The sequence below is a fragment of the Sceloporus occidentalis genome, unplaced genomic scaffold (genome assembly GCF_023333645.1).
Source record: "Sceloporus occidentalis isolate IW3139 unplaced genomic scaffold, rSceOcc1.0.p SCAF_37, whole genome shotgun sequence".
Lineage (NCBI taxonomy): Eukaryota > Metazoa > Chordata > Lepidosauria > Squamata > Phrynosomatidae > Sceloporus > Sceloporus occidentalis.
In genome coordinates this window covers 5,828,337-5,900,425 of record NW_028317017.1, presented here as the reverse complement: position 1 = coordinate 5,900,425, position 72,089 = coordinate 5,828,337, and positions in this window count along the sequence as shown.

The following is a 72,089-nucleotide window of genomic DNA, read 5'->3' as shown; positions in this document are numbered from 1 at the left end:
GATAGCTATCTGGACTGATGCTTTACCAGTTTTAGGATCTTTAATTGTCTTTTTCATTTCATGCATTGAGGTTGGCATGTTTCTTTTCTGATTCAATAAGTAAGGAAAATTAAATTCAGCAAGAAATAGTTTAATTTAATTGAGTAAATTACTTTGAGAAAGATTATACAAAGATTTGTAGTATTGCATATAGACCTTACTTATCTGTAATAGAGAAATACATGTTTCTCCATTTACCTTGATTTACCTTGAACCTTCTTAACAGCAGATCTCATCTTATTCAGATGCCCTCTCATGGTGCATTTTAATGAGGACTATGTGGTTGCATCTGAAACTCCTCTGTTAAGATTTGTACTTAATTTGGTTCTTTTTTCTTCCTGTGATAAAATGTATTCATTTTATTTCCAATGTTTTAAAGTAAATCATTCAGATCATCTTTCAGATTCCTAAATATTGGAGTGTGATCAGACCAAGTGAAGTTTCCAAAACTAGTTCTGATACATCTGTTCAAATGTATTAAGAAAACATCTATCCAGGAGTATCATAAGTGGGCATTGGAGAAACAGGTAAAGTCTCTTGCATGAGGATGCTGAAGCCTGAAAGGATCATTTAGATCAGGGGTGTCCAAGTTTTTTCTGCAGTGGGCCACCTCATCAAAATTGTATACGTGCGAGGGCCGCACTTATTTTTCACTGTGAGAAAATATAGCCTTTAATAAAATATGCAGATTAAAATAAAGTAAACGACACAAAACCTGGTTGGCTGGGCATGATAGGAGTGTGATTGCTGTCAACAATCATATATAAATTAATGGTTATTGTATTTTTTGTCCAATTTTAGTGTGTTAACCACACTTGTTAAAAGTAACACCACAATTGGACAAAAAAAAAAATCAACAATATGACTTGGCATGATAGGAGTGTGATTGCTAAGAGCAAACACACTATTTTTATACCAGGCAACCAGTAAATGCTAGAACCTAGGCATGATGGGATTGTGACTGCTGTTAGCAAATTGCTGTTAGCAATCACACTGCTACCATCCCAAGTCAGCCAGTACATGGTGGCTGTAAGTGCAGACCCCATACTGCTGGCAGCATCAATACACAAGGGGGGCAGCTAGCCAGGTTTCAGCATGTACTGGCTGACCTGGCATGATAGGAGTGTGATTGCTAACAGCAAACACACTCTTTTTATACCCAGGCAACCAGTAAATGCTAGAACCTAGGCATGATGGGACTGTGACTGCTGTTAGCAGATTGCTGTTAGCAATCACACTCCTATCATCCCAAGTCAGCCAGTACATGCTGGTACAAGGTGGCTGTAAGTGATGTGCAGACCCCATACTGCTGGCAGCATCAATACACAAGGGGGCAGCTAGCCAGGTTTCAGCATGTACTGGCTGACTTGGCATGATAGGAGTGTGATTGCTAACAGCAATCACAGTCCCATCATGCCTAGATTCCAGCACTTACACATCCATGCTATCACACACACACACATAAATTCATTCATTCACAGATTCATTCCCTCAATCAGGCATACTCATTCAAACACCCACCCCCACCCCCTTACCTGCACTACAGCTCTCGATGCCGCTCACAGACTTCAGCAGGGGGCGTGGCCTCCCGCTTCCTCTGTGCAGGACAATAAGACCTCCCACAAGTAAGCAGCAGGGCTCTTGTGATCCTGGCTGCCAATCTCACGCGGGCCGCACCTCAAGGTCCCGCGGGCCACATTTGGCCCACGGGCCGCATGTTGGACGCCCTTGCTTTAGATTATTTTTAAATAAAAATATGGTTAAAACATTTGCACAGGATTATAATCTGGGATCTATATTAGTACCCTACATCAGTTTTTAATGTAATGTAGCATCAGTAATACAGTTAAAGTCTCCACTTTGCTTTTTTTTTTCATATTAAGAAACTTCACCGGGCAAAGCAAAGGAGTATATACATTAACGATAATGTGTATAGAATGTTTTTAAACTTACAAACTAAAGCATTATAGTGAATAATATCATCGGATCTTTCGATAAATTAGAGTTCCTGATTCCAAATTAGTTTCTTGCATGAAACAAACATCAATTTGATTTTGAATCAAAAGACCATACAGATTTTTTTTGTGGCAAGTTTAAGCCCTGTGAGTTAATTGGTAATTTTGAAGTGGCATCTAATATAGATCTTTTTATTCTGGTACACCAACCAATAATAAAATAAACCAAATTAAAACAATAAAAATAAAATTTGAGGCTCTCTACACATAAATAATTATAGTACATTAATACACACATATACTGTACATCCTACATTTTCTATCCAAGGCATGGACATTTACCTTAGATAATGCCTTGTAACTAATTACAAGGTACATCCTTGTACCTGAACATAGAGTTAGAGAAAAGAAAAACAAACAAAAAAAAAGCTTACAAAAATCTTAAATAACTATATATAAAAGCAAAGATTGAATTGAATATTGAGTTATTAAATCCTAATCCTGTATTTGTTCTCATACTTATTTCGCCATGATTTGGTTGTATTATCTTATACAATTTAAGAAAATATATTTTATGGATGAATAAATCTTATTAATCTATTATTAGAGAATAATACTCAATTAATATACTTTTTATCAAAATATATAAAACTAGGTTACGTGTAAGCTTGTAGACTGAATACAAAGATAGGTATTAATATCTACAATAAATCAATTAGAATTCAAATACCCACGTACTACAGTTACTTACATTAAAGTGCTAAATATTATTGAATTGGTTCTCTTAAACAAAAGGTACAAATAGTTAACATGTGCTTAATTATTACAACGTAAAAATGTTAAGTACAGCATTAAAGTAATGTTTCTTCCCATGCTACCTTTATTGTGAGTAAATAATGCTGTTTTATTAGTTAGAATGATTTATTAAAGTGTCATGCACAATTATTTTTTTAATTGGACATGACTATCATAACTTGAAATATCCCTAATTTAATAAATACAAATAATGTAATTAGAATCTCTTAATCACACAATAATTCATATAATACTTACATAGATACAATTCTTTACGTTATCATACTAGGCTAGATTAAGTCTGAAATATATAGTAAATCCTTATAATTCCACAGTCCATAGTAGAACATTACGTTTTTAAATAATATCAATACAGCTACTTAAAGCGTTCTGAGTTTGCAATGTATCAACTTTTCATATCATATAGATTATCCAAAGCATTATTAAAGGTGATCTGAGCAGTAGAGGTATAAATGTCCTGAATACTATCTTTGGAGATTGAATATGGAACCAGTTTATTAGGCGAGCCTGGTTGATTTATTGAAGCTTTTGGGGAATAAAATGTATTGATTGGAATTTTCTGGATTTGAAATTTGATCCCTTTTAGGGGCAATCAGGATTGGTATTACCATGATATTATATTGCATTAAATTGTATTTTACATTGAGTTAGATAACTAGTCAGATGAGACATGACTAGATTAGAAAGTCCAGAGGAGCTGCTTACCCTGCACATTATTCAAATGATCATGCTGTCCAGAAATCCAGATAATTCTAATTAGTCTGTTTTTCTAGCAATAAACAATATTCTGACATTATTCCTACAATTATTCCAGGAATATTCAAGATTTATGGAGTGAAGCCAGTTAGCCATTTGTACCACTGCAAGGTGTAATGAGATCCTTTTGGATTTATGATTCTTTTAAATGGCCTGGTTCAAATCCAGATCAGTGAAGTATAAAATCTGGCTAATCGAGTAGTCACAGAGATCAATACGAAATGAAACTGAGCCCAGCCCAAACAGATATCAATCACTTTCAAATCAATCTATAGTGTCTTTGATGATTAAAAACTCTTTAATAATTATTGACGGATCGAGCAATGCTGACTAGGGGAGGGGAAGTTCTTCAGCAGCAGGGCCGGCCCGTCAATGGAGCTCCAGGCGAAAGCGAAAGAGAGCGGCGAGTCTCCCTGTTCGGTCTCGGTGCCGGCTTATAATCCTGAGTGCCGGAAGATTTCCGGCGCTCGGCATTACAAGCCGGCACTGAGAACGAACAGGGAGACTCGCCGCAGGACTGCTGAAAGGTAAGTACAAGGGGGGGTAAGGGTAGATAATAGGGAGGGAGGGAGAGGAAGGGTAGATAAGGGGGGGGGGCGGCAGGGACGGAGGGAGAGGAAGGGTAGATAAGGGGTGGGGGCGGCATTTTAAAATTCGCCCCAGGCGGCATTTTGCCTTGGGCCGGCGATGTTCAGCAGTCCAGCAGAAACAAGAAATAAATAGTTAATTAGGTCAATAAATAATTCAATAAACATTTTATAATTCAAAAACTATTGCAATAAGGCATAACAAGAGATGAAGTGCTGTATTATGGAACCAAGGTAATTATATCATCAAAATCTCACTTGCAATTCATCTGTTACCAGTTTAGTTTTTAGAAACAGCATGATTTACCAGTTTGAAAGTCATTGATTATAAATACAGTACTGAAAGTCAATTAATAAATAAGTACAGCAGAGACTTAGCTTTTCACAAAGTGCTTGAGCATCCAGGATGTAAGTCTAATTTGCTTCAATATATAGAAGGAGAGAACGAAAAACAATGGCATTTGTCCATATCAAGAAATCAGGCCTGTGTCCGTATTCCACAAGGCAATAGTGATGGGAAGTTCGGATCATTAAAGTGAATCGGATCATTTCGATTCGTTCACTGAAATGATCCGATTCATGATCCGGATCTTCGGATCACTCAGTGTGTCTGCACGGAGTTACTGTTTTCCAGTAACTCCGTGCAGGCACACTAACGATTGGCCCCGCCCCTTTCATTACGAATCCTCCCCCCTGCCTCCAGTGATGTCAATGAAGGCAGAGAGTCGTTCAAAGATTCGGATCTTACAGGGATCCGAATCTTACAGTGATCCGGATCATTGTAAGATCCGGATCATTGTAAGATCCGGATCATTGTAAGATCCGGATCATTGTAAGATCCGGATCTTTGAACGACTCTCTGCCTTCATTGGCATTGTAATCATTCAGAGAATGTCACCATACTGTTATAAATAATACATTCATAATCACTGCCCCCAGGATTTACATTCCCCTTTACCTGCAACTGCACCTTAAGCTAACTTTATTAAATTAATTAAATTAACCCTCACCATTAAATTAACCCTAAACACCCCATCAACCATGACTGCCCTAAAATTAACCCTTAACACCCCATCAACCATGACTGCCCCTAAAATTAACCCTTAACACCCTATTAACCATAACTGCCCCCAAATTAACCCTAAACACCCCATTAAGCATAACTGCCCCCAAATTAACACTAAAGACCCCTTTAAGCATAACTGCCCCCAAATTAACACTAAAGACCCCATTAAGCATAACTGCCCCCAAATTAACCCTAAACACCCCATTAAGCATAACTGCCCCCAAATTAACCCTAAACACCTCATTAAGCATAAATGCCCCTAAATTAACACTAAAAACCCCATTAAGCATAACTGCCCCCAAATTAACCCTAAACACCTCATTAAGCATAACTGCCCCTAAATTAACACTAAAGACCCCATTAAGCATAACTGCCCCTAAATTATCCTTAAACACCCCATTAAGCATAACTGCCCCTAAATTAACACTAAAGACCCCATTAAGCATAACTGCCCCTAAATTATCCTTAAACACCCCATTAAGCATAACTGCCCCCAAATTAACACTAAAGACCCCATCAACCATACCAATTTATTAGGTAATTTATCTGGAGTACATGCAATTAATTTAGGGGCAGTTATGGTTAATGGAGTATTTAGGGTTAATTTCAGGGGCCGTTGTGGTTAATGGGGTCTTTAGGGTTAATTTCAGGGGCCGTTATGGTTAATGGGATCTTTACGGTTAATTTCAGGGGCAGTTATGGTTGATGGGGTATAAGGGTTAATTTTATGCTGATGATTGAGGGTTAATTTAATTAATTTAATAAAGTTAACTGTAGGTGCAGTTATAGGTAAAGGGGGGCAAACTCAGGGGAATCTAAATCCTGGGGGCAGTGTGAACATTATTAATGTATTTATTTATAAAAGTATGGTATCAGTGATTTTCTCTGAATGATTCGAATCTCTGTAAGATTCGGATCCTTGTAAGATCCGGATCCCTGTAAGATTCGAATCATTCGACTCTTCGGTTCATTCGACTCTTCGGTTCATTCGACTCTTCGGTTCATTCGACTCTTCGGTTCATTCGACTCTTCGGTTCATTCGACTCTTCGGATCATTCGACTCTTTGAACGAATCTCTGACTCTATGAGTCATCGTTCCTGTGAGAATTAATGAGCTGTAACCTGACCCCAGAGTGCTCTGCAGATGACTCACAGCTCTAGGATCAGGTTACAGCTGCATGATGATTCACAGACTGAACCGCTACAAACGAATCGTTCAGTCTAGTGAACCGACTCATCCGGATCACTAAAAAGAACCGGATCAAATGAACGATTCGTTCATGATCCGGACATCACTACAAGGCAATGAACCAAGGACTTACTTGGTGTCTCCTGTAATTCCCAGCTCTGTATCCCCTGCTCTTGACCTCTGTGTGGTTATCAACTGTGGATATTTCAAGTTTAGTCTGGTTTCCTCGTAAGCTATTTCCAGGAAACAACTTTTAACGTTCACCAGGTTCAAAAGAAACAGACAGCTATCATGTTTTCATCCCCTGGCTTTTATTCACCTCTGCTTCACACATAGCACGTACACACATAGGTGTCCTTACTACTTCATGAGGCACCATGTAGGCGAGAGCTGACATTTTGCAGAGGGTAACCCCAAACAAGAAAACAGTGGGCAAAATTCCTATCATCTATTAACACCCAAACATTTATTGTAATAAACCCCAATGCAGGGAAAAGTGGCATGCTAGAGGCAGATAGGGGAAAGAAAAAAACAAGGGGGCCTAAATTTCAGAAAATAAAGAGCTATACGATACAGAACCACCAACAGAAATCCACAAATCCCCTAAGACTCTTGGAGACTTGGAGATGTCAAAATAACCTGCGAATACACAGTCTTCCAAAAATGTTGAAAGGCCTTAGGGACTTTCTACCCCAAATGTTTCCTTTGCCTATATTCCCAAACAAACCCACTTGCCAGTACGCCATGGAGTGTGCCCATAGGATCGTCCAGTTTTCCCACTTGGATTTATTTGGTTCTAGCTATAATTTTTGGATTTGGATTGTGTTATGCCTTAGCATTATTCTGAAACTTGTTAACCCATTGCTGTCATTGGCTTATTCTACAACCACACATCCGGTACCTGATAACCTCTTACTGACCCAGGCTCTTCGCACAATTTTACCAGGGGATCTGTCTGTAGCCCTTGATGCATCATGACGGGTAGGTAGGTAGAGACAGGTACACTACAGACAGAAAAGCAGGTATGGAATCCAAGAATAACTGTAGCAAGGACAGGGGGAACCAGAGTTGCAGGGCACACGGCTTGGAAGCCCTCAGGCAGGGTACACGGCTTGGAAGCCCTCAGGCAGGGCACACGGCTTGGAAGCCCTCAGGCATGGCACACGGCTTGGAAGCCCTCAGGCACTAGGGCACACGGCTCTGAAGCCCTCAGACAGAGCAGACGTACTCAGGTAGGCCTTGTCAGAACCAGAAGGATGGTATCATTGACAAATCGGAATCCAAGAAGCGAAGTCAAAAGCAAGCCAGGTCACAACAGGTTAATCATAATCAGATTACTGTAGCAGGAGAACTGGGCAAGGCAGTAGACAGATGAACTGTAATGCAAAGGCCCAGACTGAAGGGCAGAGCAGGTATAAAAGGGCAGGGCTAAGCTAAGGTAACGTGGCTCCTAATTAGAAAGGGGTGCTCCTGATAGGGAAGGGTGGCCACTAGTGGCTGCAGGTAGACATGACAATGAATAATTAGCAAATGGACCAGGCTGGCAGGGTGGAACCCTGACACAAGAAAGCACAGGAACTAGGGTGCAGAAAATTGGGAGCAGGTGCTCTGGTCTAATGACTCAAAATTTGAAATAATTGGCTGCAGCAGAAGTAAATTGCTTGTCTAGAGAGTGGGCTAGAGAGTGGTACAATAATGAGTGTTTACAGGCAACAGTGAAGCATGGTGTAAGTTCCTTGCAAGTTTTGGGCTGGGTTTCTGCAAATAGAGTTAGAGCTGTAGTCATAATTCTGAATACATTGTTCCACAGTGTTCCACTTGATTGCCTGCCAGTTCACCCTGTGATCCAGTCAAACCCTTTCCTGTTAGTGATGTCCGGATCATGAACGAATTGTTCTTTTGATCCGATTCTTGTCAGTGATCCGGACGAATCGGTTCAGTAGACTGAACGATTCATTTGTAACAGTTCAGTCTGTGAATCATGCAGTTGTAACCTGATCCTAGAATGAGTCATCTGCAGAGCACTCAGACACAGACTCTGGGATCAGGTTACAGCTCATTAATTCACAGAGGAACTGTGACTCATAGATTCAGAGAGTCGTTCAAAGATTCAAATCCTTCAGACATACCTTTCCATCAAGACCATTTGCAATATCACTAATAAAAATATTAAAGAGAATGGGTCCAAGTACAGATCCCTGAGGTATCCCACTAGTAACAAGACCTTGCTCTGAATATATGCCATTGACTACAACCCTCTGTTGTCTGTCACTCAGCCACTTCCTAATCCATTCAACAACATTGGGATCTATAAGTCTTCTATGTGGCACAGTGTCAAAGGCCTTACTGAAATCCAGATATGCAATGTCTACTGCACCACCTTGATCAATTACTTTAGTCACCCAATCAAAAAAATCAATAAGATTTGTTTGGCAAGATCTTCCTGAGGTAAACCCATGTTGTTTTTGATCTTGAAACCCATAAAGACTTCAGACGTTCAACAATCCTATCCTTTACCAATGATTTGTTTTTAATAACTTGGGGTGTATCCCATCAGGCCCCATCGACTTATATGTCTTTACCTTAGACACCTGAAGTAGAACCTCCGCCTCAATAAACTCACATATTTCAAATGACTCAGTCTTTTTTCCTAACCGAGGTCCCAACCTCTTATTTTCTAGTTAGTTACTATGGATGTAGAAAGCTTTTATCGCCCCATCACAAAATCCCTGTGCAACTACACCAAGAATAAATGATGTTGTTTTGAACGCAGATGGTAGTCACACTAAATATTGATTTTATTTAGATTTTTCTACTGTTCAATCACTTAGAATTTTGTTATATGACAAAAATAATCTACTAACATGTCCTTTTTTTAAAACATTCTTACATTACAGGATATCGATTACACCAATAGTGAACTTCTGAGCATTTGTGAGGTCAAGCACTGATGTTGGACGAGAAAACCTAGCTTGGAATCTCCATTCCAGTTCATCCCAAATGTGTTTGATGGGGTTGAGGTCAGGCTCTGTCCGGGCCATTCAACTTCTTCCACACCAACCAGCCATGTTTTTATTGGCATTGCTTTGTGTACTGGGGCACAGATATGTTGGAATAGAAAAGAGTTTTCCCTAAATTGTCCAGCGGCGGCATGCTTTATTCCACTTGATCCGATACTTGGCATTGTACTTGGTGAAGGGAGACTTTCATGCAGCTGCTCCGCGATGGAAATCCATTCCATGAAGCTCCCTCCACACGGTTTTTGTGCTGATGTGGCAGTGCCAGTGGAAGTTTGGAACTCTTCAGCTGTGGAATCAGCAGAGTGCTGCTGACTTTTATGCACAGTGTGCCTCAGCACTCAGTAACTCTGCTCTGTGACTTTACGTGGGGTTTTGCCTCTTGGCTGAGTTGGTGCTGTTCCTAAAAGCTTCCACTTTTCCAATAACACAAACTGATTTATTGCACGCTCTTCAGAATGACCCTTTTTTAACAAATGTTTGTAAATGCAGACTGCATGACTACATGCCCCCTTTTTTTACACCTGTAGCAATGGGTCTGATTCAATAATTAAGAAGGGTGTCCCCCATTACTTTTGTCCATATAGTGTGTGTATATATATATATATATATATATATACTGTATATATATATTTATATATACACACAGCATGATAGAACATCTAGTTTAATTTAAGATAGATTAATTCCTTTGTACCCAGCGACAGACTTTCTCCCTAACAATCATTTTCCTTTTAATTCATTTACAGACTAATGTCCGTTAAATCAAAGATTAATATCCGCAGCATGTAAATTGTAAGTATGTGTGGTGCAAGAAAGATTAATCCTGATATGTTATGCCATTAACATGAGCTTTTCATTACAAATGGTTCGCAATTACTAAAGATTAAAATCAAACGTACAATGCAATGAAAGTGACAAATGTATTACTTTCTAGCCTTACAGAGAGTTATGTTAGGAAGAAAAATGACAAAAATGTCTCATTGATCATTATTCACTTTAAATTGATTTTAAAAGTAATTTTGATATTAGCGTATACATGTCACTAAGCACTAAAACACAGATGTATTACACTGGAACATAAATTCTGAGAATAAAAATCCATAAAGCACTGGTATTTCATGGATTTTTGACCCCTGCTATATTAACTTTGTCAAGATACAAAAAATGACTTCTTCATTACCCGATGTTGCTTAACGATAATATACTACTCTTGCCACATTTAACTAGTGGAATGCATTGTGCAGTTCCTGAAATGCAGCTTTATCCCTCTGTTGGTAACTGAGCGTGTGTTCTCATAAATAAGATTCAATATAGATATAAATACATATAGTATAAATGTTGTATTTTCAGGTCTATCCTCTAATCTGCTAGTTGGCAAAAAATGTGAGCTTGTTGCAGGGAACTTGCAACAAAAGTCTAACTATCTAATTCACTAAAGCCAACACTTTTTATTCAGGAGAGTATTAGGGATTTGTTTTATAGGTTGTTTTTTTTTGCATTTTTTTTTTTGTTTTGCTCTTTTTTGAGTGAATGGGGGTTTATTTTATTAATCCCTACCCAACTACAACAAATTGGTTGATAGAGGGTCCTGATTACTCCCATTTTTAAGGTATTTGTATAGTTGCAGCAGCAAAATATTATGCAAATTTCAGGTGAGGACATGCACACTCATTGAACAGCCTTAAATTGTGAGAAAGATACAAGAAGAGATAGACGTGGGCAGGATGAGACAAGGCAGGACAAGAAATATAGCAATAACTGGGGGGGGTGTATAACCAAAACAATTACTGTACCCAGGACTCAATGAACCATTGCTCACTTGTGTACTTGTGGGAATTTGGCCCTCTCTAGCAGACAATTATTGTCAGTTCATAAGTCTTAACTGGGCCTGTATATGAATTAATATTGAAACATATAGTGCCATCATTTTAATTAAGTAAGTGAAGTGTTACAGTACATACTATGACATTTTTATATTGTTAGGACATTTGGAACATTCCATTTTTACAATTTTCATATTTCACGTATTAAACTGCCATGATGTGTCAACTTATTATCTTAAAATTTGTAATATAAACGAGAGTGCTTACTATATAACCTTGAACTGAGTAGGACAGACATCATGTCAATATAAAACCAAACATGTTTAATGTGTTTTAGGCAATTCACATCTCAGCTAGCTACATAAATTGTATGTCTAATTACAAAGTCTAATTAACATGAAAATCTTGTAATTTATTTTATACAATATTTGGACCTTCTTTAAAATATGTCTTTTCTTTAACAGACATATTCTTTTCAAATCAAAACTAAAAAAAAGCAAGAACTTATTCTAAAAAATGTAGCCCTGTACAGGCAAAACAATAGAAACCATAATAGCTATCTCTATATGTATAGGTTTATACAATATTATTAATTATAACTGTCATGAGAAACCAACCTGCTGCACTTTTCTTTGCCAATGATCCACAGGCAGGCATATGCGACAAGTCACCTACGTTTTAAACTGCTAACACTGGGTTTGTGCAGTAGCGTACCTAGCGGGGGGGCGGTCCGCACCGGGTGCCGCTCATCAGGGGGGTGCCAACTTGCCGGCACCCCTCCAGAGACGGACAGTAATGTCCGCCGCTGGAGGAGCAGGTTCGTAAGGGAGCCGGAGGTCTGTTAAAGACCTCCGATACTGCTCCCTTGCGATCCGCGAGGCAACTGCTGCTGTGCGCCGGGGTTTGTTGTTAGATCCCGGCGCGCAACACTGAAGCCGCGCCCACCGCTGTCCGTGCCCTCTGAACCCGGAAGAAGACAGAAGAAGCGGAGCGAAGAGGAAGAAAAGTAGCTGACTGCTGTAAGAAGAAAAGAGGAAAGGTAGGAAATAATTCATTGCGAGTGACAGTGAGAATGGATTGGTATGTGTGGAATCTGTGGATTGGTATGTGTGGATTGGTAAATTTGGATTGGTATGTGTGGAATCTGTGGATTGGTATGTGTGGATTGGTAAATGTGGATTGGTATGTGTGGAATCTGTGGATTGGTATGTGTGGATTGGTATGTGTGGAATCTGGATTGGTATGTGTGGAATCTGTGGATTGGTATGTGTGGATTGGTATGTGTGGAATCTGTGGATTGGTATGTGTGGATTGGTAGATGTGTGAGAGTGATGGGTGTTATGCTGTACCATTTCCAATGTCTTTTTCATTATATAATTATTCTCTAAAGTACATCATAACTCCCATCACTCTATACTGTTCCATACAGTGGCAGAGCTGGGAGACAGAGGCCTTGCACCCCCACCGCAGGACTCCTGAAAGGTAAGTGAACTTCAAAGGGGGGAGAGGGTAGATAGGGAAAATATATATTTTATTTCCTTTTATTTGCCAACCTGCCCCCCCAGTTATGCACATCTGCCCCCAGGCTTGCCGCTCTGCCCCCAGAAATGCCTTATACCCCCCTATTTACCACTCTGCCCCATGATGTGCCTTTTAACCCTCTATATGCCACTCTGCCTCAAGAAATGTCTTATACCCTCCTATATGCCACTGTGCCCCATGATATGCCTTTTAACCCCCTATATGCCCCTCTGCCCCATGATATGGCATTTCATGGGGCTGAGTGGCATATAGGGGGTTAAAATGCATTTCTGGATGTATATATATATATGCTAACAGCAATCACACTCCTATCAAGCCAAGGCAGCCAGTACATGCTGGAACCTGGGGATGATAGTAGTGTGATTACAGCCTCCCTATGCCATGCTACCACCACCCCCCTTACACATCCATGCTATCACACACACACTCATTCACAAACATTTAAATACTCATTCATTCCATTAATCACACATACTCAAAAACCCTCCCAGACCCCGCCCCCAGAGGAAGGAGGGGGGGGTAGAGTTATGTGAGGACTGTGGTAGCTTCCTGTTCCCCTGCTGCTAGTAGCATAGACGCTGCTTGCGACCAAAGCCCGGTAAGCAGCACGGCCCCAGCAGAATGAGGTCTGATTAGAAGACAACCTCGATTATAAGACGAGGGGTATTTTTCAGAGCATTTGCTCTGGAAAAAACCTCGTCTTATAATCGAGCAAATACGGTAATTAAGTTATTTCAATCTCAGAACAAGTCTGTAGTGAAGGAAAGAATATATTATATTTGGTTTTCATTTTTCAACAACTTTTCAAGCCAACTGACGGAACAATAATATCATTATCTAATTACATTACGTACAGTTTGTTTTCGCACCTACATTTAAATGAAGGACTGTACATCACAGTAAAAATACATATAAAATGTGTTCAGTGACTATATTTAGGGAAGTGTTGTTCGATGCAATGAATTCCACCATAACACTTATTTTCTTTATAACCTAACATTTGTGTTTCTGTTGTGTGCTTCACTTGTAAACTCTCAATTGTGTAGCTTTTATTTTAGGGTGTTTTTTAGGCTCTTAGAATACAACTATTTTAAAAACTATTTTTATACAATAATATAGCACCATCATATTCCATAGCACTGTACAATGGGATCAAGTCTTCCATATTCCAAAAGCTCCAAATTTCTGTTACACTCTTCTTCATGATCGATACCTGGTTTTTGCCCTCGTGTCAATATTTAATCTGTGAAAAATGTAACCAAAAAAGGACAGTATTTTTCCTTATTAAGTATGGGTTGGTATCTAGGGTCATTGTTGAATACAGTGCGGACATAAGCCAAATCTTGATCTTAAATGTCAACTACTTGAAGGGGAAAGAGAGGGTCACTCAAATAAGTAATGAGTGAGAAGTTGAGGGTCAGAGGGGTGATGGTGAAAAGGGGCATTATGCAAGAATATGAAAATAAGCTGGGGGGGAGGGTGTAGTCCTTAAAGTTTCAGGCACTTAAATGGCATTTAATGACACACTGGTTAGTTGTCCACTCTTTATTATAAACTGCGATTACAATATCATTTTATCTGTCTGCCTGTTGGCAATCAAGAGTTTATGGGTACAAATATTTTAACTTAAAGCCAGTAGCGTACCTAGTGGGGGGCGGTCCGCACCGGGTGGCGCTCATCAGGGGGGTGCCAACTTGCCGGCACCCGGCACCCCTCCAGAGACGGACAGCAATGTCCTCCGCTGGAGGAGAAGGCTCGCAAGGGAGCGGTATCGGAGGTCTTTAACAGACCTCCGGCTCCCTTGAGTGATTTTAAGCCGGTTCCCTTGAACCGGCTTAAAATCACTCAAGGGAGCCGGAGGTCTGTTAAAGACCTCCGATACCGCTCCCTCGCGATCCATGTGGCAACTGCTGTTGTGCGCCGGGGTTTGTTGTCAGATCCCGGCGCACAACACTGAAGCCGCGCCCACCGCCGTCCGTGCCCTCTGACCCGGAAGAAGACAGAAGAAGAGGAGCGAAGAAGACAGAAGAAGAGGAGCGAAGAAGACAGAAGAAGAGGAAGAAAATGAGCTTACTGCTGTAAGAAGAAAAGAGGAAAGGTAGGAAATCATTCAGTGAGAGTGGATTGGTATGTGTGGAATCTGTGGATTGGTATGTGTGGAATCTGTGGATTGGTATGTGTGGAATCTGTGGATTGGTATGTGTGGATTGGTATGCGTGGAATCTGTGGATTGGTATGCGTGGAATCTGTGGATTGGTATGCGTGGAATGTGTGGAATCTGTGGATTGGTATGTGTGGAATCTGTGGATTGGTATGTGTGGATTGGTATGTGTGGAATCTGTGGATTGGTATGTGTGGAATCTGTGGATTGGTATGCGTGGAATCTGTGGATTGGTATGCGTGGAATCTGTGGATTGGTATGTGTGGAATGTGTGGAATCTGTGGATTGGTATGTGTGGAATGTGTGGAATCTGTGGATTGGTATGTGTGGAATATGTGGATTGGTATGTGTGGATTGGTATGCGTGGAATCTGTGGATTGTTATGTGTGGATTGGTATGCGTGGAATCTGTGGATTGGTATGTGTGGATTGGTATGTGTGGAATCTGTCGATTGGTAAGTGTGGATTGGTAAATGTGGATTGGTAAATGTGTGAGAGTGATGGGTGTTATGCTGTACCATTTCCAATGTCTTTTTCATTATAATTATGCTCTAAAGTACATCATAACTCCCATCACTCTATACTGTTCCATACAGTGGCAGAGATGGGAGACAGAGGCCTTGCACCCCCACCGCAAGACTCCTGAAAGGTAAGTGAACTTCAAAGGGGGGAGAGGGTAGATAGGGAGAAGGGAGTGAGACGGGGGGATAGGGGGAGATAGGGAGAAGGGAGTGAGAATGGGTAGATAGGGAGAAAGGAGGTTAGCAAGAATATTGAAATAAAGAGTCAGAATGAAAGAGTGAAAATGAATGGATTAATGTGTGGATGATTTGTTTGAATGAGTGAGAGAATTAATGAATTTGTGAGAATGCATCAATGAATATGTGTAAATAATTTGTGTGAAAGAATAAATGATTGTGTGAATGAATTGTGTGAATGAAAGTGAATTAGTGAGTGACTGTAAAAGTGTTTGTGTTAATCATAGGTATATAGTTGATTTGTCAAAAAGGCAAAGATGGTATAAGCAGGGTGTTTATGGGACCAAAATGGCACAGGCAGGGTGTTTATGGGACAAAGATGGCACAGGTAGCGTGTTTATGGGACAAAGATGGCGTACACTCGGCTGTTTGGGGGCAAAGATGGCACGTCCTATGTGTGTGTAATTTGGGTGCTGGTCAGGTTCTATGTGGGCAATGTGGACGCTGTTTTTTTTTGGAGGGTTATTAAAGAAAGCACTATTATATGTTCAGTAAATGTTATTTAAACGTATTTATTTTACTTATAAGTTATTAATTTATTTTTTCAGATTTCTTGTTGTTTACAGTTGACATACAGTTTACAAATTGGTGCAATAAATATTCTTAACATAATTTTGTAGATGTCTTTACATTTGGTGGGGGGGGGTGCCACTTACAGGATCCGCCCCGGGTGCCAAATACTCTAGGTACGCCCCTGCTTAAAGCAGACCTTGACATTAGCACACTGGTAAATGTCAGGCCTCATTTTAAAAATCCCTTTATCAGATCAGTAGTTTAAAAATACTATATTCAGTATCTGTTGTTGCAGAACAGCAGGATATTGTACAAAAGTTATTGGTTTGGTGTTAAGTGTATTTTATTGAAGTGCCATAATGTTGCTTACAATGGCTCGACCCTGATTTCCATGTAACGGTTGTGACAAAGATAGAGCAGCAGCGCTAGAACCCCACTTACTTTGAATATTAAATGGGTAACGTAATTTCAGCTGATTGACTTTCGCGAAAGCCATCTGCACCATCAGGTATAGGGAGAGTTGTGTTCGCTGGGGCTTGCCACAGAGAAAGCCCTTCGTGGTTTAACAGAGAAATTCCTGGAAGATGTGTCACTTGACTCCTCCTCAACATTGTAGATGACCATCTTATTTTCCACTTGGACAGAGCGGCAGCTGCGATGCGCGCAGACAACTTCCGCTGCTGTCGGCACTTCCGCCGGGGCTTCTCTGACGGAGTGGCGGCATAGAAGCCCCGGTGGATGTGACGAGCAGCAGCAGAGGTTGTCTACGCGCAGACGTACATCGGCTGCCCCCACTAGGCACCAGGGAGTCTGAGGGTGCATTGGTAAATTGTGGGGGGGGTCAGAGTGGCATATCTAGTGGGGGATAAAGCATATGAGGGGAGCAGAGTGGCATATCTAGGGGGGCATAAAACATATCAGGAGGCAGAGTGGCATATCTAGGGGGGCAGAGTCACAGATTAGGAGGCAGAGTGGCATATCTAGGGGGGCAGAGTGGCATATCAGGGGGGCAGAGTGGCATATCTAGGAGGCAGGGGGCATATCTAGGGGGGCAGAGTGGCATATATGGGGGGGTCATAAAGCATATCAGGGGGCAGAGTGGCATACAGTGAAGGAAAAAATTATTTGATCCCCCTGCTAATTTTGTACGTTTGCCCTCTGACAAAGACATGATTAGTCTATAATTTTAATGGTAGGTTTATTTGAACCGTGAGAGACAAAATAACAAAAATCCAGAATAATGCATTTCACATAAGTTATAAATTGATTTGCATTTTACTCAGTGAAATTTGATCCCCTCTCAATCACCAAGATGTGCTGAGATTACGAGCACTCGCTTCCCTGTGGCATGTCCGGATTGGTCTCTCTTGTGCTAACTAGCCTATAAGTTATAAGATTTACCATGTTTAGTTTGCTTTTGTGCTTAGTACTATTTTGTAAACAAAACTGAATTAAACTGAGAAAATATTATTTGATTGCTGGGGAAGCATAAAACTGGCAAAATTGTCCAAATACATTTTGTTAACGAGAACTCACTACTAAACTCAGCATGAGTAATGCAGACCTATGAATTCAACCATTGTAATAACCCTGTAGCATGAATTAATTTTCTTTGAAAGATATTTATTTAATGGTCCAATTTGTTATTCCTACACTTGATTAATGTGATCATCAATCAATTCACAGCTTCATTCATCTGTAACCATGTTCTACTTTTGCCCTACTGGAAAAGATCTTGATTGGAACTAAATTTACCATCAACCACTAATTTAGTTCTAGAACAACAGGCTTCAGCTACATAATAACAGCCAAGCTGATTTACAGGCAGGATATGTCTATTAATTTGATTATCATTTATCTAATTGCAGTTAAGATGAAATAACCTGAATTGCCGGAACTGCAATGCATAATTAGTGCTATGTAAAATCTACAGATATATAATAGGCACAACATTTTGAGACATTTACAAAAAGAAATAGCATTTACACCTTAGATCTGCTAGAAAAATATAATATCTGGCTATATTTGTTTTATATAGGATATGAGGGAGAGAGATATTTTGAAAATGCAAGCTTGATTACGAGCAGTATTTATAATTTCCTTGACACCGGGAATTTACCCGTATGTTAAATTTGCTACATAGCTATTAAAAATGTCTTTACTACTTGTCATGTCTTAGTTGTAACACTCTATCACAAAAAGCTGTGAATTAGGCATATATATACCCCCAAGTATATTTTATATTTCCATAGTTATGCATGTTTATGATCTGGAGGCTTGGTTTACACAGCAGGTCTCTTAAATAGGAAATAAGAAACTATTTTCTTATATTATTTTGTTTAACATCCACAGAAGCAAAAGGGCACATACTATACTAATATAAAATATAACACACAATGGATTCTTGTTTATTGGGTAGATACAAAACTCTCAAATCTTAATTAGCCGATTCAGTGTAATCACACAGAGAAATTATGTATCAGAGAAGGCTGGAGTAACATCCTTGAAATAAAAGTCAATGCTCTACCTAAACTGGTCATGTGCTTTTATTAGAGACCCATGTTGCAAGGGGGATGCTACTTCATTCTAGTTGGGGACTGGATACCTGTGTGGGAAAAGGGTGAATAATTCTAAATTATTCTAGCCTTGGTGCCTAAACAATTGTAATTTTAATAAAGACAGGAGGTGAGTATTTTGCATATCTTCCTTTACTCTCACCGACAGCAGCAAAGAAAGAATTAACATAACACTGGTAACAACCAATAAAAAACAAGGTATAGCAGCATATAAACCCTAAGACACCCCTAATCTTCCTCTTTCGGTAGCTGAGAACCGGACCTGAACACTTCCAACATGCTCCTGGAACGCAGAGAAACAGCCCGGCCAATGGGAACTAGACCGGAACATCAACCATCGAAGAGTGGCAACCAGAGAACACTCCAACAGGAAACCAGCAGCCAGACGATTGGTGATTAAGCTGGAAAAGAAAGAGAGAAAACATAACAGGACCGTATCCCTAGACAGATGTCAAGGGAAAACATTAACCGCAACAATCCCATAGCCATAAAGCAAACAGGCAACAAATAGATGAACATAATACCAAAACCATACTCACCCCAAGCCCAGCGCCAAAAAGGGAAGGGAGGGAGGGAGGGAGGGAAAATACTCGCCTCCTGTCTTTATTAAAATTACAATTATTTAGGCACCAAGGCTAGAATAATTTAGAATTTTAAGGCAAGACAGGAGGCTTCCTATTTTGCAGTTTTAACGCCAAAGACAACGGGCGAAAATAGATGGTACAAGAGGTGGAAGCTGCCGCCCGCAAAATATCACCCTGAATGAGTCCGAAAAGAGCCAGCCAAGGAAAGAAGACAACGGATCCACCTGGCTAACGTAGGAACAGAAAACTGCCGCAAAGGCTTGACATACGAGATCAAAAGTGCAAACACACCTGGCGACACAAAGGTTAAGATCCTCAAACAATACGGATAGGACGCAGAAGTAGAAAGGGACGTAGTCCTCCTATGGACACGGAAAAGAATCCCCTCCGGGGAAAAAGATGGCAGGAGCATCGAATGCCCTCATAGTAGAGACTCTGAAACGATAAAAGGCATAACAGCAGTGAAAGTTTAGTTGACAGCTGTTTGAAAGACAAAGACTCGTTGTCCGGCCAAGACTGGAAGAAGTCCAGAACCACTGTGACATCCCACAAGGAATCATAGCAAGCAGCCAGAGGATGAGACAGGCAGATGCCCTTCAATAACTGAAAAAGCAAGGGAGCTCTCTCCGCACCGACTAACCTGCGCAACCTTAATGGCCAAAGAGATCGCCCAACGGAAAACGTTAATGTACGAGCGCTACAGGGGCCAAATGGTGATCCACTTGTGCCACACACCAAGCAGACCAGCTTCTCCAAGCTGACTGGTAAGACTTCCTGGTGCCTGGACCCTAGGACTCCCTGAGCAAGGAATGAGCTGTCTCCTGATAAACCAGAGTCCGCTCGGGGACCCCCAAAATCGCCCAAGCCACCAGCGACGATGGACCCCCCGATATGCAGGGATGAGCCTGCCCGTCTGGGTCCAAAAGGATAGATGGAAAAAAAGGAAAAGCCTGGGGATCCTGGATCGACATTCCAAGCAGCGCCAGGAACCATGGCTGTGCGTGCCAGAGCGAAGTTACTAGAACTCGCCGAAGGTAGTGAATTACCCTAGGCTGTCTGTGAAGCCTCCAGTCACTTATTTCCCTCCATTGCCTTGAAAACTAGGCCACCATGAGATTCTCCACCCCCGGGAGATATTCCACCTGCAGGGTGATGTTGCGATCCAGACAGAACTTGAAAATGTCCTTCGTCAGTTCTGAGAGGCCCCAAGCGATTGATGTACCACACTGCAAGACCTTGTCCATCCAGAGGAGAACACAGCAATCAGACCAGTCCTTCACCAGGCTCCTGATTGCGAAGGATCCTGCAATCAGTTCCAAGCAATTTATGTGAAGGGAACTCCCCCTCTGACGTCCACCGGTCACCTCCATGAGGGCAGCTGCTCCCCAGCCCAGCATGCTGGCGCCGGACTCCAGGACGAAATCTGGATGGGAACCGAAAACTGCACGCCCATTCCAAGTGTACTTCTGGGGTGAGGCGGACCGGTTGATCATACAATGGCAACCTGCGTAGATGTTGAGCCGTAAGGCGATGAAGTACATGGTAGTGTAGAGGAGCCGGGAAGATCGCCTGAATGGAAGACACGAGTAGACCACCACACGCGCGAGTAAGCGGAGGGAGTAGGAGTCCTCCTTGAGCAGGGCGCAGATCTCCTTCTGGATGGCAACAAACTTTATCCTTGGAACCTGCAACATCGCCGCCCTGGAGTCTATTTTGAAACCCAACAGGATGCACTGGCTGGGGTTTAGCTCAGATTTGATTGCATTGACAATGAAACCAAATTGATGAAGCGTCTGAACCATGAAAACCATCTGACCCCTAAGGGTGTCCCGACAGCTGGAAAAAAGGATATCGTCAAGATAAACAATACATCAGATACCTTGAGATCAGAAGAAAACCATCACCAGCTGTAGGAGCTTCGTGAAGCACCAGGGGGCAGAACTGAGACCGAATGGGAGCAATTTGAGTTGCCATACTTGTCTGCCCCAGCGGAGTCTGAAGTAATCCAATCACAGTTGTGGAAAAAATGCGAGATCCTGCCTGCAACCTGTGGAGGGGACAAAAGACAAGAAACATCTGGACTTACCGAATCCAGAGCGACCCTGGGGAAAACGGTGGAACCTCTGCCTCTACTTCCTCCTCTAGGTGTGAAAGAGCGGTGCTGGAAGGAACCACGATAGGCCGGCTGTGCCTGCTGGAAAGCCCTTGAGCCTTGATAGGATGAGCGGCTAGCAACCCGGCCCCGCCGGAAAAACGAGGGCCAGTCTGGAACACCTTACTCATGGAGAACCTCGCCTTGTTCCATGAGGTCATCAGGGACACATGCCTGTTAAGCTTCTTCACAAAACTGTCCCCAAACCGCAGACCATAAGCTGCCGCAACGAGATCCATTGAACCCAGCTTTGCCAGACGGGGGTCATCCATAGGAGGGCCGTCTTATGCTGTTCCGTAGCCACAGCTACATTGGCGGTGCCTATTAGGCAAATCACACGCAAGGCCCACTCCCAGATAAATTTAGGATCCAAGGGAGTGGCCTGCAGGAACGCTCGGTCAGCCAGGGAGAGGATTTGAGCGGCCAGACCCACTAAATCCAGGATCTTATCCTGAGCGGACTTGAGACCCTGTTCTAGACCCTTCCTAAGATCTCTCTTATTCAAAGAAAGGAGAGCGGCCACATTAGGGTCGAACTCTGAGGTAACAGCCACCTTGTCCAGAAGCGAGGGGCGGAAACACTCAGCCCGAAGCTTGTTGCACGCCTCCTTAGGAAAGGGTCTGCGCAACCACTTGTGTAAGTATAGTGCAATATACTCTGGTGGAGCCCACTCAGCGGCCCTGGGGTGGGGTCAAATAAAGAGCAGCCGGTTGGGTCAAGGACCGGGCGTTCCGTCGAGGTAGAAGTGGTAGAAGCGGAATGGGGGGTGATGGATGCTCTCATAGAGCAATGGGGTTCGGCATGGTGGGGCTCATCCACCAGACACTCACGGACGAAGCGTGAGTCCATGGTCCTGGACGAAGCCAGGTTAACAGAAGCCTTTGACTCATTCGCAGAGTCTGCCTGCCACTCATCCACTATAGACAGTGGGAGTTGAAAAGGACGCTCATATCCAGAGGGCAGGGAGGTGGCAGAGGTTTTTGGGTGCTTTGCTGGGGCCTTGCCTTTACCAGCAGAGGCACTATTATCCTTCCAAGGGCGCTTAGTGTGATCTGCCTCCTCAGATTTCTCGGGGTCAGAATCCATACTGGCAGGGGCCACAGGTACAGGAGGGAGAGTCTGGGCAGACTAGGGTAAAGAGGCAGACAAGACACAGAACTTTATAACTTAGACTCCAGCAACGCCATAAAGGTATCCTGGTTGGGAGTATTGTCCTGAGACATAGTACACAAAAGGAGGCTGGGAGAATTATATATACCGTATTTGCTCGATTATAAGACAAGGTTTTTTCCAGAGCAAATGCTCTGAAAAATACCCCTCGTCTTATAATCGAGGTTGTCTTCTAATCAGACCTCATTCTGCTGGGGCCAGGCTGCTTACCGGGCTTTGGTCGCGAGCAGCGTCGCTCCTACTAGCTGCAGGAGAACAGGAAGCTAGCACAGTCCTCACATAACTCTGCCTCCCCCTCCTTCCTCTGGGGGCGGGGCCAGAGAAGTTGCTCGCACAGCCGGGCCCCTGCAGAAGTCTGCGAGTGGGAGATCTGCAGTTCAGGTAAGGGGGTGGGGGAGGGTTTTTGTGATTAATGTGTGAAGTATGTGTGATTAATGGAATGAATGAGTATTTAAATGTTTGTGAATGAGTGTGTGTGTGATAGCATGGATGTGTAAGGGGGGTGGTGGTGGTAGCATGGCATAGGGAGGCTGTAATCACACTACTATCATCCCCAGGTTCCAGCTTGGCTTGATAGGAGTGTGATTGCTGTTAGCAGTTATATATATATATATATATATATATATATATACCTCCAGAAATGCATTTTAACCCCCTATATGCCACTCAGCCCCATGATATGCATTTTTACCCCCTATATGCCACTCAGCCCCCATGATATGCCTTTTAACCCCCTATATGCCAGAGTGGCATATAGGGGAATAAGGCATATCATGGGGCAGAGGGGCATATAGGGGTTAAAAGGCATATCAAGGGGCAGAGTGGCAAATAGGGGGGTATAAGGCATTTCTGGGGGCAGAGTGGCAAGCCTGGGGGCAGATGTGCATAACTGGGGGGGGCAGGTTGGCAAATAAAAGGAAATAAAAAATATATATTTTTCTCAATCATAGCTTTTATTAAATATGAAAAAATAGTTTACATTAATTAATATTTACTAGTAAAATGTTTTTCCTATAGGGTAGTCTTATATTCAGGCTTTTTGTTTTTTTCCTAAATTAATATTTAGATTTTTGGGGGTCATCTTATAATCGAGCAAATACAGTAATAGGGGCTCACCCTAAAAGACCCCCATAACACACAGGGGCTTACCCTGGATATAGGCATCCATTCTTACTGATGAAGGATGCAATGCAAACTGACCCATGACAGTTTATAAATAAGCTGCTCTGAAACAGTGAATGTTTTACAATATGGAGGGCTCATCTCCGAATAGACAGACACCCTGGCCACAGGGAATATAGAGGGCTCGCCTCAATCAAGACTGGATTAAACCTGTAACACACAATTTATAAAGACACAGAGGCTCCCATTATGCTTATCTCTTTCCTTTATTCCCTCAGCAGCAAAGAAATGAAAAGGTTAACAAATAAACTGAACAGAAAAATTTGCACCAATCACAGCATATATATATATATAGCCATCCAATGAGTGTGTCCACGGGTATCCCTCCTACTCCTATATATAAATGTTTGAGGCCGTATCTCTTCCTCTTTTCTTTGCTGCTCCCTCAGAGATAAGTATAACCATTTATTATTGCGTATTTCCATATTTACCTTTTCATATTTTGCCTTCAGTGTTCAATTTATTTTGTCCTCCGTTTGTTCTCATAGGGCGGTTGTGCCCTCCTTACTTTCTCTTGTGCGGATAGTGCTGTTTTCCGCTATCTTTCTTGCTGTTTCGGCCGCCGTGTGTGCTCTGTTCGCATACAGCGGCCATCTTTTCTTCTTCTCTATAGTCTTTTCCGCGCACGCGCGTCATTCTGCGCGTCCGCGGCGGCCATCTTTGATGGGGTTTTTTGTCTCGTTTTGCCAGCACATTTTTTCTCATTAGTGCCGCGTTGCTCTGCCTCTCAGCAGTTTACCCTGCTTACTCAGAGTGTCTGAAGCTGCAAATTTGGTGATTTCTCTGCGTTTTTGATCCCCACATCCTCCCTTTCTGCATTTTGTTTATTGTGCCCCCCTTTTTTCATTTATTAAGTCTGATTTAGGATTTCTCCCTATGTCTTCTTCTAGAGCAGCTTCCTCTGCTGATCTGCTAGTCACCTCTGGCCATCACAATACTGCTAGTTATGCTGAGGGTTTAGATGTGGGAGATCCCCATGGGGATATTATTACTTCTGAGGAATTCCATTCCTTATTAGATGCCACTATGAATAGGTCTGTTACACAAGCATTGCATTCAGCTATGGGGTTAATGTCTTCTAATATTTCCCAATCCATTTCTTCCGCTATTAGAGCTGTTCAGCTCCCTCCCATATCATCTGACCCTGTGCTACCCGTGCAGGGTACCTCTAAGGATTCCTCCGGCCGTAAGGCCTCTTCTTCTAAATCCCACCATGCAACGTATATGCCCTCCAAAACCAGTAAGACGGACAAGGTTTGCCCTGTCACTGAGGACGTGGTTAAACCACGTAAAAGAGCCCACCATCGGGCAAAATCAATGCGAAAGTGGAAAAAGGCTAAAGCCCTTTCTGACTTGTCCGACTCTGAGTCAGCATCTGAGGAGGCATCAGACCTATCGTTTGACTCTGACCAGGCTGACTTTACCGACTATGATGACAAGGCTCCCGAGAGCGGGGACCGGGTTAATCCCGATTTCCAGGGTGAGACGCTATTCGATCCTGATAGTTTGCAGAATCCCCGGTCAGCTGAATGGTTTCCTACACCGCATGTCGCTCAATACGTTGCGTCTAGAGTTCGCAAGCCCCTGGATAAGGCGGCTAGGAACAAGCTTAGGGCAGAATGCCCTAGACCGTCTGTACCTAATGATGCGTGTTCCACACCCGAGGTGGATCCCAAGATTGCACAATTCTTGACCAAGACGGGCTGGAAATCTAAGAAGGGTTTAGAGTTTTCCCTTCGGAACGCCAGGATAAAATCCTGGATATATTGGGGCCGACTACTAAGGCATTCGAAATGGTAGAGGCTGCCCTATCTGACAATGTCCCGGTAGACCTCATGGTGCTGCGTGGTTGGCTGCAGCGGGTTATTTGCTTGATTGGCAACGCTAACACAGCTGTGGCGTCAGAAAGGCGCAAGGCTATTTTGCTTAAGATAGAGCCTAAATTGGTCTGAGCCTGGCCCACAGGCAAAAGTTTATTATTTGGCGATTCTTTCGTCAAGGATTTGGGGAATTTCGTGCATACCTTTACCGCCCTGGATAAAGCGCAATCCAACATGCGCAAAGTGTTCCGGGGTAAGGTTGTAGGAGGGGCCAGTCGACACAGGGGCCGTCTGCCTGGCCGGAATCCCAGAGGGTCGTACTCCGGTCCTCGAGGCCCCGGGTTATCCAGATCACAATTTCAGGACCAGAAATCTACGTCCACGACCTTCTTTCCCCAACGTTCGCGTCCATGGCAGAACAGAGGAGCTAGAGGATCCTACCAGGGCAGACGACCTTACGGTAAGTACTCTTTTGACTCATTCGTCTATAATGGTCCAGGTTGGGGGCAGACTCCGTTTTTGTTACGACGCCTGGAGATCTCTGACGTCGGACCTTGGGTCCTTCAGACGGTGTTGGGCTACCGTATAGATTTCGTGAACACTCCCGTTCAACTTTAACTTCCCTGGGACATCAGGTTTTCGGCGACAGACAGGGCGTTAGTCTCTTCGGAGGTTCAGACCCTGTTCGCAAAAGGGGCCATAAGCCCTATTCCTGTCAATACTCTGGGTTTTCTAAGCAATTTGTTGCCTTCATAAGTTACCAACATTTCAAAATGGAAGGCATCCATTGTCTGCGGGATCTCTTACAGATGGAGGATTGGATGGTCAAATTGGACTTACAGGATGCCTACCTGACGGTTCCGATAGCGCCAGAACATCAAGATTTTCTACATTTTCGGTGGGGCCCACAGAAATGGAAATTCACATGCCTACCTTTTGGTCTGTCATCCGCCCCGTGGTGTTTCACCAAACTCCTGAAACCAGTAGTGGGAAAGTTACGGGAGAAAGGAGTATGTCTCATCATATATTTAGACGATTTACTCATTATGTCTCAAGACATAGACTCCCTAAAACTCCATTTGTCCTGGACAACGTCACTTCTGCAGAGTCTGGGTTTCCTGATCAATTGGAAGAAATCAGATCTCGTTCCTTCTCAATCCATGGAATTTCTAGGCTTCTTGATCGACTCGGTTCACGGATCAATGCATCTTCCGATTTCCAAAGTCAAATCAATCAAGAAGGAAACCAGAATAGTGATGAATTGTCCAACTCTTACCATCCGGCACCTGGCTCGGATAACAGGGATGTTATCGGCATCTATACAAGCCATTTTTCCCGGTCCACTTCACTATCGGGCCTTACAACGTCTGAAAAACCGATCGTTACTCTGCGGTTGTTCCTACGACGATGTGATTCCGATCGACTGCGAAGCGAAGGAGGAACTCTCCTGGTGGCTGAACCACATAGATGCCTGGAACGGGAGAGCGATCTTCGGTACAATACCCGATGTAGTGGGGATGTTAGGGAGCAAGATGTGGTCGTTTCTCCACGGGAGGCAAGTGGTCGCACAACGAAAGACGTCTACATATAAATCGTCTGGAGCTTCTGGCCGGATCTTTCACCATACGCAGTTTCTTGAGAGGTTCCTTAAATTGCTCGGTTCTCCTCCGATTGGACAACGTGTCTGCGGTTTGGTATATAAATCATCTGGGTGGCACGAGGTCTCAGGACCTTTCGGTTCTAGCCACGGATTTTTGGCAGTTTTGCCTAGCCCACAACATAGCGGTGCAGGCGGAACATATTCCGGGTCTCCACAACGATGTGGCCGATTGGAACTACAGACACCTCTCGGACTCCGGTGATTGGCGGTTACGCCACACGGTCTTTAGTCAGATATCTGATCTTTGGGGACCATTGGACGTGGACCTGTTCGCCTTTCGCCTGAACAGCCAGCTTCACAGATTTTTCAGATGGAGACCAGACCCGGATGCTCTAGCGTGCGATGCGTTCCTGCATGAGGGGTTACGCTTTTCCTCCGTTTTGCCTTTTGGCACGAACTCTACTTCATCTTCGGAGATGCGGTTCTTTATTGCTCCTCATAGCCCCTCCTTGGAACACACAACCATGGTTCCCGACACTTTTGGAAATGTTGGTGGACATTCTGCGCTTGCTCCCTTCACGCTTGGATTTGGTAGTGGATCTAGAGGGTTCCCCTCATCCTCTGCTTCATCAGGGTCTGCTGCCCCTGCTGGCTTGGAAGGTTTCCGGGTACCTTGGTGTATCCAAGGAATTTCAAGATCGACTATGGATCTCTTGGCAGGAGCTTGGGCTCCGGGAACACGACGGGCGTACAGTCATGCCTGGAACGCATGGGAACGTTGGTGCTTGGAACAACGTGTGGATCCCATTTCAGCTTCTGTAACGTTATATTGCATTTTCTGACTGAGTTGATCGACGCCGGTTTGGCGTACCGCATGATTAACGTGTATAGATCTGCCATCTCTGCTGGACATGTTGGCGTTGCTGGCGTGCCAGTGGGAAAGCAGACGGTTGTTTGTCGTTTGTTGAAGGGCATGAAATTGTCTCGTCCTCCTCGACCTCGTTATTCAGGCCTATGGGATGCTGATATCGTCCTACGATTTTTGATTTTATGGCCTGATAATGCATCTTTGTCTCTTCGGCAGTTATCTGCCAAGTTGGTTATGTTGTTCTGTCTTGTCTCCTGTAAGAGGGTGTCTGATGTTCGAGCTTTGGATGTCTCCGCTAGATCTTTTACTCCGGAGGGTGTGCCATTTGATATCTCCAGACGTACCAAAACTTCTATTAAGTCTGTGTTTTATCCTTGTTTTCCACATCAACCTCAGCTATGTCCTGTGGCATGTCTTAAAGTTTACGAGGAATGAACAGCTTCTTTCAGGGACGTATCTCGTCCTGAGCTGTTCTTATCGCTTCGCAGACTTCATTTACCGGTGGCCACTGCAACTTAAGCGCGTTGGGTCAAATGGCTGCTAGGGTCTGCGGGTGTTGACGTTTCCATTTTCGGCCCCCATTCCACTAGGGGAGCCATAGCGTCCAAAGTTACATCTCTGGGATGTAGGTTGGAAGATCTCCTTAAGGCCGCGGACTGGTCTAGGGAGTCCACTTTTAGGGAATTTTATTTTAAACCTTTGACGCATTTTTCTTCTACAGTCATTGATCAGCTTTGAACTAGCATAATGGGAGCCTCCGTGTCTTTATAAATTGCCAGATTTTACTAAATTATGACGTAAAGTCATGATTTATAAAGACACCGAGGCGAGCATTATTCCCACCCTGGTCTCTCATTTTCTCTCATTGAGGTAAGGTTGTTTTCCTGTTCTTCCCACCCGTTTGATTTTCTATTGATTGTGTGCGTGTTTTCATTTTCTCAGATATATTTTTCTGTGCATTTCAGCCTGAATATGTTTTTCCATTCATTTTGTTCATGTTCATGTGTTTGATGTTATTTCTTCTTATGATTTTATTTGTTATTACGACTTTTTCTTTCTTTTCAGCCTGAACTCTTCTTCATGTGGTATGCTCGATTAGAGTACGTGTTTTCCATTCGTTTATGTGGTTGACGTGATGGTTGTTTCTACGTTGGAGTTTCCGGTGTTGCTCGATTGTTCATCTGTTGCTTCGGTTCCAGTTCAAAGAAAAGAGGAAGAGATACGGCCTCAAGCATTTATATATAGGAGTAGGAGGGATACCCGTGGACACACTCATTGGATGGCTATATATATATATGTGCTGTGATTGGTGCAAATTTTTCTGTTCAGTTTATTTGTTAACCTTTTCATTTCTTTGCTGCTGAGGGAATAAAGGAAAGAGATAAGCATAATGCTCACCTCCGTGTCTTTATAAATCATGACTTTACGTCATAATTTAGTAAAATCTGGCAATTCTCAGTGTATACCTTGCAGTATGTAAAAAACTAATGAAATATAGAAACCAAGATGGCCGCCAGAGAAAGAGCACATGTGGCAGAGGTAAAAGAGCTGCCACTCTCAGAAACAGCAGATGTTTTTCAAAACGGAGGGCTCATCTCCAAATATACAGACACCCTGGGCACAGGGAATATAGAGGACTCGCCTCAATCAAGACAGGATTAAACCTGTAACACAAAATTTGCCTCAATCAAGACAGGATTAAATGGTGCCGTCGCTAGCAGTCACAGTCACAGTCAGGTGCTAACGACGGCACCATGCTGTCACTAGCACTACCCTAACTTGATGGAGGTCTGTGGACCTCCATCACCACCTACCCCGGCGATCTGCCCCTCAAACTGAAGGGCATCCGGCCGGTGACGTCTCGCGCAATGCCACTCTCAGAAACAACAGATGTTATTCAAAACGGAGTGCTCACCTCCAAAAAGACAAACACCCTGGGCACATGGAATATAGAGGGCTTACCTCAATCAAAGGCAGGATTAAACCTGTAACACACAATTTACAGTGTATAAATTGTAGCATGTCAAATCTAATGAAAAATAGAAACCAAGATGGCTGCAGGAAAAAGAGCACATGTGGCTGAGGTAACAGAACTACCACACTACCACTACACAAAACGGGGCAAAGACCCCTACACCAAAGACATACAAAGAATTATAAGTGAATATAAGTATAACAATAAAATAACTATAAATAAAATAGAAAGAAAATAAGCACCAAAATATGCTTAACAAGCAAGACTATATAAATATATGTGTGTATACATATATCCAGGGGCGTAACTAGAAGCCTCAGGGCCCCGGTGCGAGAATCTGTTAAGGGCCCCCCCAACCCAATCTACCCTCCTCTCACACCATCTACCCCCTATCCCCCCCTTCTCAGGCTATCTACCCTATCCCTACCCCCTTCTATCTACATTTTTTTTTTGTTTTTATTTCCTTTTATTCGCCAACCTGACCCCCCCAGTTATGCACATCTGCCCCAGGCTTGCCACTCTGCCCCCTGATATGCCTTTTAACCCCCTATATGCCTCTCTGCCTCCAGAAATGCCTTATACCCCTATACGCCACTCTGGTTAAAAGGCATATAATGGGACAGAGTGGCATATAAGGGGGGGTATAAGGCATTTCTGGAGGCAGAGTGGCATATAGGGGGTTAAAAGGCATTTATAGAGACAGAGTGGTATATAGGGGTTAAAAGGCATTTATAGACGCAGAGTGGCATAAAAGGGGGTTAAAAGGCATATCATGGGGCACTCTGCCTCCAGAAAAGCCTTATGCCCCCCTATATGCTTCTCTGCCTCCCCGATATGCTTCATACCCTCCTATATGCCACTCTGCCCCAGAAATGCCTTATACCCCTATATGTCACTCTGGCATATAGGGGGTTAAAAGGCATATCATGGGACAGAGTGGCATATAGGGGGGTATAAGGCATTTCTGGAGGCAGAGTGGCATATAGGGGGACACACTTACATACACACACATGCCGAATTTTTTGTTTTTAACAAATACAAAAAAATATACAGTTTGTACAAAAAATACATTAGTTTACTGACCTTCTACTTCTCTTCACTAACGTCCTCTGGTAGCTGCACACTGTTCTCTTCTCTATCCTGACAGGATGTCACTGACACGACATCCGGTGCTCCAGCAGTGCGAGGGGGTGGAGCTTTCACCCTTCACGCTGCTCCCATCACTATGCGGCCATCATATGCTGATGCCGCCGGCCGGAGCTACTTTAACACTTTTTTTTTAATGTAATATGGCAAGCTGGATCGGCTTGCCATATAAAGTAAAAAAAAGTATCAAAGCAGAACCGGCCGGTGGCATCAGCACGCATCGGCCGTTTAGATTACATTCCCAGCAAACCGATGGCCGCATAGTGATGGGTGAAAGGTCCGTGCGAGGGGGAGGAGCTTTCACCCTTCACGCCGCTCCCATCACTAGGCGGCCATCGCACACGGCTGCTGGGTGCTGATGCCGCCGGCCGGCGCTGCTTTAATACATTTTTTAAATTTAATATGGCAAGCTGGACCAGCTTGCCATATTAAATAAAAAAAAAAGTATTATAGTAGCGCCGGCTGGCCGCATCAGCACCCAGCGACCGCTTAGATTAGATTTCGGGCAGCCTGGGGGGCAATTGTCCCCCTGCCCAGCCCGCCCCTGGCGCCGGAGGCGGCTTCCAATCCCGCTCCGCCGGCCGAATCTGCGGGCCCACCGGGAAATTTCACGGTATCCCGGTGGGCTAGTCCGGCCCTGCTTGGGCCCCCTTGAGTGGCAGAACTCCAGGGCCCGGTCGCAGTCGCGACCCCTGCAACCCCGGTAGTTCCGCCACTGCATGTATCTATATATATATACATATACATATATATATATATATATATATATATATATATATACCATGTATATAATTAGACAATAAATACCAAGCAGAAAGAATCATAAACAAATGATCTGACCTGTAGTTACGGTGAGCAGCAAAGAAAGAGGAGGAAGATTAGAGGTGTGTTAGGGTTTATATGCTGCTATACCTTGTTTTTTATTGGTTGTTACCAGTGTTATGTTAACTCTTTCTTTGCTGCTGTCGGTGAGAGTAAAGGAAGATATGCAAAATAGGAAGCCTCCTGTCTTGCCTTAAAATCTTGAATGGTCTCAACTGTGTACCATGGCTTTTTTATTCTATTGTTTTTTGGCATTGGGTTAGAAATCCTGCAACACAGCAATTCTAAAGAAATTCTGTTGTGTCTTAACATTGTATTATGTTGTATCAGCTCCTAACGAGCCACTGCATCAGTTTGTCTAGCACAGTACTAGTTGTCAATTACTCAGATTGTTGTCTTTTACAGAAACCTACATCTTGCAAATCATTTGCAGTGTCGCCTGTGCCAGATGTCTTGTAAAGTATCAATGACTTATGATGATGTCACCAAATCAGTTTAATCAATATGAAAATCAGTGCAAATATTTTTTTACAGTTGGTGGGTCTGATAAATCGAAACAGACCTGGAGACTTAAATTTAAAACTTTAAATTAGCATTTTTTGAAAGTTAGAACACTTTAATCACTGCATGCAATTACATACACTGTGAGGGTTTAGCATGAAAAAAATTTCTTTGTTTTTTTTCTGTGTCCATGTCCTCCCCTGTTTTCTATGCTTAGTATTTGTGTTGACTAATAGTAGTGTGCCAGTAATGGGACCATTAATCATTCCTGAGAGATAATGTGGAACTTGTGCTTTTCAAGTAAGAGTGGAGGTCTTAAGCAATGATTTTGAATAACACATCAGGGTGACAATATAAGAAAAAAACATTCCACTTAATTCCTAGGGGCAGTATTGTTAACTGAAACATTTTAGGAAGTTCTTAGCACGCATGAATAATAGTCAAACGGTTTTCTGAATCCAAAGTTCTAGAGGAAGGAAATAAAGGTCCAACTTCTGTCATTATAAATAAAATTTCACATGGTTCTCTGTTTCCTTCTCTTCATGTTTACTTTGTCCTCAAAACCTGTTTTGCATTTGTGCTTGTTAAAGCTAACATCACTTCCATATCAAATAATTCCACGTAAATGTGTATATTTTCTTTTCTGTGATTCATTTTTTAAATACATATATATATACCCATATATATATGTATATACATATATATATATACATATATATATATATATATATATATATATATGGGTATCCTCTACTGTTTTATGTATGTATGTATAAGGTAGAGAATGCTCTAATAAGATGCAGTTCCTTAATCATTGGTGCTTGTCATGGGAGCAGGTCTGCTAATAAAGTTACAATGAGTGGGAGGAGTCACATTGGTGACTGACTCCAGAGAGAGAGTAACAGACAGCAGCCATGACAGACACTGCCTGCGTGTTATGATATGTGATGTTTCATGAATAAAGCAGTTGACAGAAGATCTACTGGAGTGTATATTTCATGACAGTACTGATAAGATATAATTTTCTGCTGGGAACGAGAGGGTTAATATGTATTTCCTTTCTCTTTGCAGTAAGCACTGCTCGAGAGGCAGGACTTAAGTTGGTTACCACTCACAAGTGTGTAACCATGTATACAAAAGAGACACAGGACTATTAAAGTTGGAGATTAAAAAAAAAGTACACACAAAAAGGGTTGATAAACGAAGCACAGAGAAGGGACAGACATCAGATTACTGGTGAAACGCATTGAACACATTATTCTACTTAATTCCATTGCTTACAGCTTTTTTTTATTTATTTATTTGTATTTTTTTAATTAATTTTTTGATTTTATGTATTTATGTATTTTCTTTTTTTAATTTGATCATCTATTTGCCTCATATGGGAATGCAATTGTACCACTACAAACAATAGAATGTTGCAGTGCTTTATTAAGCATCATTCCAAGCACTTCTATGAGAAGTACAGATATATTTCCACCTTCAAGAACCTTCTACTTCCTACTGTGGTTTTTGCACATTTCATCTTATGTGCAATATATTCCTGTAAGGCTAGGTTTCCACTTGGGTTTTTGTCCTGCGTTTTTTTTCTTGATGAAAAACGCCAAGAAAACTGCCACTGCATTTTTCTGCGTTTTGGCGTTTTTTTCTGGAGTTTTTTCTGGCGTTTTAGCCTTTCTGTGGAAATTGCTTTTTTTGACCTTAGGCAGTTTTTCCAGCCTTTACAAGTTAGAAGTTTCACCCAGCTAAAAGGGATTAGGATAAATGGCAAGTATCTGCCCCCTGATGTCATTTACTTGGTAGAGTTCTACTTAAATGCCCCGGTGGACCCTTTTGTCACTTTTCTGTGGTTTGTAAGGCATGCTTTATTCCGAATGTCTGCTCCTCTAGGAAGATTGGCCCCAAATGATGGTGCAAATTGTTTGCTGTTGCTTTTGGCACGCAGGATCCAGTTGATGTGTCGCGTATGTTTGTTTGTAATGGCATGTTTGTTCCAAATGGTGTAGAATTCAATATGAACTTTGTTTTGTGTGAAACTGTTTGTTTCCAGCCTATTTCTCGTAGGACACACAGATACTGGGTCCATCCTCTGCATTGTAACTGTGGAAAAAACGCCATAAAAAACGCCAAGGCAATAAACCCACATGGCTTTTTCATGGCGTTTTTTCTCTCCCATAGACTTCTATTGGAGAAAAACGCCAAGATTTCCTTGCAAAAAACGCCAGAGTGTCAACATGCTGCGATTTTGAAAAACTGCCACAGAGCCCAAAAAAGCAGAAAAACGCCAAAGAGGACTGAAAAAACGCCAAACAAAAAAACGCCAAGTGGATATGGCATTCTGCGATTTCCTATTGAAGAACAGCTAACATCTGGCTGCTGCGTTTTTCACAAAAAAAAACGCCAGGTGGCGCTATTGGCGTTTTTAGCTAAAAAAAACCAAGTGGAAACATAGCCTAAGTGTTCTGGAATTTAGTGGATTTATATTGTGTTGTAAAGACAGAAAGTGTCTTTTCTTGTATCACAGCTGCCTACTGTTGTGCTTTTTAATGTTTTGTCATCACTGGGTGATCACTTTGTTCTTTACTGATTGCAGGTTCATAGTGATCCTGCTACTAAGTTCTCTCCTTCTACACAATGCTGGAGATAAACTATCAAGAATCCTGCCCAGGGCATTTTGAATATGCCCTTGCATCTGGACTAGATGTTAAACAATACCTACCAGCATAACATCAATATCCGAATCTGAGTTAATATCATTGCTTCTTCTTTCCTGACTGATACAAAGACACCTGTAAACAAAGTGTAAATTATTGTGCATTCGTATGAAGTGCAAGTTAAACAAAATCTGCCATTTTGCCCAAAGATAACCTTGTGTGAATGTCCGCCAAAATGGTGGAGCTTCCTGTGATGTCATATCCCCCAATGATTGGGGGAAAGGATGCCGCTGGAGCTCCACCATTTTGGTGGAAGTTCGCTGGGAGGTTATGTCCACATAGATGTGAATGAAGAAACAAGAGAGGGGAACAAATAGATGCAGAACGAGAAAACGCGAGACACAGAAGTGGAGCTGTGAGACACGGAAGCAGATGGCAGAGAAGATAGGCACGAGAGAGAAGAATGAATGAGAGGAGACATTCAGAGAGCAGGAAAAAGAGAGAGGGGATGAAAATAAGAGAGTGAGAGAGAGTATCAGAGTGGGCGTCAGACAACGTATTTTGTTTCCGAATTTGTGTCCAAAAACAAATAACCCAAAACAAACCAAACAATTAGTCCGAATTAGTAAAATGACAATAAAATTAGAAATAAATCAATGATTGCATAGAACTCTGTGTCACCATTTTAAGTGATACTGTGAGGTCACACAAAGCTTTAAAAGTCAAATAAATAGTTAAAAAAGTGAAAAAAATATATTAAGAACATTTTAAAACTTAAAAATGCTTAAAAATGGTGCCAAAATAACTTATACTCATTTCCACCAGAAATAACCCATTGCTGTTAACTAAGAAATAGAAAAAGTCCAAATAAACAACTGTGTACATGTTGCTATACTCAGGGATGTTGCTGAACATTTTTTATCATCAGTGGCACCTAACCTAAAATTGTAACAAAGTGTTTTCATTTCTAAATGTTCTCTAATTTTTTATATATTATTCACATTAATGATAGACTATACTATACATCTAAGCATGCTGTTACAAAAATATCCTGACCTTATATATATATGGCATGTGGGAATGGTAAGCATGAAAGTATGACTAAACAAGCACTCATTTGCATATAATGTATGTTAGGATGCGTGGTAGTGCATGTGTGCTAGTGTGAGTGTCTGGTTACATTAGTGTATCTATACTTATGTGTATGTCTGGGTAGGTTAGTGTGAGTGTCTGGATGTGTTAGTGAGAATTTCTGGATATGTTATTGTGAATGTCTAGATGTGTGTTAGTGTCTGTCGTGCAAGTGTCTGGGTGTGTGTTACCATGGGTCACCTTCACAGTTTATAAATCTGCAGCACATGCACACCTCAATACTCTAACTCTTTTTGCACGTCAGAGCATGTACTGAATGCCATTCCTCTTTCTACATGTGTTCCAGGGTCTTGCTAACGTCCACCTGACCAAAGGCTGCCCACTCCCTACCTTGTTCCCCTCTCTTTGTTATTATTTCACAACCAGTTACAGTTCACTAATTTGATTAGTGGAAAGGCTATGTTTTCTAATCAATGGAAAAAAGCACCTGAAACTCTTATGTTTGAGCAAACGACAACAGAATTGTACAATAATAAAGGCTAATTTCTGAACTTCATTGACCTATTACCACTCTTATACATGGACACTTTACTAACAGCAACATAAATCTAATTAAACAGTTCTTAAAACCGATACTTCACAGTCTGCTAGCTTTATTTGCAACTGCCTCTTAACCCTATTTTCATTAAACAATTTCACAAAAATCATTTATTAGATTAAACAACACTAGAAATGCAATGAAGAATTGCCCACATTTTCTATTAATACCACATCTTGCAACTCCCAAATGTTTTTCAAGGCACAGCAGTAAAAAAGAAAGAAAAAAACAGATGTAGTGTCCCAAAATATATTTGGTGTGGCTCAAAACGCTACAAATGATAGTACCTATTAGACTTCGGCGCCGGCTAACTCTTCGTGTTCGTCTTCGTGGGGGGGAAAATGTTCGTGTTCCACGAATATTCGCCTGTTCCTGTATTCAGTTCGGGCGAATATTCCTGTACATAAATAACTACATTTTTTCACAACATCAAGGAAATATATAATAGTTACTAGGCTAATATGAAATATTGATTTTGAGTATGGTAAAATAGGAACATGGAATGTTAAAACTGTACTCTAGTATATGTATGCAGAGCTAAGTAAAATGAAAGTAGCAAACTGATTAAATAAATTGAGGGTTTCTATGAGGTGCCGTTAGGGACATTATTTCAGTTTTTTATCTCACATATATCATATAGTGAAACGCATATATCATATACTGAAACGCATATATCATATACTGAAATGCATATATCATATACTGAAACGTATATATCATATAGTGAAACACATATATCATATAGTGAAACGCATGTATCATATACTGAAACGCATATATCATATACTGAAACGCATATATCATATACTGAAACGTATATATCATATAGTGAAACGTATATATCATATACTGAAATTTTTCATATATTATATAGTGAAACGCATATATCATATACTGAAACGTATATATATCATATAGTGAAACGCATATATCATATACTGAAATTTTTCATATATCATATAGTGAAACAGATGGAGTGAAATTTGTATATATATAGACTGAAAAAACGCTTATCATATAGTGAAACAGATGGAGTGAAATTTGTATATATCATATAGTGAAACAGATGGAGTGAAATTTGTATATATCATATAGTGAAACAGATGGAGTGAAATTTGTATATATATATATATACTGAAACTGGTCATCAGTCACATGATCATGACCCTGCCAGGTTGACTCCGCCTCCTAGAGCTCATTCTGCACTTGCTGGTAAGCAGTGCAGGCCTCTGCATTGAACTGGGTAAGTTTTTCTTCCCATTGTTTTTGTTCATTTGAGCCCCTTTGCTTAATTTGTGATCATTTTCCTCATTTTGAATTGTGTATTATATACATTTATGTTAGTATCTGTGAAATGGTTTTACTGTGGTTCAATTAGTTTCATTGCTAATGCTTGTTCAAGATGGCATGATGCTATCATGTGAGTTTTTGGATGGGGGTTCTGAGGTGAGATGGGGACTTGCTTGTTTTGATCTTTTTTGGGCATGTGAATTAATGATGATTTTTGGGGTTCGTGGGGTTACATGTGGATGTGCTGCCTTGAGATGGTCTGTTGTGGGATTAGTGGTTTTGGGAGGTGGAGGAGGTGTTTGTTTTTATTACTTCAGGTTTTTTTTTTATAAATTTTGCCATTTCATTATGTTTATCTTTTCATTAAAAAGACAGTGTAATGTGGGTTTGATTTTTTGATTCTAAACTGATTGGATTGGTTGGCGAATTTGTTATTGACGTCATTGTTGGAAATTTGCTGTTATTGAGGCCTTCTTGTTGTGTTGGGTTTTTAAATTTTTCTTTTCCTTTTCAGGCTCTGTGTAGGACTTGTTTTTCCAGACACATTGAAGATTATTTCTAAAAGGTATGTGATGCATTAACCATTCCTTAAATGTACATAACACAAAACATAGTGACATATAGGGGCACATAGTGAAATGCAGTGGTAAACTATAAATATAGGGACACACAGGGTGGTACATAGACAAAAATAAGGACATCAAGTATAGAGACACAGGAGGACACAATATAAATATAAAAACACATGGGGGCACAGAAACATAGGGGCCCACAGACAAACAAAATAAAAACATAGGTACACAGAGTCACACATATATACAGGGAGACACACAAAGACACTCATAGGGACACATAGAGACCAATACGCACAGGAACACACAGGGTTACATAGAGGGGTACGCTTGAAAAGTAGTTCATTTGCATATCAAAATACAGGTAATGTCATAGACATGAGGAAACCTTTTCCTAATTCATGCATTTGCTTACATATCTGTTGATACAATGTATAGATTATTCTTTATCATTATTTACACATTTAATATGGCTACATGACATAGAGAGTGTCCTTACTTTGTGAATTACATTCATCCCATTTGTAAAAGGTAGAAAATACCTACAAATTGTTGCGTCTCCCATTCCAAGTGTCACTTCTTGCTTGAGCTCAGTATACTTTTGATGCTCAATTTCTGATTGATTTATCTTTATTTTTTCGTTGTTTTTGAAGAAGATTTTACAGTTTGGTCACCCTCCATGTCCTTGTTCCTGGATCTCAGTTTACCCCCACATCTTACAGTGTATTAAAGATATTAATATTGTAATTAATGACTTTTTTTTTAATACATTTTTTAAAGCTATTTTAAAGACGACCATCAATAACCTTTGGACACCGCATTTGATGTTGTAATACTTTATTTTTTTAATTTGATTTTAAAAAAGTGTTTTTGTTCATTTATATTTCATTTATATTCCATTTTATTACATTTGTAAATACAACAGATGATACTTTGGAATTCTTATTAGAGTTAAAGCAATGCTTGTCTGCAGTACAAATACATGCTTTCTCAAATGATTGCAACATTATTGAAAATCTAAATAGGAAATTAGACGATTACTTAAGAATTTTAAGTGCATAATTGTTTGTTTGCACTCTGTGATAATTCTTTTTTTAATTTTTTACAGGCTCAAATCCCATTGGAGGACGCCTATTGGAGACCAACATTTCTTAGCTCCTCGCTTGGTAGTGACTGGCAGGCGGGGACGTCCAAGATATGATATAAACATGGAACATATTTCTGCTTTGTCAACTCTTGGTTTTCGTTGGCAAACAATTTCTAAATGTTTTGGTATTAGCCGTTGGACTTTCTATTATCATAGCCAAAGAACTGGATTTTGAAGACCCCGGTTATCAAATATTTCTGATTCTGAACTTCAAAATCTTATATGTGAAATTCTCATCACTACTCCAAAATGCAGGAGAAGTCTATCTAATTGGTAGCTTAAATGCAAGACAAACTCGAGTTCAGCAGTGTTTAATGTTTATTGACCCGGTTGGAAGAACAATCAGAAGAAGATCAGCTATCCAGAGAAGAGTTTCTAATGTATTATGCTCTAATCAATTATGGTAAATTTTAATTTAAGAATTTTATATTTTGTAATAAAAAATATAATATTGTATAATTCCCTTAAAAATTGTAAATATATGATATATAAATTATATAATTATACCATGCTTACGGTCTATCCATTGTCTCAATTATTATCTTTGTTAACATGTTTTTCTTTCTTAATATGGTGACAGCACATGAAGAGAGTCCTTACATTTGTGAATTAAATTCATCACACTCAGAGAGGAAGTACACAACCACAAGCTTTCAGCTCCTCTCCTTCCAACTGCCGCTTCCTCACGGAGCTTAGTGTTGTATTCTACCTCCTCACAGAGAGGATGTTCGCTGTTGAAGCTCCGTGTTATGCATTTAAAAAAAAAAAAAATGTACCGTATTTTTCGCTCTATAAGACGCACCTGCTGATAAGACGCACCTAGATTTTAGAGGAGAAAAAAAATGAAAAAATATTTTGAGCTAAAAAATGGGCTATAAAAAAAGGACATCATCCTCCCGTCATGCCTGCACAGAAAAAAGCTGGTCAGACATGATGGGAAGTGTAGTTGGACTACAAGCGCCGTACTGCGCATGCGCCGGCGCCATACGTGACACGGCGCTTGCGTCAAATCCCCCCGTCCTCTCCATCCAGTCCGCCCTTAGCCGTCGCAACGGACCAGAGAAGAGGAGAGGCGGCGACAGAGGCGGCGGTCTCCAGATGAAGACCTCCCCTGGACGGCGAAGCGAGACAGAGACTGTCCGGGACACTTTTGGTGAGTACCGTATTGGCTCGGATATAGGCCGCCCCCGTATATAGGCCGCACCCTAAAAGTTTGGTGCTTTTTTAAAGAAAAAGTTTTTTTCTTTAAAAAAGCACCAAAAAACATACTGCCACTCTGCCCCCCCCGCCCCCCGAGATATGCTACCACTGTCCTCCCTCCCCGAGATACGCTGCCACTGTCCTCCCTCCCCGAGATACGCTGCCACTGTCCTCCCTCCCCGAGATACGCTGCCACTGTCCTCCCTCCCCGAGATATGCTACCACTGTCCTCCCTCCCCGAGATACGCTGCCACTGTCCTCCCTCCCCGAGATACGCTGCCACTGTCCCCCTCTGCCCCCCCCTCCCCAACTTACCGGAGCAGACTCCCGGGTGTCTTGCGGGGCCGGCGGGGGACATCTACGCAATACAACTTCCGGTGCGGCACATCCGGCACCGGAAGTTGTATTGCGTAGACGTCCCCCGCCGACCCCGCAAGACACCCGGGAGTCTGCTCCGGTAAGTCCGCGGGGGGTGCAGAGGTAAAACGCATCCGCACGATGCGCTTAGACAACCTCCCGTGCCGGCACCCCCCCCCCCGTGGGAAGTGCTGGCAGGGGAGGCTGTCTGAGCGTATCGGGGAGTAGGATGCAGGTCCCCTGCACCGCTGCGGGGGATCTGTATCCTAACCCCGCTGCCTGCCCGGCGCCCGGGACTGCATGTCTTAAAGTGGGGGAAAAAAGTGCGGCCTATATTCGAGCCAATACGGTATATCGTTGCCCCCCCCCCTCCCTGCCTGCATCTTCGCTCCATAAGACGCGGCTGATTTTTCATCCTACTTTGGGAGGAAAAAAACTGCGTCTTATGGAGCGAAAAATACGGTATTTAATTTATTCTTTTTTCCCCCAGAATATTTACAGGTTTTTTTATTCACTTTCATGACGTATACCTGAATAGAGTGTACCTAAATTACCTATGTGGTTTATGAGGTGAGGAAGCTGTAGTCAACGCATCTCCTGTTGTAAGGTACCATGAGGTACCTGGGGTGCGGGCGAGGGAGGAGTCCAATATGCAGGGGCGTCTAGAGAGATTCCCAAGAAACTGAGAGGAAGTCAATAGGCAAACCAAAAGTCTAGGCAGGCAGCAATCCAAAGCAAGGTCAGAGAACAATCCGTGGTCAGGTCCAGGCAACAATCAATAGGCAGGGTCAAAGAACAATCCGTTGTCAGGTCGAGGCAGCAATCAATAGGCAGGGTCAAAGAACAATCAGGGATCAGCGTACAGGCAGCATAAGGGTGCTCAGAGGTTTTATAGGGATGACGTCATGCCTGAAGATTCACCTCCCGCACCTTCCTTACTACTCTCTGTTGAAGGAGAAGGCGCTGTAAGCGTCGCCCCTTCAACTGAACCCAGGGCTGTCCCGCCCTCCTTCCCTTCGAGCACACAGTATGTAGGAGAAGGCGGCGCTGGAACAACTTGTAGAAGCGCCGCCCCTCCTGCCGAAGTGCCCATTGTCCCTTGCCACTGCCTCCGGTGTGTTTAATGAATAAGAAAATTGATAAAAGCTTCTGTTACTGATGAATGAAAAATGGAGGTGCCTCAATCACTTCTGACTGTACGGTTCGTCTTACCAGGAGGAATCCGGAATGCAGGAATGGAACACACTTGCTCAGTACAGAACGCGCACAAGGGGCCTGGTGAGGGTAACAGGGCGTAAGCTGTAAGCAAGGGTGGCCAGGGCGGAGCCGTTTAGTAGACCAGGGTCGGGACGCCAGGGGTACACAGGAGCCGTTGAGAAAGCCGGGGTCAGGAAGCCAGAGGTACTCAGAGTCGTTGGGATAGCCAGAAATACATGAGAACCGTTAAGCAGACCAGGGTCAGATACCAGGATACACAGGAGAAAAATAACTTGAAAAACTTGAGGGGCTCACGAGATACAGGAAGCACCAGTATAACTGAGCACGTCCAGTGGCTGCCCCCGCTAGACACCATGGAGTCTGGGGATGCAGTGGTAAGTCTGGGGGACGGGAGCAGAGCGGCATATCAGGGTGGCATAAAGCATATCAGATGGCATATCTGGGGTTATAAAGCATATCTGGGTGGGAGAGTGGTGTATCTATGAGTAAGGTGCATTATGAATTAAGGGGGAGGACCTTAAAATGGATATTGGGTTTCCAAATTTTTGTTTGTATATGACCTATGCTGACTAACTGCATAATGTATACCAAAATAAAAATGCATGTATTCCAAAAAATCTTCTTCAAAAACAACGAAAAATTTCACATGTATTTGTTCTCTAAAAACATTTTTTTCTTTAAAATAGCACCAAACGTTAATGGTGCCGCCTATAATTGAGCCAATACGGTATATTTAGACATTTTAAAGGTACTATCACAGTAGTGGTTATGGATTCCTCGCCAATACTTTACTCAACAGGATATTTGCCACATGATCCTGCTGCTTGCGCATCCATGTAATTGTACAGGAGATGCTTTGACCAAAGCTTCCTCACCTCATAAACCGCATAGGTTATTTTAGGTACACTCTATTCAGGTATATGCCATGAAAGTGAATAAAAAAAACTGTAAATCTTCTGGGAAAAAAAGAATAAATGAAATAAAAATATATTTTTTATTTCATATAAATAAATAGCTTCAACAGCGAACATCCTCTCTGTGAGGAGGTAGAATACAAAACTAAGCTCCGTGAGGAAGCGGCAGTTGGAAGGAGAGGAGCTGAAAGCTTGTGGTTGTGTACTTCCTCTCTGAGTGTGATGAATTTAATTCACAAATGTAAGGACTCTCTTCATGTGCTGTCACCATATTAAGAAAGAAAAACATGTTAACAAAGATAATAATTGAGACAATGGATAGACCGTAAGCATGGTATAATTATATAATTTATATATCATATATTTACAATTTTTAAGGGAATTATACAATATTATATTTTTTATTACAAAATATAAAATTCTTAAATTAAAATTTACCATAATTGATTAGAGCATAATACATTAGAAACTCTTCTCTGGATAGCTGATCTTCTTCTGATTGTTCTTCCAACCGGGTCAATAAACATTAAACACTGCTGAACTCGAGTTTGTCTTGCATTTAAGCTACCAATTAGATAGACTTCTCCTGCATTTTGGAGTAGTGATGAGAATTTCACATATAAGATTTTGAAGTTCAGAATCAGAAATATTTGATAACCGGGGTCTTCAAAATCCAGTTCTTTGGCTATGATAATAGAAAGTCCAACGGCTAATACCAAAACATTTAGAAATTGTTTGCCAACGGAAACCAAGAGTTGACAAAGCAGAAATATGTTCCATGTTTATATCATATCTTGGACGTCCCCGCCTGCCAGTCACTACCAAGCGAGGAGCTAAGAAATGTTGGTCTCCAATAGGCGTCCTCCAATGGGATTTGAGCCTGTAAAAAATTAAAAAAAGAATTATCACAGAGTGCAAACAAACAATTATGCACTTAAAATTCTTAAGTAATCGTCTAATTTCCTATTTAGATTTTCAATAATGTTGCAATCATTTGAGAAAGCATGTATTTGTACTGCAGACAAGCATTGCTTTAACTCTAATAAGAATTCCAAAGTATCATCTGTTGTATTTACAAATGTAATAAAATGGAATATAAATGAAATATAAATGAACAAAAACACTTTTTTAAAATCAAATTAAAAAAATAAAGTATTACAACATCAAATGCGGTGTCCAAAGGTTATTGATGGTCGTCTTTAAAATAGCTTTAAAAAATGTATTAAAAAAAAAGTCATTAATTACAATATTAATATCTTTAATACACTGTAAGATGTGGGGGTAAACTGAGCTCCAGGAACAAGGACATGGAGGGTGACCAAACTGTAAAATCTTCTTCAAAAACAACGAAAAAATAAAGATAAATCAATCAGAAATTGAGCATCAAAAGTATACTGAGCTCAAGCAAGAAGTGACACTTGGAATGGGAGACGCAACAATTTGTAGGTATTTTCTACCTTTTACAAATGGGATGAATGTAATTCACAAAGTAAGGACACTCTCTATGTCATGTAGCCATATTAAATGTGTAAATAATGATAAAGAATAATCTATACATTGTATCAACAGATATGTAAGCAAATGCATGAATTAGGAAAAGGTTTCCTCATGTCTATGACATTACCTGTATTTTGATATGCAAATGAACTACTTTTCAAGCGTACCCCTCTATGTAACCCTGTGTGTTCCTGTGCGTATTGGTCTCTATGTGTCCCTATGAGTGTCTTTGTGTGTCTCCCTGTATATATGTGTGACTCTGTGTACCTATGTTTTTATTTTGTTTGTCTGTGGGCCCCTATGTTTCTGTGCCCCCATGTGTTTTTATATTTATATTGTGTCCTCCTGTGTCTCTATACTTGATGTCCTTATTTTTGTCTATGTACCACCCTGTGTGTCCCTATATTTATAGTGTACCACTGTATTTCACTATGTGCCCCTATATGTCACTATGTTTTGTGTTATGTACATTTAAGGAATGGTTAATGCATCACATACCTTTTAGAAATAATCTTCAATGTGTCTGGAAAAACAAGTCCTACACAGAGCCTGAAAAGGAAAAGAAAAATGTAAAAACCCAACACAACAAGAAGGCCTCAATAACAGCAAATTTCCAACAATGACGTCAATAACAAATTCGCCAACCAATCCAATCAGTTTAGAATCAAAAAATCAAACCCACATTACACTGTCTTTTTAATGAAAAGATAAACATAATGAAATGGCAAAATTTATAAAAAAAAAACCTGAAGTAATAAAAACAAACACCTCCTCCACCTCCCAAAACCACTAATCCCACAACAGACCATCTCAAGGCAGCACATCCACATGTAACCCCACGAACCCCAAAAATCATCATTAATTCACATGCCCAAAAAAGATCAAAACAAGCAAGTCCCCATCTCACCTCAGAACCCCCATCCAAAAACTCACATGATAGCATCATGCCATCTTGAACAAGCATTAGCAATGAAACTAATTGAACCACAGTAAAACCATTTCACAGATACTAACATAAATGTATATAATACACAATTCAAAATGAGGAAAATTTCAGTATATGATATATGCGTTTTACTATATGATATATGAAAAATTTTAGTATATGATATATGCGTTTCAGTATATGATATATGCGTTTCACTATATGAAATATGAAAAATTTCAGTATATGATATATACGTTTCACTATATGATATATACGTTTCAGTATATGATATATGCGTTTCAGTATATGATATATGCGTTTCAGTATATGATACATGCGTTTCACTATATGATATATGTGTTTCACTATATGATATATACGTTTCAGTATATGATATATGCATTTCAGTATATGATATATGCGTTTCAGTATATGATATATGCGTTTCACTATATGATATATGCGTTTCACTATATGATATATGTGTGATAAAAAACTGAAATAATGTCCCTAACGGCACCTCATAGGTTTCTGCTACTTTTTAGAAAAATCTATTCAACCTAATACATCTTATAGTTAACTAATGGTTCAATATAATTCACTACTTTTGTATATTGATGATCATTTTGCAAAGCAAACGGTGTACTATTCACACAATTAATTGCTAGTTTTTTAGGTTGCATATTTCTACATGTAAATAAGAATGGATTTTTTTGTACAATAAAGTCATGTTTTAGGAAACAAATACAAATTTTGCCCAGTATATTTGTATATGCAGTCAGGATATAAGTCGATCTATACAATTTATGTTTTTTTTTATAATTTTATATATGTTTTTACTTTTTATTATTGAGTGTCATTGACTGATGAAATTAACTATATTCAATTATAATCCTTGCCATCCTACATTTATTCAGTCTGTTCAAAATTCTGAGTTCAATTTTATAAGAAGAATGCAATGTAACATGCCAACCAAAAAAAAATTCTAGTTATACCTGTCATGATCATGTTGTTTATCAGTAGCTTGTGATTTTTATGCTGTGGTGTTTTTTGATATGCGTACAATTTGGCTTTTATGATGCTTTTAAAAACAAGCACTAAAATTTTTGCTGGCAAAACCATTTTCCTTCTATTAATCAGTTGCTCTTCAGGAATATATCTCACATTGAGCCTAGTGGCAGAATCTTGGAAGCTGTCCTACACTATGCTTAATTAGCTGCGCAAAAAGAATTCTACAGCTACACCATTTTCACATGAGCCAAGATTAGAATGAGCTTGTAAAATGCCTCCGAGTGCACACGTTATTGTTTTCTTTAAGTTGTCTCGGCTTGAAGAGACCTGTGGAATGCTGTCTAGAAATGTATCAATAAAGATAAGTTTGGAACTTTTGTTTCTTGGCAGAAAACACATAGATTTCAATGGTTTCTTGTTTAGCTTCTATATGTCCCAATTTTTCCTGAACCAGTGATTAAAGACAAAAGTGAAAAGAGTCTGGGCTTGGCTGATAAGTCTCATTTGCATGCGGAAACAATACAAAATCTGTTGCAGTGTAGCATGCTGTGGTATAGGCTACATGTTTTAGAATTTTGGGGTCTCTGACACTTTACATTCTTACAAGAGAGTGCAAAGTTAATAGAGCATCTGATTCATCAGGTGGTGTGAAGACATGATAAAACTTGACAACATACATGGGCCGGCAAGGAATCAGATATATGTCATCAGAGGTGCTGCTTTCTCCCTATTCCCCCACTATACCACCAGGCAGCTCTATAACAAACTGATGGGGTGAATATAATACACCAGAGCAATCTTTTTCCACTCTTTATCTTCCTGTTTCCAAGAGGTATGTAGGGTAGAGGATGGTTGTCTGGGAATAAGACACTGTTAGTGATTTAAAGGGAGAAAACAAAGAATTATTTATCTCCCCACACATCCCTTCTCCTTTCCCATGTGCATGGAATAAATGCGCTATACTTCTGATTGCTACATTATTATTACATGAAATGAAAAAACTATAAGGTGTTTGATATTAAATGAAACACAAACATTGGGCACACCTTTTGTACCACTCACTCAGTATATCGCCCTCTTTAGTGTTTAGGGTATATTAAGAAATTTATTATTTATGTGACATAAATACATCTACTTTGTGTCTATTATCCAACATAGAAGACCTATAAGTAACACTTTACTTTACCAAATACAAAAAAAACCTTCTAAACTGTCATGGGACCTTAAATGCTAAGTGACAAGGCACTGGGAGCTGCATTGAATTACTAAACTTGGGGAGAACCTACCTCAAATATGGACACAACTAATATTTGCCACAATCCACTTGTCTTCTGCAATGCCAAGAAGAAAGTGCTTAGATTTCCCAGTAAAATGGCATGCAGGTCTTGATGATTTTATAGCTGTAATATTTTTTAATGTTTTAAGTCTTGACTGTGCTGTGTTCCAGTCTTTACCATTAAACATTTGAATTAAGGGAAGGAACCTTAGTTGGAAAGGAAAAAACAATGACACATGTAACGTATGTGTGTGTCCATGGGACCTGATGGGATATAACCAAAGTTATTAAAAGAGCTTCAGAATGTCCTGACAAACCCATAGTAGTGCCTCGCCACATTTGTTCATTTGAGTGTTTCAAACTGCCACCTGACATGCTGCCTCTAACTAGATGGTGGCGCCCATTCAAAATAAAAGAGCTCACAGAATGTCTCTCCAGACCCTCCTGAGAACTTTGAGCTCCCCCTGCAGGTCAATGGAGCCTAGCTCATCAATCACTTAGTGATCAGTACTCAGGAGATATTGCAGGAATGCATTTGTACGTGTTTGACAGCGATCTATACCAGGAGCTGTAACTTTATAAAAACACAAAAAAAACTATTGCAAACATTGACAAAGGCCTGTGGCAAAATGCGTGCATGGAAAGCATTAAAATACCAGCATTTAAAATACCCCGGGAGGTCTAGTTTTAAAAAATATATGGTTTCATTGGGTAAATTGAATTGTCCAGGTTCAAAGATGTCCCAAATAGGGCATGGGCACAGGATCACCAAATGTCAAAGTTCAACATTGAAAAATGTGCTCTGCCATCAATTCTATTTGTCAAAGAATGTTCTTTAAAGCAAATTAATAGCTGAATTGTTGTAAAAAGAATGTCACCTCTGCTGCTCACGCCGGCTCACCCGCCGCCGGCAGCCCCGCCCCCGCCTCCTCCACTGTGCATGCGCGTCTGCGTCGCGGCTCCGCCTCCGCCGCGAACGCACGTCTGCGTCGCGGTCCTGCCTCCTCGACTGCGAAGGCGCGTCCGCGCCGAGGTCCTATCGCCATGTCCACCACGCGCGGCGACGTACTAAGGGCCCGAGCCGCCCGCAATGACGCACCCTACGACACGCGACGCACGCAGCGGCGCGGCCTGTGACGTAAGTACCTGTCTCCTTTATAAACCCCATTTTTACTTCCTACCTTTGCCCTTTCTCAGTGTTATTTAGATTTTGGGTGTGCTGTTTCTTGAGCCTTGAAAATCTTTGCCTTGTGTACTGACCTTTTGCCTGTTTACCGACCACGATTCTTCTCTGCCTGTCTACGAACCTGGACTGTTTAACGTTTTGCATCTGATCTGCCTGCCCTGACCTCGGATTAGTTTGACCTCGCTGCCTGCTATTGCCCTCGACCACGGACCATTTCCTGAACTTTCTCTAAGCGGTGCTTATCTGCATAGTTGGATCCACCTCATCTACCTTACACCGTGTCAAGGAAACTGTGAAGCAAAGATTACTTAAAGACCACTTTAAATGGTAGATTTATTCTACCTAACATAACAGAATAACAATGTACTCATTTTGAGACTAAATATGTAATATGCTGTGTTTCTTAACTCTTTGAGTGCCGTGGTCAGGGCACTTTTTTATTAGGTAGAACAGATTTTAGAGGATGGAGGGACTTGTGACCATTGGTGTAACAGAGGCCTTCATAACCCGTATTGTGTGGACCCCCAACAACAGTGCAGCCTCATCAAACTACTGCAAGCAAGAATTCAGCACATACCGAGCCAATACCATAAAAACACCTATCTAAGGAATAGAAGTTGGTGATTCTGTCACGCTATATATTTCTTACCTCTGTGGAAGTTGAAGAATTTTGCTGATTCTGGATGTCAGCAGAATCATCTTTACCTCATTGCTTATTCTGCTGATAGCAGATAAGATAACACTACAATCACCTGTCTACCTCATTTCTTAGTTTACTTATGTCTTGTTTGTGTCTTGGAAGAATGTGTACGTATAGTATGTTTTCGTGTGTTTTCTTTGCTCTAAGTGCCTTGTTGCAAAAGAATCAGAGTCCACCACGACAAAGGACAAGTTGTCCCTTTCTTGACCTTCTGTAAGTAAAGATTTCACATGTCTGGGGAGGGCTATTTTTTCTTGACCTTTTTAAACCATGTGTGTCAGCAAATAAAAGTAAATATACCAACAGATAGCTAGGCAATATGCTAATAATGGTTTGCGCTTCTTTGCCTATATATTGTTAGAGAATTAAGGAGGGAGAGAGAAGTCTGCGAACTGGACTCTCCCCCTGTGCGCACTTGAATAAAGAAGCTCTTGCTTACTCAACTCATTGAACTGGTGTCGTCAGATTTCTTGCCGACATTCACACCTCACCACTGTGCCAAAGTACCCCAAGTTTGGCAAGTCCTATTTAATTTTTCATGGCTATATTGCTTACCAAAGAACTTGCATTTTAACCCAAATGAGGACACCATTAATTAGGCACCTGTGTGGCAGGAGGCGCTGCTCAACCCCAAGGTTTGATCAGAACCTGCAAATATATACACACACAAACAAAATACAAAACAGTGGAGCACACAAACTAAAAGGGATAGAATGCATAACATTCAGATTCCTGGGTTGCTGCTAGAGTAATAATGACATATAAATACAAAAACAAGGAAGGAATTCATCTCATACCCCGTCCTCAATATATTATGTAATTTTGAGTACAAGGACCCAGTTAAACTTTCGTATGTGATATTATCAGTGCTGTGCATGGGACAATTATGGCAAGAATGGAAAATTGTGCCCCCCAGATATTTTTTTACAGAGGCTATTTTATTTACACTGCCCTTACACACTGCCTTTACACACACCTGCCTGTAAACACGCATACATTATATTTATTTATAAAGCGCCATCCGATTCTGCAGCGCTGTTACATTCATAAACACATACAATAACACATACAATAACAAAGTGGTGCAAAGGAGAAGAGGGCCCTGCTCTTGCGAGCTTACAATCTAGTCAGTGGTTGAGGGGAGTAAGACAATAGGAGAGGACTGCTTGGATGGGGATGAGTTAATCTAGTTGCGATGTGTTGAAGCTCTTTGTTCAGATGGCTTTGATGAGGATGATGGTTGGGAGCACTGTAAAGGAATGTTGTACGCTTCCCTGAACAAGTGGGTTTTCAGAGAGGTTTTGAAAGTCACGTACGAGGCAGAAAGTCTGACGGAACGGGGAAGGGAATTCCACAGGAGGAGAGCGGCGCGGGTGAAATCCTGAATACGGGAGTGGGAAGAGGTAACAACAGTAGAAAAAAGCCGCAGGTCGTGAGAGGAGCGAAGAGGGCGGGTAGGGGTGTATTTGGATAGGAGGGTAGAGATGTAAGGTAGTGCCGAGTTGTTGAAGGCTCTATAGGTCAAGTTTAGAAGTTTAAGGGCATGGGAGGCCAATGAAGTGATTGGCATAGTGGAGCAGTGGATGAGGAGCGGCGGTAGAGAAAAATTAACCTAGCTGCAGTGTTGAGGATGGATTAAAGTGGTAAAAGGCAGGAGAGGAAGAGACCAGTTAGTAGGCAGTTGCAATAATCCAGACGGGATATCACAAGGGAGTGGATAAGTAACTTGGTTGTGTCTTGCGTGAGGAAAGGGCGGATTCGGGAAATGTTTTTCAGGTGGAGGTGGCAGGATTTGGTGAGGGACTGGATGTGAGGGATGAAGGAGAGAGCAGAGTCGAGTGTGACACCAAGGCAGCAAACCTGGTCTGTTGGTTGGATAGTGGAGTTATCAACAGTAATAGAGATGTCAGGAAAAGTGGACATAGCAGATGGCGGGATTACCATGAGTTCGGTTTTAGAGATGTTGAGCTTTAGGTAACGGGATGCCATCCATGATGCAATTCCTGATAGACAGTCAGTGAGGTGAGTTAGAAGAGAGGGGGACAGGTCAGGAGTAGAAATATAGAGTAGGGTGTCATCTGAATATAGGTGGTACTGGAAACCAAAGGAAGAAATACGTTTTCCGAGGGAAGAAGTGTAGATGGAGAATAGCAGAGGCCCAAGAACTGAGCCTTGAGGAACACCAGTAGATGAGCAAGTTCCAGTAAATGAGACACTAAAAGTACGGTTAGAAAGGTAGGATTTAAGCCATGAAAGAGCCATGTCACGGATGCCATGAGCATGGAGGGTTTGTAGGAGAAGAGGGTGGTCAACTGTGTCGAAGGCTGCTGAGAGGTCCAAGAGAACAATCAGTGAGAATTGGCCTTTTGTTTTAGCTGTGATGAGGTCATTAGTAATCTTAGGGCAGTCTCTGTTGAATGCTGTGGACGGAAACCAGATTGTAGAGGGTCAAGTAGAGAGTTTGACAAGAAAAATTTTGTTAGTTGATTGTATGTTAATCGTTCCAGCAATTCGGAAGCTAGCGGGATAAGTGAATTGGGATGTAGGATCAAGGGAAGGTTTCTTTAGGATGGGGGAGATGATGGCATCTTTGAATGAGGATGGGAATACACCAGAGGACAAGGAGAGATTAAAGATGTGGGTTGGGTAGGGTTGGGGTAAACACTGCCCATAAACACTGCCTTTAGACACACCAGTGCATAAACACAAATATACATATACACTGCCCTTACACACACACATACACATATACTGCCCTTACACATGCCTGCCTTTACACACACATATACACATACACTGCCCTTACACACTCCTGTCTTTGTACACACAAATGCACTTCCAAATACACATACACACATTAGCTTAAAAACACACACATACCTACACTGTTCTTACACACACACCTGCCCATACACACACAGGCTTACAAACACACACACATACATATACACTGCCCTTACACACCTTTCTCCTCATCTTTTACCTTTCTTATCTTCCATCCTCCATTCAATTTTGTGAGTGAGAGGTCTGTCACTCAGGCACTGCTTTACTGCTCCCTCATCACAATGCGCCAGCTATTGATGCAGAGTATGGGGATGATGTCATATCCCGGCGCATGGCATCTATTGCCGGCACGTAGTTATTAGGGAGCACGGAAGCCAAGGTCTGAAGTGACAGACCTTACGCTCTCTAATGTTGGGCTGGTTAGAGGGAGATTGTGATCTACCTAACCAGTCTCGCAGGCTGCAGCTGCTGATAGGGCGGCGGCTCACCTAACCCTTCCTATGGCCCTGCCCACTGACATGGTGTTCTGTCTTATTCAGGCTGCTTTGGTACAAGCACGTATAGTGCAAAATGTGTCAAGTATTTAGCCTGGTCCTATCAGGTTTTCCTGTTGCCTTTGTATCGACTGTCCAGGGACATGACTAAAGACCATTTGATTTTATATGAACATTGATTTACCTCTTTATTTAAGAATTCCAGCAGGCATTTTGTTTTATGAGAGCTTGAAGTTGGTCCTAGTACACTACAGCGCCTAGAAAGAGGTGACTACCAGCATTATGATGCATCAAGTTGTATATCAACTTACAGAGACTTGAGCTACCCTTGTCTATGCGTTTAAAGTGTATATGTATTAGCATTTTTCTGTGTGTGCAGGGGGAGCTTGGGGGCCCCCACCGCAAATCTCGTAGGGAGTCAAGGCATATATATATATATATATATATATATATATATATATTGTGACAAAAGCTGTGGTAAAGTGTTAGATGGAAGGTATATTAGACCAGCCTTGGTCAATAGAAGTCTGCTTTAAAATACGTGCACTACTGGCAGTTTGCAAAACATGGTAAGGGTCCAGAGCCTGCATTTTGGACAGGAGCTCCACAGGTATGGACTAAGTAACAGCTCATCTGTGGTTGATTAATTAGCAGGCAGAGGTTTAAAGGGATTGAGCCTGACACAGAGGGGGAAGCCATTGTTATGTCAGCTAGGAGAGCTGATGAACTGATGATTGGTTTCTCTCTGAAAAGCTGTTTTGATGGTAATTTGTGACATGTTAAAAGGTGAATGTTTGGAGCTGTTTTGTCCTAAGCAAGTGCTCAAGCAAAAGCAAAGAATGTTATTCTGTGCTGCTTGTAACTGCTGCTGTTTATTCCTGCAAAATAAACATTGAAACTGAGCTGGATGTGTCCTGGACTTCATTTACCCTAGAAAACTGTGGTTACAACCAAGATCCTTGACAAAAATCCCAAGGAAGAGTGAGGCGTGTCACAATATATATATAAAAAGTGGGTGAATAAATTAGAATTGGATAAAATACAGAATACAGAGATTGTTCTTAGTATGTGTATAATTTAGGAGATTAAATTGGGTGTGATAAGAAAAGTATTTTAGGAAAATCAAAATTAAAAATATATATTTTCAGGAACACACATTTTGTAGTTAGTCTTTAATTTTGTGATCTCTATTAAAGTTGTAGGTCTAGTATACAATGTTTAAAAAATGTACAGCTTGAAATAGTGGTAATGAGCCTTGTCACATTAGCCTTAATATTACAAAAAAATAGATGAAAATAGTATGCATATGAGTTTCCAAAAAAGAACTAGTAATTGAATGTAGTTAGGGGTTATTCTCTTCAGCTGCTCTAGTTGTGTGCACATGATATGGGAAACTGTGCAAATCATGTCAATTTTGATAGTTTTATGTATTTTTTGTAATTTACATATTTAAATAGCATCAAAATATAGCAATTCCTGTCCTGACAAAAAAAAATATATTTAGAATAGGTAAATTAGAAAGATGCATAGGGTTGGACAAATACACAGCAAAAATTTGCCTTTGGAGTAGAATACAGCCTTAATCAAGAAGAGTTAATCAATACACTGGAGTAATACAGCTAATTTGTGAGATTTCAAACACCCTTAGTCATTAGTCCAACACTTGTGTTGAGACATTTCCTGAAATACATGTATTATTTTTATTAATAGCATCTGTTGCCATTGCTGTACAGTTCACACCAGATGTTGCGATTGAAATAACTGTTCCCATCTGATTATCTTGAACAGAAGGTGAAAAACAATGCACAATTTTCTCAGGTTGTTGACAGTTTTATTGTACCATATTGTGTTTTAGTTAAATAAACAAATTATAAATAGGCTGTTCATTTTCCACATCTCAAAGTTAAAGCCATTGACGAGTAATATGTTATGTTTAATCACATAATGAGCTTTTTTTTCCGGAAGAGCTAATGTTCTATTTAAACTTAAGTTCCTTCAACCCCCTTTTAATGAAAAATATAAGAGGTGGTACCCACAAGAATGTATTCATAAATAGCATACATATATATATTAATGCAAAAAGTTGCCTACAGAATTGGAAGAACAAAGGAATTCGATATTCATTTTATTTAGTAGAAACTTCTGTTTGGCTTTGGGTTGGGAAATGGGCCAAAAACAACTACTTTTTCAGTTCGTTTCTGGCCCATTTGTTTTTGAGCAATGAATTACATTGCCTTCCCAATTGGTTCGGGGCCATTTTTAATTTGGATACAAAATTTGTTTCCCGGCGCCCAGGTTCACTCTCATTCATTCTTGTTTTCTCGCTCTTACACTCTCTTTCTCTGCTGAACACTTCCGCATCCTCTCACTTTCATCTTCTCTCTCCTCTGTTTTATATTAAATGTTCTGTCATTGTCTGCATCTCAGCGGACATAACCTGGCGCAAACTTCTGCAAAATCTTCCAATCAGGGGGTAGGGCGGGAACGAAAGCACCATGATGTAACGTTCACCCTTCGCTGTATGGACTTGTTTAATCTTGGTGCTGCTCCTTTTACGTTTCCGGCCACTAGTGTCCGCCCTTGCAACTCAGAACCACTCAGACTGATTATCAGGTCCAGCTGCAGTTGATTACCTGATCAAGACAGCCTTTATAAACCTGCCCAGCCCTGCAGTCTGGGCCTTGACATTAACGTTAGAGGACTACCTGTTTTGATTACTGATCTGCTCCTGTTTTGGTTCCTGATCTGCTCCTGTTTTGGTTCCTGATCTGCTCCTGTTGTGGTTCCTGATCTGTTCCTGAGTTGCGGCCATTGCCCCACTAAGTGGACTCCCAAGTCGAGTGCCCTGCAAGTGGGCAACCTGCCGTGTGCCCTGCAAGTGGGCAACCTGCCGTGTTCCTGAGTTGCGGCCAGCGCCCCACTAAGTGGACTCCCAAGTCAAGTGCCCTGCAAGTGGGCAACCTGCCGTGTGCCCTGCAAGTGGGCAACCTGCCGTGTGCCCTGCAAGAGGGCTTCTAGCCGTGTGCCCTGTAAGAGGGCTTCTAGTCGTGTGCCCTGCAAGAGGGCTTCTAGCCGTGCCGTGTGCCCTGGAAGAGGGCTTCTAGCCGTGTGCCCTGCAAGAGGGCTTCCTGCCGTGTGTGCCCCATCCCGAGGACTTCCTGCCGTGTGTGCCCCATCCCAAGGGCTTCCTGCCGTGTGTGCCCCATCCCGAGGGCTTCCTGCCGTGTTTTGCCCCATACAGCCAAGAGACTTTCCTTGTTTGTATGTTGTACCATCATCTACAATACAACTCTTAATCCGCATCTTCTGTCTGTGGTTTATTTCCGGCGCCTGTCTGTACCAACCCCAAGCCATCATGCATCGTGGGGTACAGACAGAGCCCCTCGTATCCCCTGCACCTGGGCTCCTAGCAGACCTGCTCCCCCGGTTCGTGACACATGATTTCAGCAAAAATTCACTTTAGGGCAAAATTGTGGCCCCCTAAGATGAACTTCTGCCAAAATTGTGGTGCTTTCGGTAACATCCTGCTCCCATTTGGAGAATCGGGCGAGAGGACATCTTGGGAAGAGCCGCCATTTTGGTGGAAGTTCACGACAGGTTATGTCCGCGGAGGTGGATAAAAGAGAGAAGATGAAAAATAGAAGAGCGAAGATGAAGAACAAGAAGATGCAGAAATGGAAGTGGCTGGCAGAAGTGGAATGGGTCAGCAGAGGAGGTAGGGAAAGATTTAGAGAGTCTGAGAGAGAGTGTGAGTGAAAGAAGTGAATTTCAGACAAAAGTTCTGAGATTTTTGCTTCGTTTTTGTTTCGTGGGGGGCCTGGCCTTGTTTTTGTAGCTTAATACAAATCGCAGAATTTGCCAAAGTTCTGTAAATTTGCAATTTGTAAGAATACGAATACACAAATCTAATATCGGTTTCTGTGTGGTTTAACACATAATGTTATATTCGTTTTCTGGGAAGACAGGTGGTGCATTATGCATGTTTCAGTTTTTTTGCAAATAAATTAACTTTGTTCAGTTGGCTTTTTTCACTAAAGGGAAAGTTGAGAGGAGAATTTGTAGGAGAGTTGTGTGTTCAGCTCCTTCACTTCACTATACATTATGAAGGGCCACCATGGATGCCCTTGTATAGTGTATAGTTAAATAAGAGTGAGCTCCTCAGTCTCATTACGCATTAAATTATGCATTTAAATTATGACGACATGACAATACAGATAACCCCCATTTAAAACTATTATACTATACTATATACTACTATATGGAAATATATTGAACTTTCTACATGGTTAAATAATTTTGTTAGACAGGTACCACTTTACTGTATCTCACTATTTGAAATGGTCAATGACGAAACCATCAAACCTAGATGCTCTATGCTATTAGGCGTCCTAAATAAGCACATCTTTTAAGATCTAATTAAAACTTATACCAAGATTGTTATGCTGGGGGCATTTTTTTCTTGTAGGCTCAAATATGGATGTGAGTTGAAATTGTAACATATCCGTGATTTTGCTTTTGTTTTATGCTGATTATCTTGCCTAATCCTACACATAAATGGGAAAGAAAAAACTGTATGGAGTGAATACTTTGCAAGTTATGAATAAGCATGACTATTTGTATTGTGCAAACTAAGAGCTCAATGATTGCAAAAATGTCATTAGAATTAAAGAGAGAGATCCTTTTTCTTTACTTCATTTTCAAGTCTTCTAAAAAAATCTTTGTAAATGCCTTCCCCACACACTATCTCTGTAGACATCTGTAACACTTTTATAAAAATGTGTGAATTGATATCCCATGGGTTCAATACTTTTCATCTAAATTCTGAGGTGCATGCTTTGTTCTGTACTAGTACTAAAGTACAATAGTGGGTACAAATATTATTATTATTATCTTTTATTTATATAGTGCCTACAATTTACACAGCGCTTAATACAATACATATATTCAAGGGGAATGACAAGACAAGAATTGACAGACCAATACATTAGGTGGAGAGAGCCCTGCTCGCAAGCTTACAATTTTGAGGGAATGGGTTGACAAACATAAGGCACAGAGAAAGAGTGAGAGGTAGTGTGGTGGCTGTATCAATGACAAGGAAGTTCTAGCAGCTAAGATGGTATGCTTCTCTGAAGAAGTGAGTTTTGAGAAGTTTCTTGAATGTTGGGAGGGAGGGTGAATGCTGAAGGTTCGGTAGAAGCAGATTCCAGAGATATGGGGCAGCCTGAGTGAAATCTTGTAGACAGGGAAAGGAAGAGGTGATAAGTGAGGAGGGGAGCCTTAGCCCATGAGAAGAACGTAAGGATCGAGTAGGAGAGTATTTGCTTATGAGGGCAGAAATTTATGGAGGAGCAGTGTTATGGAGGGCCTAATATGTTAGTACTAGGATTTTTTATTTAATTATAATTAATATGGAGCCAGTGGAGGATTTCAGAGTGGGGAAACAGAGGAGGAGCGACGTGCAAGGAAGATAAGCATAGCAGGCAGTAGAGGAGAGAGTCGAGACAGTGGAATGCCAACCAGAAGAATGTTGCAGTAGTCAAGATGGGAAATGATAAGTGAATGAACCAGAGTTTTTATGGATTCTTGGGTGAGGAATTGGCAGATGCAAAAGATGTTTTTTAGGTGCAAGCAGAAGGATCTGGCGAGGGACTGAATGTGAGGTATGAAGGAGAGGTTTGAGTCAAGGATGACCCCAAGGCATCAGGCCTGGTTAGTAACAGAGATAGTCGTATTGTTAATGGTGATAGAGAATTCAGGTAGTAGAGTGGAGATGGAAGGAGGGAAGATAATGAGTTCAGTTTTAGAATGATTAAGTTTTAGGTAGCGTTGTGACATCCATGAAGAAATAGCAGACAAGTAATTGGTAATACGGGGCATGAGAGATAGAGAGAGATCAGGAGAAGATAGGTAGATTTGGGTATCATCTGCATATAGATTATACTGCAGGCCAAATGAGTTGATTAGTTTGCCAAGAGATGATATATAAAGAGAGAACAGCAGAGGCCCAAGGACATTTGGGGGACACCAACCGAAAGTGGAAGGGGTAATGATGTCTTGCCAGAGAAGCTGACAGAGAAGGAACGGTTGGACAGATATGAGGAGATCCAGGAGAGAGCTGTATCCCGAATAAAGATAATTGCATAAAGAAGTGTTATAATAGTAAATCACATTACTATACAGTACAAGGTTGTTTCCCCTTCTTGCCACCCATCTCATCCATCTTTCTTCTGTTCATATTGTATCCTGTGGAATAACTAGTTAAAGAGAAACAAAACTAAACAAAAATAGGGATTGCTTTAATTCTCATTAGAAAACAAGTTTAAAATGAAAAAAGTCTGCCTTCCCCAACATTTCATATAATAAGAGTAGAGAGTCTGGGAGAACAAAGCTTCTTTCACATTCTTCATTCACCTTACGTTTCCTGTAGATGAAGTGTTCTGAAAGGGATAATGCAACAATTACTGCAGAGTCGCAAGCAGTAAGAAAGCATGATCTTCAAGCATCTTGGCGTAATGAAGATTCTCTCATACTTGAATGGATGTTCTCTTTTTCAGTTCATTGTATAAAAAGTCACGTCTGTGCTTTATAGATGGCTGTCTTAATCTTAACAAGAACCACCTGAAAATTGCATGCACAATGGCTGGATAGCTTTTACATTTCAGAAAATATAGTGTGTACCTTCAGAGTAAAAACCAAAAAATGCATTTCAAAAAGAACCATGGCTTTTTAACAAAATATCACAGGTAAAGTTAAAAAGATACATAAACATTAATAAACATTGTTTTAACAATTAATGACTAAACCTAAGTTTGCTAAGGTATATATGTATTATACATTGATCTAAGACAGCCCATCCATAAAGCTATACAGTACTTCAACATCTTTATGGGACTCACGTGGAAAAGTGTGGAGTGGGGGTCTCTAATACAATTAATTAAAAGAAGAATTGTGTATAAATCAATGAATGTATTACTTATAAACTACAGTGACATCACTTTTTGAGTGATCAATTTCTCAACTCTTCTAGAGGGTTTTAGGAAGCTCCCTAATCTGGAATACGGTAGTGTCTCCACTGTATGTCAGAGTGGGCACTATTTTTAAACACAGTCAAATACTATACAATTTATTGTATGGATTCTGGAAGGGGTCAGAAATAGGCTACAATTTTTGGATACCCCTGCTTTAGTGCAAGAATCTCAGAAATTAATTTTCATCCAAGGATACACAGAATTGCTGATCTGTCTGTACCCTTGTGAGCTGGAGTTCTGCACCCCTGGTACAGCACATCAGCCCTGATTCCCTGGCAGATATAAATTCCAAATCATTATCTCTATGCAAAGAAAAAGAGGCCATAGCTGGAAATATTTTGTAAGTCTACAAGAAGAGAACTCAATTACGAGTGAGATATGATACCAATATACATTTAACTAAATAAATGTGAAATCTTTATTTAAATGCGAGATGTGATTCCAATGTGAATATTCATTACAGAATATCTGCATTTTGTTTGCTTAGGTTGTAAAATTGCTTTACATTTAATGAAGTTCTTTGAGTGCAGTTATGGGAAAAGAGAACCACAAATCTTGCATAAAGAGACAGTAGAAAAATAATGCTAATCATATTATTTTAATCAAGACTGTCATCACCCCTTTCTTACACAAAAAAAATCTATCTCCTGGGAAGAATTTTCTATGTGGCAGTCTAGGAAAACACTTCTTACTATTTTCTGATGATCAGTGTATTTAGTAATAGGGTGAGAATGTTGTTTTACCTAACCACTTTTTAAAAATGTATTGCCAATTTAGCCAAAACATATGAAGAAGTGGAGGTAATTCCATTACACTACATGCAAGGGACGGAAGATGTGGCAATTGTAACATCCTAATCCTGTTTGTATGTTTATTTCAAATGCAATTGTTAATATTGTTAGTGAAATTAATATCACATTTGTAATCTCTTGGTGTACAGACGGTAAGCAATACATCAATACCCTTATACTGAGTGTTTAACCCCTTCAGTCCTAGGGGTTTTTGGTACCTCATGGCCGGGAGCAATTTTGCCTTTTTTGCGGTATGTCGGTTCAGCGATTATTCCCCTTTTCTGAAAATAGTGTACCCATGTAAACTATATATTGTTTTTTCAAGGAGGGAAGGCTTTCGTCTGATACTATAGTTAGATAATTAGCTGAAAATTTTGGATGAGAAACTTAGTAAAAACTAGCGAAAATTAGAAAAATATATTTTTTTGAAATATTTTCCCCTCTGAATCCTCACAAAATTGGGTAAAGTGATGGAAAATCCCCTCCAAGTTTATCAATTCAGGTGTCCTGATTTCAGAAATACCTAGTTTTTATAGAATTTCACAGCACTTATACGGAACATACTATAAGGTGTACATTATTCTTTACAAAGCTTTAGAATTTTTACATTAGGTATGATGGGATTGCAACTCTAATTTTAAACAAATAAACCAAAAAGACCCACAAAAGTATATATTTATGTAAAGCGGACAACCCAGACTATCGTTTCATGGGTATTTGGGGGCTCTTCATGCAGCTATGTGGCCACAAATCACTCTCAAAAGTGGCCGCAGAAATTATTTCCTGCACTTTTTCCACCAACACTTCCGTGTTACTTAGATTGTTTTGAACAGGGTATGTGTTACGGCAGAGAAACCCGGCCAAAATTGTTTATCTGTATCTCCTGATTATGGAAATACCCTACATTCTTAGTTTTTTTTCTTTCTAGAGGGCCATATCCACCCCTTACTTATAGTACCATATAGGGTAGTATTTTTATACTTACGGCTTAACAGGTTTGGATGTTGTGAACGGGGCAGGAGGGTTATACCTTTTAGATGTTGTGTTAGGGCAATGTGATGTAAGGTTTTTTCTTTTTTTTATTACTATTATCTTTTTTATATTTTTTTATTTTATCTTTTAGATTGTAAAAAAAAATGACACTGTTAATAACGCCAGTGATGTCACAATGACATAACTAGCTCACTTTATTGTTTTTATTATTATCTATTGTATTATTTTAGTGATTTTCTTTTGTTAACACTTTTTTTTCTTTTTTTTTTGTGTTGATTTGTGTTTCAGCATTTGAGAAGAGTGAGAAGAGAGATCACATGTCTGTGATCAGTGCCTCAAATCTCCTGTGTAGTGGCAGGGATGTGTCCGGTACGTCCATAGGGGTTTCTTGAGATGCGTTTTATGGACGTACCGGTACATAGGGGACTGAAGGAGTGAAACATGTATTCCATGTAAGCAGGAGGTTACTTTGAATGCCTCAATTCATATAGACACCAGCCTTCTAGGCAGTATGGAGATTTATCTGACAACCTAATGGTTTACAGGATATCTCCTAATATAAGAAGCTGATTTAGTCTTTGGAAAATAATCAAATGCTCTTCAGAAGTAAGTTAGAATGTTCCTGCCTAAATAAAAAAGCAAAAATATTTCAAAAATCCAGTAATTTGATAAACATTCTACTGTGTAACTGACTACAGCCATAAAAAGGTGCTAAATCCATACAATTTAATTAAATTGTTTTTTGAGTAACTATTAGCTCCCTGCAACCAGAGTTCAGATTCAGTACATCGCTTCTGGAGGAGGTCTTGCCATCTTATGTTTGATTTGAGCTGGAAAACATTGTGCAAATCAGTTGCAGATGGAGCACTGTAACCAGCCAGATGTGTGTGCACATTTAATTGCGCTTATAGGGTGTTAAGTATGTATGTGCCAGGAGACATAATATGCATTTTTTACATGTGTTGTATTTGGATTTCAAATAGCATAGTTTTAACAAACTTGACTGTAATAGCCAGGCAAATTCAATTTATACTTCCATTTAAACTGAGCACTGGTAGGAAAGGGACATTTAAAATGGTCAGGAGTGGTTACCCCCATAGAACACTTTTCTACTTAGGCTTCATTGGCTGCACATTGGCACAAGGGACAAGGGTGGCAAGTAGCAAAGAAGTAAACCCATTTTTACTATTGGACTGGCTTATCTGAGCCCTCTCGAACTGCGATTGGTCCTCAATTGGCCACTGTATTTACTTTAAATGCAGACATTTTAAACTAAATGTATTTTTCTCCTCAGTTTCTTTTTCTATTTAACAAGCCTTTTTTGGTTTAAAATGTTGACAAAGGTGATCTGGTAACAAGCACAGGTATCTAGATGAAGGCCTATACTAACTACAATACTTTATTGTATTCATGCACTTAGGCGGGCTTGCTAAAATGCACCTTGTACTGCATTACTGTCTTCGTAGTCGCTGCTGTTCAGTTTAGCAGAAATATATTCAGTATATCAAAGATACCGTATTGGCTCGGATATGGGCCGCACCCGAATATAGGCCGCACCCTAAATGTTAGGTGCTTTTTTAAAGAAAACGTTTTGTAATAGATATGCTGCCACTCTGCCCTTCCTCCCCGAGATATGCTGCCACTCTGTCCCCCCCACCCCCGAGATATGCTGCCACTCTGTCCTCCCCCCTCGAGACATGCTGCCTGCCCGGCGCCCGGAACTGCATGTCCCGGGCGTCGGGCGATTTGAATTGTGCATTCCTGCGCTAAACCCCGAATATATGCCGCACCCCCACTTTAAAGACTTAAAGTGGGGGAAAAAAGTGCGGCCTATATTCGGGCAAATACGGTATTTAATGGGGAAACATACAAAGATTCCTTTATTGCTTAGGTCAGTTTACTGTTTACATATACTGTGGCATATGCTGTCAGCCCCTAACTTAAGGAGGTAGGTTAGGAAGATCTCCCTTGTGACTGGGAACACTTTGTGACTGAAGCAAATTACTGTTCACAGTCTTGGACTTTCTTTCCCCCATGGCTTGTTTGGTTCTACTAACTATTCGACTTGTATCCTGAAAGAAAAACTTTTGAAAGCTCAAACCTTCTATTGCAATGAATGGTAAAATGGCTTGCCATCAAATACAACACAAAAAAACATTTTGCACTTTTTTTAAAAAGAATATCATAGTCACCATTTTAAGGCCATGGGGTATTGTTCTGTTACCATGTACTGAAGTTATCTATATATGTTTATTTCTCATTGCGATTCTCATTTACACTACAACGATTGTCACTATGTATTCACGATCTGGCAATGTACAACATACGCTTCACAGATTTTCTGCAAATGTATCTTGGAATGTTTTCTCTGGAAATGTCGTTGATGCACCTCTGAACGTTTTTTGCTGTACTATTGTGACCCTGCTTGATTGTATTATTATGAATAAATGAGACTATAGAGAATATCCTAGTCAGTAAAAATAAATATTTTATGTTTATTGTATCAATTAAGACTGATTCAAGTTCATAATTGAATCGTATCTTACACAGTTTTTTAAGCTTTTGTAGCATAAATAATTATTAGCACACATTGTCTCTTCAAAATTTAGGACCCAATTATTTTGTTTTATTTCCATTCTAGCAGAAAGGTTTTGATTGATTAACCTACCCATTAACCTCCAGACCTGAAAATCTGAAACATTTAAAACATGATTCTTTTATTTTATTCCTATACATTTTAAGGAAGATGACATCAAGAACACGAGAGTAAACTGCAAAATATAAAGAGAGCAATCAGAAAAATCATTTAAACATATGTGTTAAGATATATTGTAGAAAAGTGGTAAAAATACAGAAAATTAAGAAACATAGACAGACATACCAGGTATACTAGGTAAATGTCACAATGTGACAATATAAAAACATTTATGCTTACGAACCTCATCTCATCATGTTCAGACATCTGGAACTCAAAGTCATGAAGAATAGAAAGGCATATATGAGATTTCAAAAATCGATAAAAGTGAATAACTCTTTGAAACATTTTTTTTTATCTCCATGTGAACACAAAGTCATTTGGACTACATGTAAAATGAAATATTTAAATATCAAGGGTAGCTATTGTTTATAATGTTTCCAATCTCTTTGTCTTCAAATGAAGTTAACATTTTAATGTCTGTAAGAAAAACAGGAAAAAAGCACATTAGTTCCTCTACATTAGCTGTAACTGGGACTTTTCATGCCTGCAGCACAATTTTCCCTTGTGTTGTAAGACAAATAAAATATTCTCTTTGATGTTTCTTGTAGGACGATACAGGAAATCCTCTGAAATAAGTGCTCTTTAACTATCATACAGATCTAAGGTATCAAAACTCAGTATATAAGTGTTAAACAGAACACAGAAGGGACATAAAGACTAAACCTATTAAGTGCTAAATTATTACCCAAAACTGGGTGACCTCGTATCTTCTACTTTAGAAAATCAAACCCTGATTGGCACTTAATCTTAGTTAAAGATTTCTGTCTTCTTCTAATTATACTTGGCTCCACAAGAAGAATGAAGTGAGTTACATTACTCTGCTACAGAGTAAAAAAAATAAAAAATCATACGCAATAACAAACTGGTACAAAATAATAAGATGGCCCTGCTCTTGCAAGCTTACAGTCTTAAAGCATTCAACAATTCAACATAAACATACTTGTTTTGTTTGTTAAAAGATGCAATATATATATATATATATATATATATATATATATATATATATATATATATGGTATATCTATATACCGTATTGGCTCGGATATAGGCCGCCCCCGTATATAGGCCGCACCCTAAAAGTTTGGTGCTTTTTTAAAGAAAAAGTTTTTTTCTTTAAAAAAGCACCAAAAAAACATGCTGCCACTCTGTCTCCCCCCCGAGATATGCTGCCACTCTCCCCCCCGAGATATGCTGCCACTGCCCCCCCGAGATATGCTGCCACTGTCCTCCTCCTCCCCCCTGAGATATGCTGCCACTGTCCTCCTCCTCCCCCCCCGAGATATGCTGCCACTCTGCCCCCCCGACTTACCAGAGCAGACTCCCGGGTGTCTTTCGGGGCCGGCGGGGGACATCTACGCAATACGCGTATACAACTTCTGGTGCCGGCACGCACCGGAAGTTGTATACGCGTATTGCGTAGATGTCCCCCGCCGGCCCCGCAAGACACCCGGGAGTCTACTCTGGTAAGTCTTGGGGGCAGAGGTAAAACGCATCGTGCGGACGGTCACCGGCTGCGGCGATGCGGGTAAACAACCTCCGCAGCCGGTGACCGTCCGCATGATGCGCTTAGACAACCTCCCGTGCCGGCACCCCCCCCTGTGGAAAGTGCCGGCAGGGGAGGCTGTCTGAGCGTATCGGAGAGTAGGATACGGGTCCCCTGCACCGCTGCGGGGGATCTGTATCCTAACCCCGCTGCCTGCCCGGCGCCCGGGCGTCGGGCACTAGACCCCGAATATAGGCCGCACCCCCACTTTAAAGTGGGGGAAAAAAGTGCGGCCTATATTCGAGCCAATACGGTATATCAGTTTGGTGTAGCTGGCATAATTACCTTGCAAACATTTTTAGCTCATTCCATTTACAGATCAGATATTTTTTATGTCTACATTAGACTGAGCAGCAGCTACAAGGTGAAAAGTACTGTGGTAGCAGATCAGAATAGATTAGTATTAATGCTGAAAGGGCTAACCAAGGCCATACATACTTCTCTTGTCTAGTTGAAACATGTATCTCTATATATTTTCCCCTCTGATTTCCCCCCAAAGGGCTACCGGAGATGGTTAAGGAAAGAAGGTAAGACGAAGAAAGAATTGTAGTGCATGATATTTATTTATGGTGAAGTGAATGTATATGACTATGTCACTAACATCACAACTTAATGTTTTCTCATACTATGGTTCTGATATCCCCTTTTCCTTTTGATGCATGCTTGAATCTTCTTTTGAAAATACAATTTTATATCTGCTGCTTCCATATCTATATTGCTTCTGGCAACATGGTGCAGCTAAGCAAGAATAATGCTGGTATCATCTAACTTGTAGTTGAGAAAAACATTTTAATATAGTGGTGATTAACATAAAGTAGAATAGGCAACCTGAATCCACCTGGCATCTGTCAAGCTTAGAATTCTGATGTATTCACTGAAAGCTTTTAATAAAGCTGCCACAGTATGAGAATAAACCCTTTTCACAGCACACCAGGCTCTCAAAGACCAGCTGGTGGCAGAAAAATACACCTGCTGAATCATAAATGGAATAATGTTAAGTAACATAAATCAAAAGGTTTTCAAAGATGCAGCGATTTATTCTCAGTGTTGCCGTAGTTCTGTCCATTTTGGCTTTCAAAAGGGAAAGCCATCCATGGTGCCAATCCATGAGCAGATTTATAGCCTTAAAGGGCATTGAAATCTATTACTTAATGGGACTTTTGGTAACATTCCAAGTGTCCCCAACCGCATGAATATCCTGACAGCACTGTGCATGCATACACTTTCTTCTCTAATAAGATACACTTTCTACTCTTGTACCATGGCCTTGCAGCAACCCGGGATCCTAAACGTGATACTAATTGCATGATATATAGTATATAAGAATCATTTTGAATGTCAAGTACTTCCTAGATCATTTTGGTCGCATATGTACCTTTATATACTTCAGGAAAGACTGCAGCAACATACAGCCAGGGCCGGCCGAAGACTTAACGCCGCCTGGGGCGAAGTTTAAAATGCCGCCCCCCGCCGACGCCGGGGGGGGGGCGGCATTATCTACCCCCCCCCCGGTACTTACCCTTAAACAGTCCTGCGGCGAGTCTCCCTGTGCTGCCACGGTGCCGGCTTGTAATGCTGAGCGCCGGAAATTCGCGTCACTTCCGGCGCTCTGCATTACAAGCCGGCACCGAGACCGAACAGGTAAACTCGCCACAGAGGAGAGAGAGAGGGGCGCTGAGCGGGTAAGCGAAAATCACTCGGTGCCCCTCTCTCTCTCCTCCGCTTCAAAAAAACCAAAAAAAAACCGCTTGGGGCGGCAAAGTGCCGCCCCTTCTGAAGTGCCGCCTGGGGCAATTGCCCCAGTCGGCCCCATTGTAGGGCCGGCCCTGCATACAGCACATATTAAATTACTATACTATAATGCACAATGAACTCTATCCATAATTTTGGGGTTTATTCACTAAAAGGGAGTGGTCTGAAGAGTTTGCAGGTGAGTTGTACTTTCAACTTCACTTTAGTATTCATTAACAAGGGACAGCCCCAGTGAGCTTCTAATGCAGGGAGAGCTTTTCTGACACTGTAAAATGCATATTTAGCTTAAAATAATATTTAACATTTATAGTCAGGGAGATTTCTTCCCAGCCTCTTTTCCCATTTCATTATACATTAATTCCTCTACAGCTAGTGGCACCTGGGTGCAATATTTCTTTGCATCCCCATAACTAGCAAACAAACCTTCTCTAACACTTACTCACATTCACTCTAACTACATACAGTTACTCATACAGTGCCGCCATCAGGAATGTATGCCTGGTACTGGCATACCGTCCTCCCCTCCCTGGTTGGCCACAGGGTTGCGCTGAGGTCAAACCCAGGTGCCCAATGACTGAAGCACTCAGCTTGGTCATGTAATATGAATTACGTGACCCTGTGGTAAAACAGACACTGGTTTAAAGTGTCCCAACATCAGCCCCACCCCCCTCCTGGGCATACTGCTAGGCGGGGTCTGAGGATAAGTATGTTAGTATGTTACTGTGTGTGTGTAAGTATGTTATTTCATGTGTGTATTAGTATATGTTAGTATGTTACTGTGTGTGAGTTTGTGTATGTAAGTAGGTTTGTGTGTGAGAAAATATGTTAGTATCTTACACAATGTGTGTGAGTATATTTATATATGTAAGTATTTTGCTGTATATTTAGCCCTTTAGGCACATACTGTGCATTGTTGCAAATGTTAGGTAATCTAAATGATACAGAACCTGTGGCTGGAGACACTGTTGTTTACATTAGTCTGGATACCATGTTTATTTTCCTTTCATTTTGGAATGAAGTAGTATTAGAGTCAGTGGGTGTGTTAATGTATGTTGTTGGTTACCGTCTCCATGTATATAAGAGTGTGGCAGTAGTATGCGTGAGCATATGAAGTTGTGTGTTACTGTAGGTCATGGCTAGAAGAACAGCAGTGCAGGAACTTGATAGTGACCACCAGGGAAATAGGGCAGGCAGGAACACAAAGCTGAACGAATCTGCAACACATAAACGTTGTGTTGGCATAGTCAGTACAGGAAGCTGAGGTCAGTAATAGACGAGGACCGGATAACCAAATAACTAAAAAGTATAAAAAAGTGAAGAGTACCAATATACCCACAAGAATGTGTGTGAAAATATAATACAATATACTTCCCCTTATTCTGTTCCTACAGCTGCCACCCGAAAAACAACACTCTCCAAATGTTGCAAGTTACGAAATGAAGTCCACTAGGGGGCACTCATGAATAGGGAAAAAACAACAACAACAATAGTGTAGAGCAGGTGTAGGCAACCTCCGCACTCCAGATGTTGTAAACTACATTTCCCTTGATGCTTTGCCAGCATTATGGGAGATGTAGTTCACAACACCTGGAGTGCCGAAGGTTGCCCAGCCCTGGTGTAGAGTGTCAAAATATAACTGAAAAAATAATAAATATTGATTGCACTCACAAAAGTCTCAAATTATTTTTTGCTTCATATATTTGCTTGTCTTGTCGTGTAAGATTATATGCACATGTAGAATGTGCAAGATGACGCTCAGGGAGAGGGAACAACTCTCTGGCTTCCAGGTGATTTCTGTATGCTTCCAAGCTTCTTTAATGTCTTCCGGCTCTCCAATCCATGGAGTGCTTTAGATGACTTCACTTCAACCAAATAACTAGCCGGGTCAAATGAAGGAGACAGACAGGAACGTCAAACAAGCCAGGGTCAGATCCAAAATTCACAGCCAAATGCACAATACACTATCATAGGCACTGACACAGTATTAGAACCAAGTTTAAATAGTCCTTGCAATAGAATCTCCTGCCCAGAATTCGAAATGGAGGCTTGGAATGCATAAGGGTCATGTCCCTTTAAGAGGCTGTACGAGTCCTGAAGAAGACATGATTCCGTACAGCCAATATTGGCCACATAATGACGCTGTTATTGGGAGAAACCATGCGGTCTGCGTCAAAGGTGATGGCTGCTGGCATCGAGGGACCTCGGAGTAGCAGTGGATGGTACGGGAAGAAGATAAGGTGTAGGTTTTTACACTGTAAGGCATGAGTGTGTATATTAAGATTTAGTGTATAGGATTAGTGCATGTATGTGTTACTGTAAAGTTTTAGTGTTTATGAGGTTATGTTGTTAGCATGTGAGCGTATGTTACTGTATTGTGTTAGAATGAGTGTATGCATGTTAGTTTTTGGTGCTTGCATGTGTGTGTAGGTGCATGTCGGTGTATGATGTTATTGTGAGTTTGGTGCTAGAGTGTCAGAGATGAGCCTAGTGTTGGTGATGCATAGAAAAGGAAGAAGAGAAGCACTAGATAGAATGTCCATGTATGTAATTGTACAGTGTTAGAGTGAGTAGATGTTAGTATGTATGCTTGTTAATTATAGGGGGGCACTGAAGAAATACTGCACCCGTGCGCAACTAACCCTAGTCTTTTTCCTGTTCTAGTGTGCGTATGAGAGGATCTCAAGGTAAGTGATGGGTGGGACAAATGAGATTGACATGGGGCAGGCTGATGGGGAGACATAGGGGCACAGGCATTAAGCCTGTACTGGGCCCTAAGGTGTATAATGGCAGAACTGTACACAAACACACACTCAAAAAATTAACATATACTCACTAACACAATACACTTACACACACACTCTCACATGCCTACCTCTTCCCCATTCTCAAACTACCTCTTACACCCACTCACCCCAACTGCATACACACATGCTCTACAACACCATAAATGAACATACACATACACTCTCCAACATCATACACTTACTCTCTATAAAAAGGGGTTCAGGTAGTTCTGAAGCATCACAACAGGAGGAGTAGACAAGCCATAGTCGAGGACAGAACCAAGGTCAAGGCTGGTAGGAGGTAATGAAGTCAAAAGGATAGCTGAGGTCAGATACCGAGTAATCCGTAATCGGGGATCAGGAACGGAAGCAGGAGCAGGAACAAGAACCAGGAACTTGGAACAGGTGTAATAACGCTAGGATATCTCTGCACAAAGGCTCAATAACCTAGCACTGAAGGCATGAGGATTTTAATACTTCCTGGTATCCAGGGCATGCCTCCATTGCCAGGGGGATAGGAGGAGGAGCTGTGATCTAAAGGCTCCTGTATGATCTGGTGATACTGGAACACAATTGTTGGTATCCCTTAGATACTTAGATTCTGCGACTGCCATCTTTGATGGTGGAACGCACATGTGTGCCATTTCAGTGAGCCCAGGATTGTCGGGGACTGGCGTCGACACGGAGGACCTGCAAGCACAGCAGCAATTGAGCCAAATAGGGTATAGGCAGGCTACATCAGGGGACAGGAGGCTTCATGGCACATAAACCCCAAAGTGCAAAGGGAAAAAATTGTGAAATTCAGCAAAAATCCATTTTAATCTAATTTAGATTAAAATTGATTTTTTATTAATTTTGCTATTTTTTTTCCCTTTTGCGCTTGGGGGTTCATGTGCACATGTG